The sequence below is a fragment of the Gastrolobium bilobum genome, unplaced genomic scaffold, assembly GCF_033153095.1.
Source record: "Gastrolobium bilobum isolate Gb01-03AN ecotype WA unplaced genomic scaffold, APGP_CSIRO_Gbil_v1 utg2351, whole genome shotgun sequence".
Classification (NCBI taxonomy): Eukaryota; Viridiplantae; Streptophyta; class Magnoliopsida; order Fabales; family Fabaceae; genus Gastrolobium; species Gastrolobium bilobum.
The window spans coordinates 286,203-352,140 of record NW_026897581.1 but is presented as its reverse complement, the minus strand read 5'-3'; the positions used below and the strand labels follow the sequence as shown (position 1 = coordinate 352,140).

Genomic DNA, 65,938 nt, shown 5'->3' with positions numbered 1-65,938 from the left:
TGTGAAATTTGTTTTCTCACGGTAAAAAATTCTTTAAAGAGGTTAAAGATTGATTCTTTTCATGTCGATATAAATTTCAATACTTTAAAATGTTAAAGATTGTCTTTTATGAACTTGATTAATATGATTATGGTGTTCATATATCTACGTGTACTCATGGTTTAGTTTCTTTATAATTCTTTGTGAAAGTTTTCAAAAGAAACATTTTTTTGAAAAAGGAATATGATTCTGCCATGATGTGAATATTCAAATGCCTGATTTTCTCCATGATTTTATTTCAAGATGCATGAACTGTTCATGGTATATCTTGATCACATGAATAAAATTAGGGTTCTTGATCTTGATATTGTGATCTTGATAATTTTGGGCTTTAGTTAGATGAATTGTTCATTATCATAGCATAAATTTTTGTGATAAAATTTCTCATACATGTGAATGTGTGGTTCGGCCATATTGTGATATGGTTGTGTTTATGGTTTAATTTTTGTGTTCTTTGGGAAAGAATTTAAAAGGATTTGAATTATGTATAATGATACAAGATTCGACCATTTTGGAAAATTAGAAGATTTTGAAATTTTGATTATTGTTTTGATATTTTAATTGTTAAATTATCAAGATATATGTGAGAACATGTTTAATATAATATTTTGTGCTTGCAAGTTGTCTAACTTTTTCAGGTGCAAAAGGAAAGAGGATGGTCATGGTGCCCGAATTTAAATTTCAAATTTTAAATTAAAGGTGTAATTTAGCTCTATTTAAAATAGAGGTGTAAATTTGAATTTTAAATTTTGTATATTCATTTGTCCCTCCAAAGATGTTTTGGAGTTTTTTTAATTATGTTGTAATTAGAGAATTAGGCTAGTGGCGTTTAGACGAGAAGAAGCCGAGGCCTACGGAGCAAGATGGAAGAATACGCGAGCACCATGACTGTCTCAAATAAAATTGTTTTATATGCTTGTATGTTTTTAAAACGACTAGTATGCATGAGATAGTGTATCGCGGATGTATGCTTTTATGTTTTAAAAACGACTAGTATGCATGAAATTGGACAAATCGCGTTTGTATGTATTATTATGCACGTCCAATTACGACTAGTGTAATCCGATAGATGTTTGACATAGGTTACGACTAGCATGATAATAATACATATGTGTTTGATGAGACTTAATAAACCCTAAATAAAAGGAACCCTTAAAAAGAATAAATTATTAAGCGCATGATTACCTCCCACCACCAATATTACTCAAATAGTGGTGCTCCACAACTCAGTTGGGACCAACTGTTTCGTTGAGTAAGAGTAGTATTAGAAGTGTTAGACACTTAAGATGCTGGTTAGTGCTTAACTGAGAACATGAGTTGCAGGCTCAACCGGGCTCATGTGCTTAGGGTAATAGTGCTAGGTTGGTTGCATGAGATGCACCACTATGTGACAAGGAGTTGTCAACCTAATGTTAAGAGAGGGTATGAGATACTGTTGATAAAGATCAACCCATTATTTAATTTAATCTTGCGATCTCAGACGAGGGTTAAAATAATTAATCGCACTCTTATAATCCCACTAAGGTAAAATCTAAAAGTAGAACAACCCTAAGTCAAAGTTTAAGGGTCGTTGACTTAGATAAAATAGTGGGAGGGGAGAATTATTTAAAGTCTTTAATAATTTGTTCTTATTACATGACAATATATTAATTAATTTATCTTTACATTTTTTTCAGTTTTTAGTATGACTAATCCACTGTCACTGCGCTCAATACTCGATACGAACAAACTGACCGGTTCAAACTTTATGGACTGGTATCGGAACTTAAGAATTGTTCTTAGGGCCGAAAAATTAGCTTATGTCCTGGATGCTGTTTTGCCCATAGCTCCTAAGGAAGGGGAAGCTGGTTATGAGAATTTCAATTTCGAAGCTCATAAATAGCACATGGATGACAATGTGTTGACTGTCTGCATCATGTTGGCATCCATGTCGCCTGAATTGCAAAAGCAGCATGAGCATATGGATGCTCCCTCTATTGTCTTACATCTCAAGGAGTTGTATGACATTAAAGGCAGGCATGAGAGGTATGAGGCCTCTAGAGAATTGTTCTCATGCAGGATGTCTGAGAGCATGTCTGTGAGCAGTCATGTTCTTAAGATGATCGGGCTCATTGAGAAGCTAGGAAATCTAGGCTTCGTGATGGATGCCGAGCTAAGTAATGACTTAGTCCTCACCTCACTTCCACCTTCCTTCAGTCAATTCATTATGAATTATAACATGCATGGGATGCTTGTGAGCTTGCCTGAGTTGTTGAGTATGTTAACAACTGCTGAAGTGTCTGTCAAGAAGGATAAGACACAAGCTCTTCTGGTTGGTGGGCCTAGCAAGGCCAAGGGTAAGGGCAAGGAGCCTGCAAAAGGCAACTCCCTCAAACCCAAATGCAAACCCAAGAAGAAAAAGGCAAAAAGAAGGGTAAGAGTGCATCTAAGGACAAAAGCGATGCTGAGTGCTTCCATTGTGGCAAGAAAGGCCATTGGAAGAGGAATTGTCCAGACTACCCTAAGAGTGTGAAGGACAAGAAGCATGGTGATGCTTCTACCTCAGGTATTTACATGATTGAGATAAATTATTCTTGTGCTAATCTGACTTCATGGGTATTGGATACCTGTTGTGGTTCTCATATCTGCAATTCGTTGCAGGTGCTTAGGAGCCCTAGAAGATTGGAGAAGAACGAGGTGGACCTCCGCGTTGGTAATGGAGCAAGAGTTGCTGCTCATGCTGTTGGAGATACCGACCTCATTTTGCCTACGGGCCTTTTATTGCATTTGAATAATTGTCTTTATGTTCCAAGTATTTCTAGAAACATTATTTCTATTTCTTGTTTAGAACAAGATGGTTTTTCTTTCACTATTAGGGATGGTACATGATCATTTTGGATGATGTTGTTTTTAGTACTCCTTCTTTAATAAATGGATTATACGTTTTGGAAATGGGAACTGAAGTGCTCAATGTAAATGTGAAACGACCTAGGACAGATAATCAATCTTATCTTTGGCATTGTAGACTAGGGCACATAAACGAAACAAGATTGTCTAGGATGCATGCAAATGGATACCTAGATTCCATGGATTTGGAGTCCTATGGACAATGTGAATCTTGTCTAGCTAGGAAAATGACTCGTCATAAGCCCAAAGCACTTGAGAGTCATAGGGCTAGTGAGTTATTAGAACTCATTCACACTGATGTATGTGGCCCAATGTCTATAGAGGCTAGAGGAGGATACTCCTATTTCATTACCTTTACTGATGATAAATCAAGATTTGAGTATGTATACCTAATGAGATATAAATCCAAAGCTTTTGAAAAATTCAAAGAGTATAGGAATGAAGTAGAGAAACAACGTGGCAAGATGATTAAGACATTGCGATCAGATCGTGGTGGTGAATATCTGAGCCATGAGCTTCAGGATTATCTGAGAGAAAATGGGATTCTCTCGCAGCTTACTGCACCTTACACACCACACCAAAATGGTGTCTCCGAAAGGAGAAACATGACCTTGTTAGACATGGTCAGGTCTATGATGAGTGAGACTCAACTTCCAAAATCGTTTTGGGGACAAGCCTTAGACACGACGGCATACTTTCTAAATAGGGTACCGTCTAAATCTGTTCAGACCACACCATATGAGATATGGAATGGTAAGAGACCCAACCTGAGTTATCGCAGGGTATGGGGATCGCCAGCATATGTCAAAGCGTTGACATCAGAAAAACTTAGTGCTAAGAGTACTAAATGTTTATTTGTGGGGTATCCCAAAGGTACTAAGGGATACTACTTTTACTCCTTGGATGAACACAAGGTGTTTGTGTCCAAGAATGCTGAGTTCCTTGAGAATGATTTGATCTCTAAAGGAGCCAGTGGGAGTAAGATTGATCTTGAAAAAGTTCAAGAACCACATGAACAGATTGAGGAACTCGAGTCTGCTCTGCATGCGACGTTCTCCAATGGAGAAGTAAACACATAACTCCGTAGATCTAGTAGGGTCATCAATCCACCTGAGAGGTATGGGTTTGTGATTGAGAATCAACAATCCGTCGAGGATGATGAACCTAGTAACTATGAGGAGGCAGTCAAGGATGTTGACTCCTCTAAATGGCTTGAAGTCATGGAATCTGAAATAGATTCGATGCATCAAAACAAGGTATGGACCTTGGTTCCAAAACTGCAAGGAATAGTTCCTATCGGTAATAAATGGGTCTTTAAAAGAAAGACTGATGCAAATGGCAACGTTCAAACCTACAAAGCTAGGTTGGTTGCGAAAGGATATCGTCAAAGACAAGGAGTTGACTATGATGAGACTTTCTCACCAGTTGCCATGATCAAATCTATTAGGATCATGCTTGCCATAGCAGCATATCACGACTATGAAATTTGGCAAATGGATGTCAAGATCGATTTCCTGAATGGATTCTTGAAGGGGGAAGTGTACATGACACAACCTGAAGGTTTTGAAGCCAAAGGTCAACAACATATGGTATGCAAGCTTCAAAGGTCGATATATGGGCTAAAGCAAGCATCAAGGAGTTGGAATATTCGTTTTGATGAAGTCGTTAGGAGTAATGGTTTCATCAAGAACGAGGATGAACCTTGTGTTTACAAGAAGGTTAGTGGGAGTAATGTCGTCTTCCTGGTACTTTATGTAGATGACATATTGCTAATAGGAAATGACATCCTCACATTACAAACAACGAAAAACTGGCTTTCAGAAAGCTTCACCATGAAGGATTTAGGAGAAGCGTCCTTTATACTTGGTATAAAGATCTATAGAGATAGATCCAAGAGGCTGCTGGGTTTATCTCAATCCACGTATGTTGACAAGATGCTAAAGAGGTTTAGCATGGAAGGGTCGAAAAGGAATTTTCTTCCAGTCAGTCATGGGGTACATCTTTCCAAGGCTATGTGTCCTAAGTCACAGCCTGAGAAGGATCGCATGAGTGGAATTCCATACACTTCGGCTATACGATCCATCATGTATGCCATGATATGTACGAGACCAGATGTCTCATACGCTTTGAGCATTATAAGCAGATATCAGTCTAACCCTGGAGAGGGTCACTGGACAGCAGTCAAGACCATCCTTAAGTACTTGAGAAGAACTAAGGATGAGTTTCTGTTCTATGGTGGGGTGGATGAACTATCAGTGAAAGGATTCACTGATGCCAGCTTTCAGAGTGACAAAGATGACTGCAAGTCACAATCAGGATTCGTATTCCTTTTAAATGGTGGGGCAGTGTCTTAGAAGAGTTCCAAGCAGAAGACTACAACAGATTCAACGACAGAAGCTGAATACATAGCTGCTTCAGAAGAGGCTAAGGAGGTCGTGTGGATCAAGAAGTTCATATCTGAACTAAGGGTGGTTCCAAGCGTGGATGAGCCCATACAGTTGCTTTGCGACAACACATGAGCCATTGCGCAGTCAAAGGAACCTAGGTCTCATCAAAGATCTAAGCACATGCTCCGCAGATATCACCTGATTAGAGAAATCATTGATAGAATGGATGTAAAGATAGATTATGTTCCCACAGATGATAACCTAGCCGATTCTCTGACGAAGGCTGTTTCTCAGAGAAAACATGATAGTCATTATGAGGCTTTAAGTATATGACTTAGGTCAGATTGGCTCTAAGCCAAGTGGGAGCTTGTTAGTATATGGATGTCCTAGAGACAATCTTTTGATTAGACGAGGACATATGTGGACCTTTTTATATTGTCGCAAATAAATAATAAGCACTCTTTATCCTGTTTCATATTTTGTCTCAATATTATTGTTAATAGATTATATGAGTAACTGCATAAACCCCTTGGAATAAAATAGGTATCTCTTGAGTATCTGTGATGAGATCACGATCATGAGGATTTAAGGATACCAGATGTTTATTCCTAATTTTATGTTCCTAGTCTAGAGACACTGAGAATGGGGATCAGTAATCTCGGGTAAGACTAGCACGACTTATCTACTTGTATTCGGATACAAGGTAAAGACCTCATGAGCTACAAATATGGAGATGTCTTAGCTAAAGTCGTGGGTGGACCCATAAGGGTATAGCTCGCACTGAACAGACCCACAAAGAGACCCTATGAGGAAATCTTACAAAAGTATCATTAGAGCAGTCTCTTAGTATTTGGGTATGTCTTTCCTTAGACCATAAGTTGTCACCTAGACTGTGTTCTAGAAGGCATGTTTTGATTGTATACCTCGTCTTCCTGAAACATGGAGACTCATAGGTATACTTTTGGGCATGTCATGAAAAAGCACAGGCCTAGGGTGATAAGCTGAAGGAATTCGTCAAATCTCTATAAGGGATTAGGTTATCTGTAAATCGGAGAAATCGGGATGACATTTACAGGAGTCGGGAATCTATGCATAGTAAAAGAGATTATGAGATGATCTGCCTTTAGAGTCAGTAAATTGAAGATTCCCTATTTCGAATTAAAGCTTACCCTAAACCGCAAGGGTTGATACGTATCCTCACCCTAGGTTTAATGGGAAGGTAACCTTGATGAAAGAAAATACATGCGGTAACCAAATATATGTAATAGGATGATCATGTCATTAACCTAACTAGATCTGGGGCAACAAAGCATTGCTAGTGCTCTGTGTTGTCATTAAATGGGTTGTGAGCTTGTTGGGCCCAAACCTATTTATGTCAGTGGCTATGTTGGGCCTAATGGGTCACACACTAACACCTTATTGTCTTGATGATATAACATTAAAAGTATTGGGCCTAATAAAGGTTGTTAGCCCAAGAAGAAGTTTGGAAGCCCACCTAAGAGGAAAAGGGCGCATGGTAATTGTAATGGGATTGGATGGTTCAAGACATTTTTAATTAATTTAATTAGTTAAATTAATTATCAAATATTTAAATTTTGAATTTTAATTTTGAATTTAAATGTTTGAATTCGAATTTGAATTGGCTATGAAAAGTTGTTGCATAACAAAAGGATAAGATAAGATCTTGTTGGAACAAATACCTAGTATCAAGAGGAGATATCTGAGCATCATCCAAGGTTGTTTGGGTTGCTGATTTGGGTTGTTATGAGTGTCATTTAGTCAACCAAATAAGCTCCAAATCAGATTTGGTTGGTTGAGAGAATAAGTGAGTAAGTTGGTTCAAATTTGAATGCAACTACTCAATGTATTTGGACTGCATTGTGGACCAAAGGGGCGCACCATATGGCTGGCCATATGATGGTCATTAAGTCAGAATTTTGACAAGGTTTAGACCTAGTCTCATGAGGATTAAAAGATAGGTTGTTGGGAAAATTTGAATTGCAACAACTCCACCTTTTTCTCCCTTGGTGTGCGCCACTTTGATCAGATTTTTAAGTGAAAAATCTGACTTGAATGCTCAGACTCTTTCATCTCCTTTGGTCATCATTTTGTTAGGTTTTTCTTAAGAGAGTCTTGAAGAATATCCTAGCCACTTCTCATCAATTCCATGCGCCACTTTTGTGAAGTTTTAAGCTGAAAATTTCACTCATCTAAACACATTAACCTTGCCTCCTCCTTCATCTATTGAACGCCTAGCCAGCCTTCTTTGTGGTGTTTAATTGGTGGCTTTTCAAGAAGGGTTCTTGCATCTTGACGTAGGGTGGTGTGGATCAACATTAGAGGGTTTGAACCTTTTCAAACCTTACATTGATCACCTTGGAGTTTTAATCACGAACAAGGTATATCATTACGTCCTAAAGTACATATCTTGATTGGCATGTGTGTTTCCTCTTTTGAAAAAAATTACGTCCTAAAGTATATCATTACGTCCTAAAGTATTCTAGGGCTTTTCGTAAGAAGAAACATTGTTGTTGTTATCATTCGTTGCCTATGCGTGTGGAAGTAGAGGAAACCACCATGATGATTAGAAACATTTCTAGCAAATAAATGTATGTTGTTCTTTTTTTGAAAAATTTTGGGAGATAAAATGCTTTTGTGGTGGCACTATTGTTGCAAATTAAAAAATAATTTGGAATTTTTTTTGACCAAATCCCTTTTAATGAGATGTCATTGCGTAAATCTCGAAAAATTATGTGAAATAAAAAAAATCACTTTATTCTGACACCCAAGTTAAAAGTTATGGCATTCCAAAATTTTACGATAAAACTGTTGACTTTTAACTGCACGTGTCATCACTTGAAGAGTTGCACCCAATTTGGGCACGATCAGTCACCCTAATGGGACTTACGTGGACGTGACCAACCATGCCTATTTTGAGCGCGATTGGTTGCTATAAATCTATAAATTAGTTTTAAATTACTACGTTTTTGTAATATTTTATTTAAATAATAATATTTTAATTTTTTTTCCCCGATGAACTTTGGATATGAAATATAAGATATTTGGATTCGTCGCTGAATTTTTTTTTTTTGTTTTTCTTTTCTCGCTCTTTTTGTTTTTGCTTTTCTTTTTCCTGCCCCAGCTCACTTTTTCTCTTGCTGCTGCTGCTGTCTTCTTTTTGTGTTTTCACTGCTTCCTCCCCATGTTCTTGAGTTTCTGTCCCAACCGCACCGTGTTAGGGTTTTCATCCAACGATATAACAAAATCTCTCAATTCTTGAGTAGCTTCGTTTTGCCAACTTACAGATCGAAATATATTGACAGTAGTGTGTGGTTGCAGTAGAATTTGTGGAATATGACTCAAGACGTGGACATGAAAGATCACACAACGCCTTCGCACTCTGTTTCTTCAGCTCCTCCATCTACATTGCAGCGTAAGTCTCTTCCTCAAACCACTTCACTCGAACATCGCTCCATTTTCTTTGCTTATTTTTTCTTTCGCTCACAGATTTGAAGGAGATAGCATCAATTATTGAAACCGGTTCATGCTCAAAGGAAGTTCGTAGAATTGCTCGAGCGCTGCGTCTCACAATTGCGTTGAGGCAGAAACTGACAGCGCCGGTTCTCTCATCTTTTATCGATTACGTTCTAATTCGCGGTTCAGAGCCGCACACTATGTTATCTTCATACCTTCCCAATCCCAAGGTAATTATTTCTGTGTATCACTTTGATTGCTGTAATTCAGTGGCTCCAATTTTAGCTAGTGCCAAAAAAATTTACATATCAAAATATCAAATGACGAACAATAGTTTTAATTGAAACAATTAAAACATGACCAATGTTTAAGGAATTAAATTGTATTTTAGCCTAAAATTAATAGCTCAAACTTTTGATCAAACACCTTGTATGCGATCTGGCAAGTATTTCGAATCATGAAAATAAACAAATTAATCCGTGGAAAATTAACAGCATTTATAAGCAAACATCTCGCAAAACCGGGCTGAGTTTGGACAGGAACCTTCACAGCCTCAAAGGGGCAGAGTGCAGGTGTGCAACATCAGCAATAACCTCCGCAGATGCGGAACCAGCAAGGTAGATCAAGGTCTTGTACTTGCTTGCATACTCTGGAGTCTGGACCAGCAATATCAGAATAATACTTCTTAAAGAACTTATAGAACCCAAACTTGCAAGTTGCAAGCACCCTGTGCAATGTAACCGAGCAAGGTAGGCACCTAGCCGTGGAAAAAGCCCTTGAATCCCTGCTCCTTGAGCAAAACTCCAAACCCAGACACGAGATGCTCTTGTACTTAACAGGGTCAATCTAAAATTGATTATCAACTCAAGTATTAAACAAAAATCCTACTAACAACCAAGTAAATAATTCCGATTCCAAGAGCATAAAAACTAGACCTCAAAGGAAATCGAAGATCTAAAACGTGATGATGCGAAATGCTAATAAAAATAGCACAATCTGAGCATAGGAAGCTAGATCGAGAAAGAGAAAGAGAGACCTAAGTCTAGTGGTGGAGAGGAGATTTTTTAATTTTATTAAACATTTTAATTTTTTTTTGGAAATATAGGTGGGAATCGAACACACAACATAATACAATCTACCCAAAATCCTCACGCCAGACTAATCCTAATGGCTTAAACGTTTTAAATTTTAGACAGTGCCAAATTAAACCTAAAACCCTGGTCAAATTACAATTAATTATATAATTATATAATAAATAAAATTTATTGAAAGTCAGCTGGTGCCAAGGTACCAGTTGGCACCAATGTGGCTCTGCCACTGCTGTAATTATTACATTCATTGATAGTTATTATTGAATAAGTATTCAGATTTTTCTACTGAGATAAATGTTGGTTCTACCGCTTTATCCAATTTGTAGAAACCATTTCATCATTTAGTTGCTCTGATCTATTATTTATTGGACATATGTGGAGATGTCACGTAGTTTTGCTTCTATTAAAAAATTAAAGAATGGGAACTATATGAGTGTAAGCTTCTAATGTTTTAATGGATGCAAATGCAATGGTCTTCCAAGTCCATAACTTTGTCACTGGCTGTATAGGAGGATAATCAGGAGATGGAAGTGGACACTGCAACATATGCTATTCAATCCCCGGCGAAGCACTCATTGCCAGAGCTAGAAATATATTGTTACCTCCTCGTGCTTCTTTTTCTGATTGATCAGAAACTATACGCTGAGGTTGGGCCCTGTTATCAACTTTGTCAATTGATGAATGATTATATATGCTGAGGTTTCTTTAATTTTTCATTTTAGGCCAAAGCTTGTTCCTCTGCAAGCATTGTGCGGCTGAAAAGCCTGAACAGGAGAACTGTTGATGTTATTGCATCCAGACTGTACTTTTATTACTCATATAGCTATGAGCTTACAGGAGATCTTGCTGAAATTCGAGGGTGAGTTTGGTGCTTATCTATGCCGTTCAAGAATAAATTCAGAAGCAGATGCTTATGCATGTTTGATACAGAACGGTTAATGAGATTTACAAACTGAAAGTGATTTAACTTATTCAAAACCAAAATGGCTTTTTTTGTTTTCAGCAACCTCCTTGCACTGCATCGTATTGCTACACTTCGCCATGATGAGCTCGGTCAGGTTTGTTTCAACTTGCTTGGTGGTTCCTTTTCACAAGGGCTATGGATCTTGTACTTACCTGGTGATGTGATGCAGGAAACACTCCTGAATCTGTTACTTCGGAACTACCTCCACTACAACCTATATGATCAAGCAGAGAAGTTGAGGTCTAAGGCTCCACGTTTCGAAGCACATTCAAACCACCAGGTATAATGTCTCTGTTATTCTAGGTGTCAATGTGATTTGTCTCCTATGGTAAATGCAATCTCCACCTTCTATACCTGGTCTGACAGTCTGAGGAATGTTTTGAGACTATGCTCTTGTGTTGAACCTTCTCAATGATTCTGAAATTTATTTTTGTATTTTCTAATTAATTGTTGGTAAAATTTCCCATTTTATTCATTTTTCTTTGACATGTCTACATTTGTTGTATTTCTGTTTCAGTTCTGTCGTTATCTCTTCTACCTTGGGAAAATTCATACAATTCAGTTGGAGTATACAGATGCAAAAGAGTCTCTCCTGCAGGCTGCTCGTAAAGCTCCGGTTGCAGCACAGGGTTTTCGGATTCAATGTAACAAGTGGGCTGTTATAGTGCGTTTACTGTTGGGTGAAATTCCGGAGAGGACTATCTTTATGCAGAAAGGAATGGAGAAAGCTCTGAGGCCTTACTTTGAGCTTACAAATGTGAGTCCACACAACTAACCAAAGTTAGTCGCAATGATATCCATCTAACATATACTATTTCTCACATTATTAATTCATTATCATTCCCTACTCTTTCAATCACTACTAGCTAACTTGTAATTTTTATCGGAAAATGTGCATGAAAATTGTGTAAAACAATAAGTCTTGCATAAATAGTCCATATGTCTATCTTCATTTATTTTTTAATCTTATATTTTGCGTTCATTACTCTACAATTGATTTGTACAAGTTCCCCTTTTGCCTTCTCCCATGTTAATCCTTTAATTTTTTATTTTATTTTCTTTCATTAGTCAATCGACTCAAGTCGCTGCCTTTTCTCTTTAAGCATTCACAAGTACATAACTACATACACATAGATGCATCTATACTACTATATAAAGTAACATCTGTTTTTTGAGTTTTCCTGCAATATTTTCATTTAACATATGAATTTTGAAATGACAAATACATCTTCCGAAATTTGAATTTCTCTATATTTCAAAAATAATCTGTAATAGCAAGTTAAAAAACAACAACTCTCTTTTCCTTTTGAATTATTTAAACCAGAAGGTGCACCTTCAATGCAGGTTGTAAGGGCCCAATTCAACTCTTTCGAACATAAAATTCCATGAATTCTCTTTTTTAAAAAATGAAGGCTGACTTACAGCATTATGTAAAAAAATAAATAAAAAATTAAGCAACTAAATGAGCATTCGAAGTATCTTAGTGTGGAGGACTGTCATTGGAAAATGTAGATGAGAAACCATGAAGAATTTATATAAAGTAAAAGAATAAAAAATATTTACATAGAAGTATTTGGTCGAAAACAATTTTTGCAGAGGGCAACCTCAGACTTGCTTTGTAATATCTATTTGGTGCTTTATTTTACTTCCAAATCACTTTACTTGGTCTTTGCACCATCTCCCTTGTGTCTTATTTTGGTTACGTTTTGCTGGTCCCCTTTATCCTGCTTGTTTCTCGTTGCCTCACTGCTCTGGTTTCAACTGTGTTGTTTATTTGATGTTTAGTTTTGGTGTTTTTGTGTGATTGGTGAAAATGTGATGTAGTTTGTTCTATTAGTCAATGCAGTCAAATGGGTGGAGTGTGATATTGAGGGAATAATGGGATGCAGTGTTATTTTGCCATACCTTCAGGGGAGTGGGTGAGTGTAATTTATGCTTAAAATAATACATTCAGGAAATTTGTGTAAAAGTTTTGGGCTTAATACATAGCTATTATAGATACTTTTTTGTGTGGTCTTGGCAATATCCTAGTGGCAAACCTCTTTCAAAGATGAGGTCCTGCGTTAATTTGATTTTTCTGCATCGAAATCACTGTTCTTCATTGAATGGATCTTCAATTTTCATCTGTTTCTATACGCACAATGATTGTGGGTACTCTCCGCCAATCCAAATTAATATACAGACACAGGGAGTCTAATATTTCAGATTTAGCGATTCCAACATTCACCAATCTCTCTCTCACTTTCGTTTTGTACATGGCATCAGGCTGTCCGGATTGGTGACTTGGAGCTTTTTAGGAATGTTGCACAGAAGTATGCTGCCACTTTCAATACAGACAGAACTCATAATTTGATTGTTCGGCTCCGTCATAATGTCATCAGGACTGGTTTACGCAACATCAACATATCATATTCTCGCATCTCGCTTGCTGATGTAGCTCTAAAATTGAGGTTGAACTCTGCAAGTCCGGTTTCTGATGCTGAGAGCATTATAGCTAAGGCTATCCGTGATGGGGCAATTGATGCTACATTGGACCATGCTAATGGGTGGATGGTCTCCAAAGAAACTGGAGATATTTACATTACAAATGAGCCTCAATTGGCCTTTAATTCTCGGATTGCCTTTTGTCTTAACATGCACAATGAGGCTGTTCGGGCCCTGCGTTTTCCACCAAACACACACAAGGAAAAGGAAAGTGCCGAGAAGAGGAGAGAGAGGCAACAACAAGAGCAAGAACTGGCTAAGCATATCGCAGAGGAAGATGATGATGACTTCTGATAACGATCTTGTTCTTTTAATCTTACCAGTTGCTGTCAGGATCTTTGTTTCATTCATTTGCTCATATTTCTCTTCTGGAGAAATTCCATTACTCCTTCGTTTTTGAAAAGTGAAATTTTATTTTCTACATAGAAGATCTCTAGAAATCTTCTACTGAATTGAAATATTTACTGTTAGTTTCCAACCATGGTGACAGCAATGTCTTGTTTCCTTGTTCGGAGAATGACGTTTTAGGGTCTGGAAAAGCTAATCAATTATTTAGGACCATGTTAGTGATTCAAATCAGATGTTTGACTATTGAAAATTATTTTCTGATTGGCCAAAAAGAGAAAAGGTTTTTATTGTGGAGTAGTAATTGAGTTATAACAATAATGTTTTATTGCTTCTTGAACGTACATGTTTGTATTTTTCTCTCGTCAGATAAAATGTCATTTTCCTCTCGTTTGAGTTAGATTGCATTGAAGACTATCTCCAACGCTGTAATGCAAGATACAACTCCTTTTTTCGAATTTTGTTGAGATTTTATAGACCATTTCTTAAGTGAGGGGGAAAACGAATCATGCTTTTGGGAAAATTATAACATAGTAACATTTCGTGTCCGTAAGTCTCATAGTGAACTTCCTTGTTATTTTGAGTTTGCTTGACGGTGCAGTCATATATTATGAATAATTGAATATTCACTTATATTGAATCGTTGTTTTGCTTAACATGGCTCGTTTAAATCAGGCTAATAGGTTTTGAATATTCACTCAGTAATTTAGACGTCAAATATCCCATGTGTTCTCAGATTGAATCAACGGTGATTATTTTAAAGTTGCTTGCAAACAGACAACTGACAATCTTTATAACCAAAATGGAACATGTGTATGTAGCTCACTTAAAACGACATCGCCAAGCATTTCCATGTGCCCATGTGTGCTATGATCTACTCCATTTGTTCCATTTGATAAAAACTATTGTGTGTCTTTTTATACACAAATGGCTACAAACCAAGAGATCCATATGAGATAGAAAGAAAGAACTAGACATTGGGATTTGGGAGGTGCTAAAATAAAAAAATAAAAAAATAAAAAATAAAAGTAAAAGACCAAATGGGCCTTGTGGTTTTTGATACATTCACGGCTCTTATATGGGGATGGGCATGTGGGGTGGGAAATACAATCATAAGAGAAAGACTGAAGAGAACGTGGGAATAATTGAATGACGTTCAGAACTCTGAAGACTTGCTCAGATAAATTTAATTTAACAAATAATAAAAATAGTTTTCTGACTTCTCTCCTCTTGCAGGACCCTCACATGTGCCATCGTTGCCTTGGCGAGTCTCATCCCTTATTTAAAGACAAAGCTTTTGTGCTTGGAAATTACAATAAATGTAAATACGAATTCTAGTCTTAGTACCCTTCTTCAACCTCATCATCTTCGTCTACATTTTCAGCCCTTCATTTAGGGTCTCGAGCATTCAGAAAGCAAGAAGATAATGGCCAAAGTTATGTATGTTTTGGCTAGCCTCATCGCATTATGCTGTTTCACAATCAATACCTATGCCTTATTACCTTCTGGATGGACCAATGCTCATGCCACTTTTTATGGGGGTAGCGATGCCTCAGGCACTATGGGTAAGCCATTGTGACTCTACCTTTTAACATTATATTAGTACTTTGTTAGAAATTTAAGGTTGAATGATGATTAAGTTCCATCATTTATATTAGTGCTTGGAAATTTAATAGTAGTTTTTTTTTTTCCAAAGCTACTTTGCAAAGATTAAATTTTGACATAAATATTTACGTATGAATGCAGGAGGAGCTTGTGGGTATGGGGATCTGTATTCAACAGGGTATGGGACTAGAACTGCTGCTTTAAGTACTGCGTTATTTAATGATGGGGCTTCATGTGGAGAGTGCTACAAAATCATATGTGATTATAAAACAGACGCCAGATGGTGCATTAAAGGAAGATCCGTGACCATAACTGCCACAAACTTTTGCCCTCCCAATTTTGCTCTCGCTAACAACAATGGAGGATGGTGCAATCCACCTCTCAAGCATTTTGACATGGCTCAACCCGCATGGGAAAAGATTGGTATTTACCGCGGAGGGATCGTGCCTGTCTTATTCCAAAGGTTTGAATTTGTGCCCCGTATCTTGGTCTAATAATATTAATATCACTTACCTTGTCCGCAATGGCACATAAAAGTTACACCAAAGCTTAAATTATTAGCTGAAAACACTTCAATTAGATTTATATTATATTATTCCTTAACATATTCCCTTACGTTAAAGAGTTTTATAAAATTAAAGCGTGGATAATTTATCTGTCTATCACAAAAGAGAACATGGTTTTTTTTTTTTAAATAAAATAAAAAATAAAATTTAGGCCACCGCACCAAAATTCTTTTTTTATGGTGTGAAATATGAAAGTTAAAATTGGGGCAATAGGAAATCATCATAAAAGTTAATTAGTTTACAAAATTTATATTAATAATTTTATATATTATATTATTTTTAATACATCTGAATTCTTTGGACTTAAAGCATAAATAATATATGGGCAATGACTTTCTGTTATTATAAAAGAAAAGAATTGCCTCCTGCTGAAACAAAAAAAAAATGGGGCCACCGATTAAAAAAAAAAGTTGGCATGAATTTCAATATTTGTACAGGAAACAATTCTATTATTGTGTAAAAGGAGAAAAATATTGCACATAACATATACACTTTTTTTTGTGTGTGTGCTGGTTTCAACTTATTATTTTGTTATTTTTATTAGAAAACAAACTCATATTATATTGTTCCTTAACACATTAATTATTTATGTGACAAATTTCAATTTTACAGGGTTCCATGCAAAAAGCACGGAGGGGTGAGGTTCACTATCAATGGGAGAGACTACTTTGAACTTGTGTTAATAAGCAATGTCGCAGGTGCTGGATCAATACAATCTGTGTCCATTAAAGGCTCAAAAACTGGGTGGATGGCTATGTCAAGAAACTGGGGTACCAATTGGCAATCCAATGCGTTTTTGAATGGTCAATCATTGTCCTTTAGGGTCACAACCACTGATGGAGAAACCAAAGTTTTCCAAGATATCGTTCCAGCAAATTGGGCTTTTGGCCAGACTTTTTCTAGCCCGGTCCAATTCTAAGCCCATAAAAAAAGGTCTTCTTGGTTTTGGGTTTTTGATTTTAGATTTTCCCATAAACCAGAACGGCTGAGGCGTGCTTATTATTTTAATGGAGCAGCCCGCCACTCCTCTTCTGGTTTTCATAATTTGGTGGACCAAACCCATCAACTCCAACATCTTATTGGTAGCACGTGGCTTGCATTATATATTTTTTGTTGTTGCAAAAGTTGCATTATATTTTATCAATAACAATCATTATCATATCATATGAAAGCTCAAGCTTGTAGAAATAAGCATATTTGAAGTTTTAATTTATACCATAAATTGTTGTAATATGAATACTATTGTTGTAGCTGTATCGCGGGAGTTGAGAAAATATGAATTCCCTGAAATTTTCAATATAGTGGTGTATTGTGTAACTGTTATGTATTAATTCCTTCAAGTTTTTGAAACTAGCAAAATTTGATGGGGCTACAAAACATGGTAAACCTTGCTAGATGCAAATGAAGATGCTCTTGCAACTTGCAGGGAATCTACCGAGTTTTTTTGTGTGATCAAAGCACATGGCATGAGTTAATCGATGAATAGGGAGAAATTTCAAAAATAAAATAAAAATAAGAGTCACAACATTAGTTGGTATATCATTTCAGATCATGTACCGGCTGAATCGAATTAATCCAAATAATCCATAAACCGGTTCAAAAATCTATGAAAAAAAAAAAGTCACGAGATTAGTTGGCACACACCCTCCATCTCATGTCTCACTTAAACCGTTTCGAGAAAGTGACCCATGTTTCCCCGTTCATAGCAATAATGGAGCTAAGCAGGTGTCTGTCTGTATTTTCTTTAAATTTTCAAAAAACTATAAATTGTATAAATTACTTGCTAGTAATAAGGACATCATCTCTCTGCTGTAGTACTGGAAACTGCATTGACCAACAATTTTTTTTTTTTTTTTTTTAAGATTTCTCTATCGTTTGAGAGTCACTCAAAGTTTTTCCAATCACATTTTTAATTCGGTTGGATATTCAGATTTGAATTCAAAATCATTAATTAAACTAGAATAACCTTATATCACTTATTCACATACATAGTATTTATTAGTGCACTTTGATTTACGGAAGTAAAGACTGATGTGATTTGGAATGCAACAGATCATCCTGATTTTATGTTTAATAGAATATTACCTTTTGTAGCACAGATCCATGAGAATTTTCTTTTGTATCGATGTGGTGATCTCTCTTGCCTCTGCTGCCACTGAATCTTTTTTTTTTTCACGTACAAGCCTTCTTCGTATCTCAGCACACGAACAAGCCTCCTTGCTGAAAGTGTATGATTAAGTTTCCGAATATTCTGGGAAGGAAAAAGTGTGTAGACACTTTAAGTTTCAGATCTCTTATAGCAACAACACTGAAAGTTGATGATTAAAGTGAAATTATTTATATAGGCATTGGAAAATTTTAGTGTAACATCCCCGTCTCGAGTCAGTTCAATTAACATACATATGATACTAAAACATGCATCAGCGGAAGACTTAACTTATAATCTTGCATTAGCTTACGAAAATACAAGCTAACTTTTTCCTTTTCTTTATTTCGTTTCACATGATATATAGCCTTACGTTCCTTCTTTCGCATCAGTAATCATTTCTTCTCTAAAACTTTCATCTCTTATCTATGACCATGTGTAATGGCCCTTGACCATTTGAATGTGACAACAAGTGTCAATCCAAATAGAGTCTAAATTCGGATAGCGTAACGGCTGTAAACCGAACAAAAGAGGATTAAACCCCATTCTCATAATTCATACCTGATAAAATATCATCTTAAACATATAATATAATCATATATGGTCCAACAACGGACCTAATACCCATCCATGGGCGCATGCATAACTGGTTCTGTGCCACTATGTCTAATAACATACATATCTCAGCACATGCACATATCTGAGCACTACATCATCATATAACATGTCTGAATACACAAATGTACATGCATAAAATCTGAAAACATGTACAAAATATATACAGACCATATACAATATAATGGATCAAACCTCATGATCCCAAACTGAACAGAACACTACTAAACAATAAATACATGTCCTTCAAAATAATGGCAGTATAATGCTACACACGGATCATGTCTCTACACAGTGATAACGAATCATCCAAAATACACATATCCACTACAGCACCTCAAGCCACGGGTCGTATCCTTGCCCTGTAAGGGCTCTCCAGTTAACTGTATACCTGAAATCATATCCCCAAATAGGGTTAGAGACGAATCTCCAGTAAGCTCCAGGTTTATAGAGAACTCTCCATACCCTGGGCTCAGTTCCTGCATGAATGTCAGATACATAATATACAAGGCATCATATAAGCAAATATCATAACTGAACAAAGCATATACATTTATCTTATCAGAGATGTACACAGTCATTCCCAAGGGAGGACCCAAACCGAAACTTAGCGCACGTAACAAATATCATAACAGAAGTGTACACAGTCAATCCCAAGGGAGGACCCCAAGCGAAAATCAGTGCATATAAACTAATTTACGAAAATCATCACAATAATCACATCAGAAAAAAATATATCATATCAAAGATGTACGCAGTCATTTCCAAGGGAGGACCCCAAGTGGAACCACACATATCAGCGGTGTAAGAGGCATCATATAACAATTATCATAACTGAACAAAACATATATATACATATCTTATCAGAGACGTACGCAGTCATTCCCAAGGGAGGACCCCAAGTGGAAATCAGCACACGTGTTCCCAAGAGAGGACCCCAAGCGGAACCAAAAACATATCAGAGATACAACAGTCAGTCCCGAGGGAGGACCCCAAGCAGACATCAATGCACATAGGATCAATGGCCAAAGATCATCACATAACAGAGGTGTACACAGTCAGTCCCAAGGGAGGACCCCAAGCAAAAATCAATGCATATGTTCCCAAGGGTGGACCCCAAGCGGAACTCAACATATAACAGAGATATACACAGTCATTCCCAAGGGAGGACCCTAAGCAGACATCAGTGCATATAGAATCAATGGCCAAAGATCATTTCAGAAATCACATCAAAGCAAAATATATCATATTATCATATAACTCTATATGAATGCATCTATATCATATATCTCATACATATCATACAACCCGACCACAGTTCGTACATTATGGCGGAACACAAAGTAGGAGCGAACCCCATAAACATAGAGCTTATCTCTTGGAGCTTTAACAATAGTCTTACTTGTCACACAAGTCACTTATCTTCCTTGAAAAAAATCCAAATGTTCGAAATCCTTAGGCACACCTAGCGAAGTATTCAAAACCAAACTCAATAAAATGATATAATGTCATGTAATTATACAAGACACACACTTTATTACTTTCATCTTTACTCACAAAGCTTATGCCAATTATATGCCAACCCACAAGTCAAGATCAAAATTCTTAAACTCACATATTAGACCATTTTAGGGTGATTGCTAATTCAACAAGCAACCACATGGTTTCATGCTTACATAGGGTCTTAGAATGACATAACCATGCCTTTAAAATACTCATTACCATTTTTAGAACATCCTAACCTACCTAGACCTCATATGGCCAAAGCCACATACAAGGAAGGCAAGACGTTCCTCTCTTCGTTTTCACATAATTCATAGCTTAACATACTTTTGACTTGACTCTTGAGTCATTTAAACACTCACTTTATCAAACATAACTTCCAATATTTTTCTTTAGCCCAAATGAGCACAATCACAAACTTTCACATAAGAGCAACCTATAGCAAATGTATAAAGGTGATCAACAATTCATACAACACAGGGAACGTTAAGCTATTGGCTAAAATTTCTCATATTCTCATAAAACACAGCTTACCCCTCTTTGGTAAAATTTCAAGAATACTTATCTTGAGCAAATGTTGCTTCCAATGGGTGTTCCTCCACCATAATGTCACAAGGAACAACTCTATAACATGAAACAATACCAAACAACCATTATTTTTCCATCAAAAGTCACTATTCACGTTGTTACTGTTCATCCAAAACCTAGCATTCTCATTTCTTCATGAAAACTTGAAAAGAGTTGGATATACTTACCACTAAACACCCAAGAATGGAAAGGGGAACGTTCTTCAAGCTTCCATAAACTCCAAACCACTCAAAATCCCAAAAATTCAAGAATATTTTCGTAGCTTTGAGGGTAGCGATCTCTCTCTACAATGCTTCCCACATGAAAATAAGGGTTGGGTTGTGTTCCTCTCAAAATTCTAAGAAGATTTGGCTTTGGAACGACTCGATTCCGACAACTGTAGCTCAAGTTATGATTTTCTCAAATTTCTCTCTTTTCCACCAATGGCTTCCATGAAAATGACAAGGAAGATGACTGATGATGTCTTATATTTTTAGTGACTTATTGTACATGTTTTATTCACTTACGCTTAGTTAACTAAAGTCAACAACTTATTAAATGACTCTATATCCATTTCATCCATAAGTAACTTTGTGGTGTTCCCAACCAAGGAATAACGTTCTCCTATGGGAACATCATTCTCCCTTTGGGAACAACTTACTGAACATCGTTCGCACTATGGGAACGTCCTACTGAATGTCGTTCCCACCATGGGAACAGCTTACCGAATGTCATTTCCGCTCTGGGAACGACCAAAATTCATCAATTCAAAATCTAATTTCATTTTTCTGAGCTCATTTACATTCACTTTTATTCCCTAAAGAATTAGCAATTCACAATTGGGTTTTTGCACCATTTTTAATTAAACAACTGTGAATCACTATTGTGCACTGTTCGCATGCAAAATCGTAAAACTTCTAAATTTATGATTTTTGGTCTAAACATGACTTGTTTGGCATATATTGGACTTCCATATATTTATCACATAATTTATTCATTTCTGGACTCTATCGGTTGCTTAAACAGCGGTACAAAATACCCAACAAAAATCACTATTCACGAGATTTTTGTGAAAAATGCCAGACTATACAGAATCACATTCTAAACACATATTTAGCATCCAAATCATCAAATTAAATCTCTATAATAAAGATTTACCGGTGAGAATCATTATATTTAACAGTAAATTTCTTGGGCAATAGATTTTTAAACTCTTCTCGTACACCGAGCCAAATTGAGTTTTGGTAAAAACATAAACCAAACCGCGTTAACTTTTACAAGTAAAACAATCGATAACGGGGTTAGACATAATAAATAATTCATTTTTTAACCTTATCACATGGCTATAGTTTAAGTTCTTCAGTTTATAATTGGGTTCTTTAATATTTATATTGAACTGAGATTAAGCAAAGATATATACCTGTACCGATTGAAGCCAAACCACCCGACCATTCAATCTGGGGTCAGTATGCTAGTCCAACCGAATACCCCTTTACGTTACTTTTCTAATCGGGATTAAAGCAAGTATAATTGTAGGTTCAATCTATAAAAACAAACAAGTTTAGTTCGAAAATATAATTAATATAATTTATAATTATATGAAAATCGGTCAAGTAATATGCTATAGAAAGAACGCAGCTTTTATTTTCACCATAAATGCAAAGAAAATAAAAGAAGGCAGCTAAAGTAAAATATTAAATTTGGTGACAATATATATTTAAATGAAAGTCTAAAGCTTTTAAAATTAGACTCGAAGAGGGAAAGGTTAACCAAAATTTGAGACCACATATATGGGTTCGCATTTGAAATAATGTTGGCTTTTAAAAGCAACTATACCAAATGCAACTTTTCTTTATTTAATAGAAGATGCTTGGAAACTCTACTCCACTAATAGGCTCATAGATCACCAAATATGTTTAACAAGCATATACCCGTAACAACTCCAAGTCTCCAATGTTATCCCCTTCTCTATAAATACCATTCTCTATAGTGTTTCTCACAACTCACAAGTCATAAACAAAGTTTGAATTTGTTATTTGTGATTAGAAATATGGCAGCAATTGCTACAGTGATGCTTATAATGGTGTTCTTCACTTCTCATGCGAGTGCACTAAGTGTGAATTACTATGACTCTACATGCCCTCATGTAGAGTCCATTGTCGCTGGTGCTGTCCATAAAGCAGCCGTGAATGACAGAACTGTCCCTGCTGCTATGCTTAGGATGCATTTTCATGATTGCTTCATAAGGGTAATGCAACTTTTAATGCAACTTTTCTTTGTGCTTATTAACCTTAGTTAAAGACAACTCGTATACCAAATACCATTGGTACTAATGTTAATAAATTTGTGTCCCTTAATCAGAGATACCGTGTTCGAGTTTTTTGATTGAAAAAAATAGTCTTAGGAGAGCTGTCCCCGTTATAGAATCCGACAGTGCTTAAACTGAATTAATTTGAAAGATAAACTGGTTGAGGAGACTTAAAAAAAAAGACAACTCATATGGGGCTAGCAACCTAAATTACATTGTAAATATTGATCCTATCATGTTAAAATTTTGTGCCTATATCTCTTTGTTAATTGGCATTAAATTATGGGTTCGCTTTTTGTCATGTCACATGACAAGACTATTTTTCTGCACACACAAATCAAGTGTGGGTCCCACGCTTAAAAAAAAAAGTCAAATCAAAATCAGAATACGGCGCCGTATCCTCAAAATACATTGCCGGATCCTTGTTGCAGGAATGAACAGTGTCATTCCTGCAACATGATTCTTATATTTTCCTTAAATTATATAACTAATTATTTGCTAATTTTTGAAGGGTTGTGATGCCTCTGTTCTGCTGGAATCTAAGAGAAAGAACAAAGCAGAAAAGGATGGGCCTCCAAATATTTCTTTGCACGCATTCTATGTGATTGACAACGCTAAGAAAGCAGTGGAAGCCGTTTGCCCCGGGGTCGTATCTTGTGCTGATATTTTGGCTCTTGCTGCTAGGGATGCTGTTACTTTGGTCAGAGTCACAAACAATAACATAAAAATTATAGTATTATTATTTTTGGAGTTATTAAGATAATTTTGGTCAAACTCATTTGGGGCAAACGAATATTAGAATTTTCATTAATTGATTAATATTTTTTTATCTGTTTGTGAGTGGCTTCTTAGTCTGGAGGGCCCACTTGGGATGTACCCAAAGGAAGAAAGGATGGAAGAATATCAAAGGCCACAGAAACCAGACAATTGCCAGCTCCCACTTTCAATTTCTCCCAACTACAACAAAGCTTCTCTCTGAGAGGCCTTTCCTTGGAAGACCTAGTAGCCCTCTCAGGTACTATAAAAAATTAAAAATAAATTCAAATTTATCTACTAATTAGGAATATGTAATACTAACTAACTGCTTTGGCTGTGCCTTTATCGTCAGTCACCCATCATGATTCCACATTTGTTTAACCAATATTATTATTTAGTACCTATTTCTTCAATCATAAATCAAGTTTGTATAGTAAAATAGCAGCAAAGAAAATTCAATTTAACTAACCAAAAATCATTACCCAATGTTCTGGACCCATATAATAGGCTCATCACTTTTGGATAATGGATCTTAACCAATATGAGATAAACTTTTGTATAAATGAAGGGTTAAGCCTCCCAAATATTTGTCTAGAAATCCTAATTCTCTTTGTTGTTACCGTACACAGTTACACCCACTGGCTCTCATCCTACCGTTTATACACAGTAATCTACCACCATGCCAAGTTATCTCCTCTATAGATACCATAAGCTTACAGAACCTATAACAACCTTGATCCACTAGAGTTGAACACCCACAAAAGAAAAATGTAATCATAACTAAACTAAAAAAAGGGGTAGTCATGCAATCCATATTAGTTATAATATGATGCTATATTGTTATGTAATGTGCAGGAGGTCACACCCTTGGGTTCGCTCACTGTTCATCATTTCAGAACAGAATCCACAACTTCAGCCCCAAACAAGACATTGACCCGTCCATGAACCCATCATTTGCAAACAGCCTCCGAAGCATGTGTCCCTCTCACAACAAGGTAAAAAATGCAGGTGCCCCATTGGATTCTAGCCCCACCATGTTTGACAATGCTTATTACAAGCTACTCCTCCAAGGAAGGGGAATTTTCTCTTCTGATCAAGCCCTGCTCACTCATCCCAACACTAAAACATTGGTTTCCAAGTTTGCTAATTGCCAAAAGGAATTTGAAAATGCATTTGTCAAGTCCATGATCAAGATGAGCAGCATCACCAACGGTGGACAAGAAATCAGGCTCGATTGTAAACTCGTTAGATGATCCGTTTAGAAAGTCTATGTACTATAATCCTAAGTATCATAATTCCATCGTGAATTGAGAAAAGAAGGGTGATAAAATAAAAGGAAGAGGAAGAAAACAAGGATCTCCATTCCACCCCATATGTTCTCAAAGATGAATAAAGGGTTCACTTGTTAATTATAACTTGTAATCATTGTCTCTTCTAGCTTTTCTAGCAGCTGTGCGTTGAAGTGAACGGGGTGAAGTTGAATTTTTGTGCTTATTTGTATGTTGTAATTATTGGACATGGCCTGCAAATGTTTTCCGTTATTTATCAATGGTCCAATTAATCATCAATTTAAATAAATTCAGATCCTGTTCTTGGCCGAACATATCCGTACCATTAGAGAGGGAAAAAAGATTATTCTTTGTTTTTTTTTATTTGGATAAAAAAAATTTATGAGGGTTAAATATCGGTATCTCACCAAGGAGAAGGCAGATTTTCAATTTCTTTGAAAATTTCTGAAAGAGATCACATATCGTTTACCAACACAGTTCTCACATTGGCCAGTAGAATTCGAACTTACCCTCCTATGGAGTACGAGCCTGATGCCTATCTTATTGGTTTTTTTTTTTTTCATAGTGAAAAATGCCCCTATTATTTCGTGATTGAATCCAAGACATGGGATTTCCATGACTAGACGCCCGAAAAAGTATTTAAATTAATCTGTTCTTTTGAGCAACTTCACCTATTCTAACTAATAATATGATATGCTTCTTTCACTGAAAATAACATGGTAATGCAAGGAAAAGCGTTGGTTTTAGACAAGTTTCGATGCTAAAAGAAATAGCATCATGGTATGGCATAATATAGGAATAACAAGTGACTCGTGTGAAAATGTAAAAGAAAAAGGACAAAGTATGGATATATTATTGTGCATATGTTATCGAAACAAAATGATAGGCGTGACCTCTGTTTTTGTTTTTCGTTGGCATGTCATAATATTAATAAAGTATGTGAAAAACTGCCCACAAGAGCCGCGCGGTTTGTGAAGAAAATCGCATCTAAATGGGGGAAGCATCCGTAGAATCGTAAGAAGTTGGAGAGAGTGAGAAACGAGAACAAGAAGAAGAGAGCGGAGATAAATAGAAAGGTAGAGACATAGATACACTAATCTATTCTATCTGTAAAAGTTTTGGATTTAACTAATTGTTAGCTGTAAATTAGGGTGTTTGCGGTTTGGATTGGATCGATTTTAGTAGCAAAAATCATTCGATCCAATCACTTCGGTTTGAACATAAAATCATCCATTCGATTTAATTTTTTTTTCAAATCCGATCCAATCGAATCAACTTTATTCGGTTTGGAGTGAATTAGTTTTTGATTTTTTGAAAAGCTTAAAATTTGTATGATGATTATTGTGCAAATAACATGTCTTTTGTATGTATTGACTTTGTAAAATTTGTATAATATTTACTGTGCAATTTAGAAGTATTAGTAAACGATAATTTAATTTTTAATATGGTACAACAAAAAAGTTGAAAGTCGGTAAACTCGGTTTCAAGTATCTATTACTTGTTGGATAAGAAGGAAAATTAGACAATAACAAAGTAAGGAAAATTAATCTCAATTGCTAATACAGAGAGATCTTAAAACAGTTTTTTATTTCAAATTTTTGCACATAAGTTGTATAGTAGTATCAAATTCACGTGAAAATTATTCTAAAAATAAATAAAAACAAATCATTAACTCAATTCAAATGCTATATTTATATAGCAAAAAATTTATACTTTTGTAGTATCCTATCCAAAGGTTGAAATCACAATGAATGTGGTAACGAAAACTTGCCAGAATGTACCAATAATTTTTCTTGGGTTTACATGATAGGTTAATGGGTCTTGAGATTAGAATTTTTTGGACTATTATTATGTAACAGGCCTAAGTAGGTAAATGGGATCAATATATTGGATCGGTTTTCACCAACCAAACCGATAATCGATCCAATCCAATTAAAATGTGCGATTTTTATTCGGTTTTCAATTTTTTGACTTTTGGTTAATTCGATTTTTTAGTTCGGTCACCGCGGTTTGAATCGATTGATGAACACCCCTAGTTGTAAACTTCTTTTTCATTGACTTTGGATATCAATGAATAGAAAGTGAAGATCATACCAATTCCAAACTTTATTTTCAACTCTATTTATTTACAATATACTTTATTGTTGCTATAATAACTAATTCTAATTCACATCATTATTTAGTTATACAATGACTTTAAATAAAAGATGACGATCTTAATCTTTAGATTCTTGTATTATAATAGTGATTGTTAGCATTAGGCATTAGCACAGTTAAATTTTTCGTACAAATTTTTTACTTCCTAACAAAATGTCACCGTTACCGAGGAGACAAAAAAAAATGGGTGGGAAGAGGTGAAATGGAAAAGAAAGCTGTTATAAAAAAAGGGAAAGGTAGCAAAGAAGAAAAAAGAAGAAGTTGAATATAAAGAAAATAAGGCTGGATATGATGGGAAGGAAGAGTAAAAAAAATAAAAGAAAAGCAAGCCTCCACTTGTCAATAAAAAAAAAGGAAGTTTAATAGACCTACCGAAGGTTAATCAGACACAATGGACAATCAACAATTAGCCAAGAGTCCTAAAATACCATGAACCAAACTCAGCCCCATTATAAGTTTAAAAGACCCTTTCATAGAAGTGGCATAGTGTGCTAATGCCTAGTGCTAACAATCACTATTGTAGTACAGGAATCTAAAGATTAAGATCGTTCAGAAGGAACAATGGTTCACAAAGCAAGTGACATAACTTGCCAAAAACCAATCTGTATGGTGAGCAACTTATAGGTGTCCTATAAACTATTCTATGCCCAAAGGGAGTCCTCTGATTTCAGAGACAAGTCCTTCCTTGAAGTACTAACCACCTTCTCAAGGATTTTCTTTATCTCCCTATTAGTGACCTCCACTTGGCCACTTGCTTGAGGGTGGTAGGGTGTGGCCACCTTATGCTTAGCACTATATTTTTCTAAGAGAATTTTGAATTGTTTGGTGATGAAGTGGCTTCCTCCATCACTAATCACACACCTAGGTGTGCCAAACCTTGTGAAAATGTAACTTTTGAGAAATTTATAGACAATCTTGGTTTCATTAGTGGGGGAGGTTACTGCCTTCACCCACTTTGACACATAATCAATGGCTACTAGGATGTACTTATTGCCATTAGAAGGGGGGTAAAGGACCAATAAGGTTGCTTCCCCACACATCAAACACCTCAACCTCAAGGATTGGGTTTGTAATCACTCAATTTTGTCCTTACATACCAAAAAATAAATAAATATATATATAAATTAAAATTTATTTAGTAAATTTCTTTATTTCATCTAGTCTCCTAGTGTTTTTTATTATTATTATTATTATTATTATTATTATTAGTATGGTATCTATTTTTATTTTTATTTTTTAGTTGCAAACCCAAAATAAAAGATAAAAAATAGAAGTTACCAGTGTCCTTGGTTGTTACAACAATAACCCCCTTATGTGGGTTTCATCAGCCTCAACCCATAACTCAAACCGCCTATGACAATCAAGGTAACCCCACGTGAACAAGTTCAAGAAACAAGGTTCAGGATAAGGAAAGCAGGGAGCTATGTTCAGGATAAGAAAATCAGGGGAATCGTGTTCAGGAAAAAAAGGGAAAAATCAGAAAAAAGCAAGGAAGGTATTATTCTATAGATAGGAGGAGGCTCTAGGAAGAGGGGGCGGGGAGTTTTCGGAAAGAAAGAGAGGAGATAAAAGTGAAGCTTTAAGGAGAGCAACTTTGGGGAGAAGAACAAAAATGGGAGCTTGAGAGTTCTTTTCTTTTCTAAAAAAAAACAAGTGTGTATCAGTGAGATTCTTTTGTTTGAAAGGTACTCGATAAAGGCAAAAAAAGAAAAAAGGAAGGGAGGCAGGATTTGTTTTGGAGAAACTCTTATTCTGGTAATTTTGTTTTTTTTATATTATCTCCCACTGCTATTTAGCAATTGATAACTCATATTCAGATAGTATGATGGTTGATTTATAAATTTCACATATCTCAATACCTTATACTTGCGTTTTAAGAATGCTGGCATGAAGGATTTTATTTGTTTGTTGCTGTTGATGATGAATGCTTGTTCTGATATAGTTTGATTTGCGTACTAAGTGGAAGACACATACTGCAGAGACATTTATTTTATTTTTATGTTGACGTAATGTTGTGGCGCATAGTGTCTGACCCGGCGATGAATTCTTGTGAGTCGACTTCTCTTTGTTGTGCGTGAACCTCAAGTAGGAATGCTTGTGTTATTTTTTCATATTATTGCTAATGGCTTTTATCAAACGGAAAGCTGTCATGGATTCAAAGTTAATATACATAGTCAGATTTTAATACACAAGTGCTATTAGACCATTGCGGGCCCACATCGTTTTGATCGTTAAGTCTAAATATTCTTAAATAATCATTGTTATAATACATTTATATGATAGTTGTGGGCTGAACATTTTTTCTCCTTTGCCTGAACGTATTATGGTGCCAAATGTTTGTCATTTTTATGTTATATGTTTACTATTCCCAATGTATTTCATATATAACTATAAAATAGTCATTCTTTAGTTATTTGTTTCATCCCATCGTTTCCTTATGGATTATTTTTTTTCTTTTTCTATATATAATTCACTATATGTTAGCTACTAGCTACTGGGAGTTCGCTATTTCTCACATTGCTTTTCTTTTTTTCGATTCTTAAGCTAAATGTGTTTTATTGTGCCAAATTTTGTATGTCTAGTCAATCTCATTAACAATTACATCAGTATTATTATTATTATTATCAACTATGTAGTTGATTATGAAAACGAATCACAAGTTATATTTATAGTAAAAAAGGATTAGCTGAGCCGTGACAGCTTGTTAACTCCCAATTTTTTATTTTGACTTACTTTAGCCGTGACGGCTTGGTGATTCAAAATTCATTTAAGTTTATCGTAAAATAACATGAAATATATGTTAAAAGGATTAGCTGAGTTGTGACAGCTTGTTAATTCCTTTATTCTTTAGAATCATTTCGACTGTGACAGTCCGATGATTTTAGTCTATTTAGTAATAATAAACAAACAAATAAAAAATCAAAGTTTTATTTAAAATTATTGATTTTGGGTTAATTTAAAATAGAAAAAAAAATTAATTCGATATCAACTGAAATGGGAGTTAGCTGAGCCGTGACGGCTTGTTAACTCCACATATTTATTTTGACTCATTTTGACCGTGACGGTTTGGTGATTCAAAATAAAATCAAATTCAACATAAAATATACGATAACAAAAAATATTAATATGAATATTATTATTCTTTAAAAGAAAGGATTAGCTGAGTTGAGACAGCTTGTTAATCCTGCAATTATCATTTCGGATTATTTTAGCTGCGACAGTTTGATATTCCGAAACCATCAAATCCAAAACTTTCAAATTATTTTCTTTAAAACTACTTTCAAAATTAAAATCAATAAACACACAAATATTTTTTTACAGAACGACGTAGCTTTGAGTTCCTTATTGTACCGACGGATACGTCGGAGCGGGACCATCCCGTCAAGCACAAAATTACATTTTCAAAATTAGTTTTCTTTTCCAACAATCTTTCTTATTTAATTTTCTAGGGTGAAATAAATATTTAAAATATTATCAATAATTTGCACAATTAATATAAGGTAACCGTTTTTTAAACGGACGGTGTAGGGTGCTAACACCTTCCCTACTCGTAATCGACTCCCGAACCCATTTCTGCTTTTAAAGACCAGTTGTCTTTAAAAAAGGTTTTTCCAATGATTTCCTAAATAAACCTTGGTGGCGACTCCATTGTTTTAACCATTCAATATTTTTTCGCCATCACGTTGCGATACGGTTGCGACAGGGTTGAGTGGCATTTCATTCCTATGTGTAATGTTGCTTGTTCTTTGGCACCTATCACACTTACTAGTTAAAGGATAGGCATCCTTAAATAGGCTTGGCCAGTAAAAGCCAGCCTCCAAGACTTTTGCAGCTCTCCTCACTCTACCATAATGTTCTTCATATGGAAAGGTATGGCAACTACTCAGTATTCCTTCTTGCTCAATCTAAGGGACACATTTGCCAAGAATTTGATCAGCACACCTCTTGAAAAGGTAAGGTTCATCCCAAAAGTAAAATTGAACTTCATGGAGAAATTTCTTTCTTTGATGAAAATTAAATTCTTCGGGCACTACACCTGCTGCCAAGTAATTGGCAAAGTCAGCATACCAAAAGGTGTTAAGAGAGCTTATAACTAATAAAGCTTCATCAAGAAACATGTCATTGACTGGTTTAAGGTCTTGCTCCTACTCTCCTGGTTTAAGCCTAGATAAACGGTTAGCTATCTGATTTTGGGTGCCACTCATATCTACAATTTGAACTTGGAATTCTTGGAGGAGTAACATCCATCTTATTAGCTTTGGTTTACTAATTTTCTTCTTCATCAGATACTTAATAACTGAGTGATCAGTATGAATTATCACCTTTGCCCCAAACAAGTAACTCCTAAATTTCTCAAATGTAAATATCACAATAATGAGTTCTTTCTCAGTTATTGTGTAGTTCAATTGGGCACCTTGCATACTTTACTTGTATAATAAATGGAATGGAACACCTTATCCTTTAATTGGCTTAAAACAACACCTGGAGCCCATTCACTAGCATCAGTCATCACTTCAAAATGCAATGACCAATCTGGAGCTACTATAATAGGAGTTGTGACCAATTTAATTTTTAGCTATTCAAAGGTCTTCAGACAATGCTCATCGAAAGTGAGGGTCCTATTGACTTCAAGCAGGTTGCCTAGTGGCTTAGCTACCTTAGAGAAGTCTCTAATAAATCTCATATAAAAGTCAGTATGGCCTAGGAAACTTCTAACATGCCTTTGACGTCCTTAGGTGGAGGTAGCTTCTCAATTACAGAGATTTTTGCTTTATCTACTTTCAGACCAGACCTAGACACCTTGTGGCCTAATATCATCCCCTCATTCACCTTAAAATGACATTTCTCCCAATTTTACACTAAATTGGTCTTCTCACACCTCTGAATCACCTTGGGAAGATTCCTCAAGCAAGCTTTATAGGATCTTCCAAATACTGAAAAGTCATCCATGAAGACTTCTACAAAATCCTCAATCATGTCATTGAAGATGGCTGTCATGAACCTTTGAAATATCGCAGGGGCATTACAAAGGCCAAAAGGCATTCTCCTAAATGCGAAAGTGTCATAAGGACAAGTAAATGTGATTTTAAGTTGATCTTCTAGGGCTAATAGAATCTGGTTATAACCAAAATATCCATCTAGAAAGAAGTGATACTCCTGGTCAGCAAGGTCATCCAACATTTGGTCAATGAATGGAAGGGGAAAATGGTCTTTCTTAGTGGCAGCATTTAATTTTCTATAGTCTCGACATATTCTCCACCTTGTGACAGTCTTAGTGGGTATAAGTTCATTGTCTTCATTCAACACTATTGTTATCCCTTTTTTTGTAGCGAAACAATGCAAGGGAATTACCCAATGACTATCACATGTTGGATAGATGACACCAGCATCTAACCACTTGATCACCTTATTTTTAACCACTTCTTTTATGGCTGGATTGAGACTTCTTTGAGGCTCAATTGAGCTGCTATTTTCATCTATTAGCCTAATTTTGTCTATACAAAATGATGGGCTAATTTCTCTAATATTAGCTATGGTCCAACCAATGGGTTTCTTATGCATTCTAAGGATTTTAAGCAGCTGTTCTTATTCTGAATTTGTCATTCCAGAGAACACAATCATTAGGAGAGTTTTCTCTTCTCTAGATAAGCATATCTAAGGTCGTCTGGGAGTTCTTTCAACTTCAATTTAGGGTTTTTTTCTACAGATGGTTTTAGGGTCTTAGAGGTTCTCTCATGCAATCCTAGTGATTCAAATTGCTTGTCCCCAAAAAACTTGGCTGGTTAGACATTATGGCTGTCACTAGTCCATTTTCCTTTAGTTTTTCCTCTGTATTTTCGAAGCTGCCTAAATCTAAGATGTCATTTTCACTACTTAATAGCACATAGTCAACAACTAAATGGTCAAAAACAGAAATAACAGAGCAGTCATCAACATCTTCATCAATGAAATTCATGGCTTTCAAAACATTAAAAGTCATCTTTTTCTCATTGACCCTCACGGTCAATTCTCCTTTCTTAACATCAATTATTGCACCTTTTGCAGTTAAGAATGGCCGACCCAATATAATAGGCACGTCCTTGTTAGCTTCAAAATCAAGAATTATGAAATTAGCTGGAAAAATAAACTTATCAACTTTCACTAATATGTTCTATATTTTTCCATCAGGGTGTGCAAGTAACGTATCCGCTAGTTGAAAAGTGACAATAGTTGGAGAGGCTTCCACTCCAAGTTTCTTAAAAGTAGAAGTGGGCATTAAATTTATGCTAGAGCAAAGGTCACACAAAGTTTTACCAATATATCTATCTCCTATTGCTCATGAAATTGTAAAAGAACCTGGATCTTCCAATTTTGGACGCAATTTGTTGGAGGTAGCTACTGCATTCCTTTGTTAAGGCTACTGTTTCATACTATTCAAGTCTCCTCTTCCTTGAAAGGATATCCTTCTTGAATTTCATGTAGCTAGGCATATGTTGTAGTGCTTCCACAAAGGGAATGTTTATTTGCAATTGCTTTAAGATATTCAAAAATCTCTTAAAGTTCTTCTCCTGATTCTGTTTTTAAAGTTTGTGAGGAAAAAAGAGCTGCTGATATGCCTCCAGCATATATACTTTCCTAAGCTAAAAAGAGCAAGAATCTCATCTACTTTGGAATAAAAGGCTCATAATTGTGAATAAATTGATAAACCATGCTCAGATATCTTGTTACTGAATATCTTATGCTCTTGTAGGTAAAAGTGCAAGAAAAGACATCAATTCAGAAGCACAGATGAACGCAAAGTAGTGGTGCGGTTGTGGCGCTATTAGGGCCAAGATTCATTTCATCATAGAAGATTCGCGCTACTAGCACGAGATCTGGGCTAGTAGCGCAAAGTTACTGTCCATTGCCCTAATTCCCACGCTATCAGCGCGAAATTCGCGCTTATAACGTGGGAAGCACGTGACTGTTTTTAAATAAGAATCAAAGTCTATCTGAAAGAGGATTCTACATGGAGGATTTGATCAAGGTTTGGGCTGATTTGACAAAAAGCTATAAAAAGAGATGAAAACCCTTAAGGAGCATACTTTTGACTAGAGGCTTTGGGAGAATTACATTGGAGAGCCAGATTTTAAAGAAAGTGAAGATTGAAGACAATTGATTTTTTTCTTCTTCTTCTCTTTTCTTCTTGATGAATACTTTTTATTTCTTTATTGTGTTTAAGTTCGATATGTCTGGCTAATTTTATGTTGTAATAGGGTCATGGATCCTATGTGAACCCTTTATAAATTCTGAATTGTTTTTATAATTATATTAATTCAATTAGTTTTATTTTACCTTGAATGAATTTTCCATATTCTTATTAGATCTGATCAATTTTATAGGATTTTGAGGGTTAGAGCTCACAATAGGCATATTGAGATTTTAATCTTGACAGGGTAAAATAACAATGTGTGCATGATTTAGACATATACTTGTATAAATTGCAGACTTTTTAATTCATCGAACTTAATGCTTGATTCAAGAAGGATTACTAGGACACTAGAGTTCTAATTGGGTTAAAGGGTTAAATACACTAAGACATTAGGGTTTAACTAATTGATTTGAAGAAGATGAATTGTTTGAACTATTGAGTAATTAATTATAAGAATTAATTTAGAGTTATAAAGGAGGATCAAAGGTGTAGTACACCCTGACTATAGTTCATTATTACAGTTTCTTTTCTCATAATTATTCTTTACGTTCTTGAATGTTCTTGATTTTCATTACAATTAATTTCAATTATTTTTCTTTTAATTCAAATTTATTCTCTAAATCAAATTGAGTTATCCAAATTAAAGGGACTAGTCATAATAATACTTGGTGCTTTAATTCTCGTGAGACGATACTTTATTTCCACTTTTATTACTTGAAACGATCGGTATACTTTCCGTAATCGCTACAACTTCTTTTCCTTTGATATTGGTTGATGAGCTTCATTATTATGCACATTGGTGTGTGCTGCCCTTGGTTTTGGCATTTGCTTTACTTGTTTAGTACAAACTTCCTTCTTATTGTTTTTTTCTTGAGGTATAGATTGAGTGATCGATGGTTCAGTTGTAACAGTGTTATCCACTTACTGCCCTTCCTTCTCCATTAATTTTCTCAAGATGGGTGACCTTTTAACAGGCTTCGGCTAATCCACTTCTTTGCCATTCCTCAATTGGAGGGCTTTGCATACTTTTTTTCATCCTTCTTTGATATTTCAGTATCACTTGAGAGTGCTTCCAAGGGTCTGCTCCTAAGGGCTGAAGCAAGCTGTCTTATTTGAGTCTCTATGCTTCTCAACATGGATCCACGACATTGGAGGAGGGTATAACACCTCACATTTCTAAAAATGTAGGGATTATATACATCTACAACCTACAGTACAAGGAACACCGCTTGTACCTCACCCACAGATTCACCATCTTGTATGTCTCCACAAACTCACGCTTACCGTCTAGGTGGTACACCACATACATGTCATATGGCACTTGCACTCAATAAAATAGCTCAATATCATTTCAGTAATCATCACATAATTTCATTAAAACACATCATGTATATAAACCATCCATCTATGAGGTATGGTGGAACCAACAATGGGCAAAACTGAGGACACAAAAACTTACCTCGCAAGCTAAAAATCCCAAATCAAGAGTCCACAACAGTCCAAGGTCCACAAACAGCACAATCACGGTCAATATTCATACTCTAAAGGTTCATTTCATTATAAAAACATTTTCTTTTTCGTTTAGTGCTATAAGGCTTCTCCCAAGGCCATAAGCCTTAATCTAAGTGATTCTGACTTAGTTAACTTATTGCAGAAGTTCACATTAACCAATATAGGGTCCTAAAACCAACCCACGCTTCTGTTTGGACAGAACAGGTCCATCCTTGAAATTTTCCAGAATATCCAGATATTTCACGTGGACATATATGGATATCCGGATATCACCAACCCCATATCCGGATATTTCGCGACAGAATGTTGTTTCTGCATTTTACGAAAATATCCCCCAAAGGTTTCTCTTTTAACACTCTTACACGTTAAAACCTGTATTTTTATACTCATTTAGATCAGTGTTCCAGTTGGTTACTTAATCATATCGTTTTACATGCCAAGACTTGATATTTATCATAGAAACTCATGAACAAGGTTGAGGAACATACCCCAAAGGCTAAAAATAGAATAAAGGGTGCTCTTGGAGCTCTCTATGCAACTCCAATGATCAGACTACACAAGGCCACGAAAATGGCTATCAATATCCAAACAAAGGCTCCCACGCTCCCCAACAAGGATGAACAGTCCCAAGCTCACACAAACAGCAACCACTACTCAGAAAAGGGCTGACTCTCTCCCTCCCAAAGCACCCTACTAAGTTTTTACAAGGTTTAAAGGGAAGAATCAATGGAAAAGGTGAGGTTTTTTTCCAAGTTTCATGCACTCTCAAGCCTCCAAGAGGAGAGGAAGGTGGCACCCATAATGCACCTACATAGCACTCAGCAAAACTGACCTAGAAAATTGTGCAAGTGCCTATTTATAGCCTCATTAAGTTTAATCCGTCGGTATTAGAACTAATAGCTGCGTTAGTCATTTTAATCTCAAACTTCATATTCTGAACCTAGCTATTTTTCTAGGATTTTTTTATATTTTTATTATAATTTTCTCAGTATTTTGCCGGTACACATTTTTATGTAGCCGGTATCAGTTCGGACGTCTGTTCTCATTATTTTGACTCCAAACTTGATATTCCAGTCCTAGATATTATTCTAGGAATTTTGGGATACTTCACCAACACGCACTTATACCGTGAAGCAGAACCGGTATCTGCACTTTTCGTCATAAAATCGACTTTCAATATTATTAAGCCCTTACTATAATTATTTGAGTCCTCACATAATTATTCAAGGTCAACTAAGGAATTATTCTCTTAAACTCATAATTAATTATTTAAATTCTTAATTTAACGGTGCAGGTTCTTACAAAAGGAACCATGATTGCCGAGAACAGTAGCTCAGGCAAGATGACCAATACCAGGAACCAATGAATGAATGGCAGCTCCTACTTGCCACCATATCTATTGAATATACTACTAAACATTGGCTCACCCAATAAGGAATAGCTTGAGAGGCCACCCCTCTCCACCAATAAACGTGAGAAACAAAGATGCTTAAGCACTATAAATACAGAGGCTTTTAGTCCAAGTATGATATATCTCTTTGAATACTTGTATAACACCTCGCAATTCTAAATTATATATTACAATATTAAACATAGATTAAAGGGAAGGATTAGTGAAAATCCTAGAAATTAGGTCAAAATACAAAGGAAGGGTAAAACGGTAATTAGCCAACACACAACCCTAGGAAGATAAAAATTGAGTAGAAGGTCTCAGATGATAAAAATAACCATAGAAATGGATTCAGAACGAAAAATTGAGTGGTTAGGCAAGTTTCAGAAAATTCAGTGAATAATGTTTTTACCGGGTAAAAATACCGCGGTATAGTTGCACCGTAAAGCGTGCCGATTGAGTTTTGAGCTCTAGGTTTTGAATATAAGTTATAAATGGTATATAGGACTAGGAAATATGATTTCTGATGAAAATTGATGGAAATTAGTAAGTTTGAGAAAGCGTGCCAACGGCGCGCGTAACAACTTAAAACAGTATTTTCTCCGAACGAACGGAAAACTCCGGATTCATCTGATTCATCTGATCAAGGGTAATTAAAGAACAATGGTTAATGTTAAAAATTAGAGTTTCTAAATAGGTTATGAAATTATGGACGTTTAGTGGAATCAGAGGGAGTTTTGAATTAGTTTAAAATCGCGTGAGGTGGCGGTGGGCCCCCCTCACTTAAGTCACTTAAGACACATGTGCATATGCACTATTCATCATCTCCCACCCTCACTCTCTCTCTCAAAACCGTGACTTTCTCTCTCCTCACACCATTTCTCTTTCAAAATTTCTTTCTTCCATTACTCACTCCATACAACTCCGAATCAAGAAAAGTTTGTGAGAAAAGTTGTTGGAAATCATCATCCGAACACAACCCACCGATTAGTTTTCCTTGAAACCCTCTCATTTGAGAGATATGGGGAAAAACCAGCCACGAAAATTGAGAGGATTTTTGTGATTTTGGAGTTGTTTGCTTAAGCTATTGCTTGGAGATCACTTGGAGGAGTCTTGTGACTTGATTGTGGGTAAGATTCAACACCTTTCATGGATTGATTTTGATTTAATTTCATGAAAACCTAGAGCTTGTATGCTTGATTTATGGAGTTAGAGAGCTCAAATAGAAAATGTTTGTACATGAATATGTCTTAGAATGATGTGTATGAGCCATAAATGCAATAAAAATTATTGGTGAAAAATATGATTTTTAACTTAGGAAAATTATGATGGTGTCATGACTTTGTGTTTGAAATTGTTGTTAGGATTGTGTAATTGAATTGTTGGAGGTGTATATGAGTTAATAAAGGGATGATAGGAAGCATTACATTGCTAAATTGAATTGAATGGTCCTTGGTGTGGGCATTTGTTGATTTCGGCCAAGAAGGAAAAATAAGGGAAATGATGTTGTTGAAATTATTTGGATGATGTGTTGTGTATTGTATGGTAATTAGATGGGTTGTGAGGTGGTTGGAAGGTTGGAAAACCAATGGAAAAATAATTGATAGTGTTGAGAGGTGAAATGGAACGTAGAGTAAAATATTATGCAAGTTTGAATGATGAAAAATGAAAAATGGCACTTGATATGACCTTTTAGTAACCTAAAGATGCCTAAGAAAATGAGAAAGAAAATTTAGAAAAATAAATTACAAATTAACACTATAGAGGCCGAACCTACATTGCGTAGGGGAGGATTTTTGACGTTTTCGTATTTTGATTAATTTTCCGTGTATTGATGATTTGTACATGGTTGTGGTAGGTTGTCGTACGTAGATTTGAACCCCGAACCATGAGTTCGGTTGATTGCCTTTGGTCTTGGACCAAGTGGGATTGTGGTGAGTAATTGGAACCATGCTTGTATAATTGGTAACTTGCATGTGTTTGTATGAATTGTAAGTAATTGGAAATGTCCTTTGTGTAGGTATTTCTGCTGTATAATGAGCTCGGAGAATATATTACTGGGAGCTAAGTGAAGAGGACTATACAGGTAACCTCTTGGTACTGGGGCTTGATCCCCTTGTGTGTTCCACCATGCCCGTTGAGGGTGATGGTAGGAAGTGTATGTAAGTAATGTAGAATAACATGATCATGCATGTAGTATGTATGTTGGTACATAGGATGTACTGAGTCTCTGGCCAGTAGACAGTTTTCCTTCGGGCGTTACGGACTTCCACTGGATAGGTCTCCGAGAGGGAGTTCCAGTTGACCTAGGGTCGTGGTGTGTGATCCAGATAGGACCACACTAAGAAGTCTCGGGTGTATATGGATGGAGGGTACCTTGGTTGGATATTCTAGGAACACGCCTTGGTTGAGACCGTAGGCTTATTGTAAGAACCCGCACCGTTAATTAAGGAAGTTAATTAATTAATTATGTGAAATTAGGAAATAATTCCATAATTGACCCTAATAATTATTATGAGGCTTAAATAAATATAGAAAATGGTTAATAATGCTGAAAGTCACTTTTCGGACGAAAAATGCAGATACCGGTTCTGCTACTCGGTATAAATGCGTACCGATGAAGTATCCCGAAAAAGTAAAAAAAGTGCATGAATATTCCTAGAATGATATGTAGGACTTGTAAAACGAATTTCAAGTTAAAATAATGAGAATTGATGCCAGAACTGATACTGGCTATGGAAAAGTGCGTACCAGAAAGGTGCTGCGAAAAATATAATAAAAATATGATAAATCTTGTAAAATGGAGTAGGTTCATAATCCTGAGTTTGGGATTAAGATGCTAAGCGTAGCAATTAACGTTAATACTTTGTGTTTAATTCTTAAGTAGCTATAAATAGCCTTGGCACATGATCCTATGTGATTGTGCACCGACTACAGGCAGTTGAACAAGGTGACAATCAAGAACAAGTATCTCCTTCCGTGTATTGATGATCTGTTGGATCAACTGAAGGGTGCTTATGTGTATTCGAAGATTGATCTCCGATCCGGATACCATCAGATTCAGGTGAAATCGGAGGATGTCCCGAAGACTGCTTTTCGTTCACGATACAGTCACTTTGAGTATTTGGTGATTCCGTTTGGATTCACCAATGCACCCGCAGTGTTCATGGATTACATGAACAGGATTTTCCAACCGTACCTGGATCAGTTTGTGATCGTCTTCATTGACGACATATTGATTTACTCCAAGACTGAGGAGGAACATGCGAAGCACTTGAGGATTGTCTTGCAAGTGCTGAAAGAGAAAAGGCTTTATGTTAAGCCTTCTAAATGTGAGTTTTGGCTCAAGTCTGTGAAGTTTCTTGGGCATGTCATTTTTGCAGAAGGAGTTGCAGTTGATCCGAACAAGATTGAGGCAGTGTTAGATTGGGAGAGGCCCAAGACGGTAACTGATGTGAGGAGGTTTCTGGGTTTGGCAGGGTACTATTGGAGGTTCGTCAGGGGATTTTCCATGCTGGTTCTGCCAATGACTCGCCTTACCCAGAAGAAAACTCCTTTTGTGAGGACTCACGAATGTGAGGAATGTTTCCAGGAGTTGATGAGAGACTGACTACTGCACCTGTGTTGGTCTTTCCTGATCCTACTGAGGAAGTCGAGCTTTAAATCGACGCCTCCAAAAAGGGGCTCGGTTGTGTGTTGATGCAGTTGGGCAAGGTGATTGCCTATGCTTCGAGGCAGTTGAAGCCTCATGAGGAGAACTACCCAACTCATGACTTGGAGTTGGCTGCTATTGTGTTTGCTTTCAAGATTTGGAGGCATTATCTGTTTGGGATGAAGTTTGCTGTGTTCAGTGACCACAAGAGCTTGAAATATCTATTTGATCAGAAGGAGCTGAACATGAGACAGCGGAGATGGATGGAATATCTGAAGGACTACGACTTTGAGTTGAAGTACCATCCTGGCAAGGTCAATGTGGTAGCTAATGCTTTGAGTCGGAAATCCGTGAGTCTATCTAGTTTGACCACGGGTGATTACGATATCATTGAGCAATTTCGAGATCTGACAGTGACCTCTTTGTTTGGGGGTGCACTTCTCGAAATGGAAACCGTACGAGTGGAGACTGAGCTCATGAAAAAGATCAAAGAGGCGCAAGTGCAGAGAGAGTGCCTAGATTATGTGAGGAACTAGGACGGTGTGTCTTGGAACGAGGATGGATTGTTGACCTTTCAGAAGAGGATTGTGGTTCCTCGAGGTCCTTTGACCGAAGAGGTTATGGCAGAGGCCCATAAGGGCCAGTTTACGGTCCACCCTGGTGCGACTAAGATGTACCAAGACTTGAAGAGGAATTTCTGGTGGCCGAGAATGAAGAAAGACATAGCTGTTTATGTGTCTAAATGTTTGATTTTACAGAAGGTGAAGATAGAACCCCAGAAGCCATCTGGTAAGCTTCAACCTCTAGAGATTTCGGAATGGAAATGGAAGAGCATTTCCATGGACTTTGTGGTGAGTTTGCCGAAGACTTAGGTTGGCTGCGACTCTATATGGGTCATTGTGGACAGGTTGACAAAGTCTGCCCATTTTCTTCCAGTGAAGGTGAGCTTCACTACAGAGCAGTTGGCCAAACTGTATGTTCGCGAGATTGTGAGGCTTCACGGGGTTCCCGAGAGTATCATCAGTGATAGGGACTCGAAGTTCACATCTCGGTTCTGGGAGGCGCTGCATGAAGCTTTTGGTAATCAGTTGAGACTGAGTACAACCTATCACCCTCAGACTGACAGACAGACAGAGCGGACCATCCAGACATTGGAGGACATGTTAAGGGCTTGCATATTGGAGCATGGTTCAGCATGAGATAGGTACCTGCCATTAGTGGAGTTTTCGTATAACAACAGTTTCCATGCTAGCCTGGGCATGGCACCCTACGAAGCGTTGTATGGTAGAAGGTGTTGTACTCCTACCTGCTGGTCTGAGGTTGAAGATCGTGAGTTGTTTGGCTTGGACTTTGTCCAAGATACCATCCTTCAGATCCAGATGATCAGGGAAAAGTTGAAGCAGGCGCATAATCGCCAGAAGAGCTATTATGATGTTAAGCATCGTCCACTGAAGTTCAGTGAGGGTGAGCATGAGTTTGTGAGACTTTCACCTGTCACCGGTGTTGGACGAGCACTCGGAGTGAGGAAGCTGAGCCCACGGTTTATTGGGCCCTATCAGATCTTTGGTAAAATAGGATGTGTTTCACGTGTCTCAGCTTCGCAAGTACATAGAGGATCATTCGTGGTGCAACCTGATGATGTGGAGGTTCGGGAGAACTTGAAAACTCTCGTCGGACCACTTAAGATTCTCGATCGAGGCGAGAAGCAGCTAAGGAGTAAGATCATTCTGATTGTCAAGGTTCAATGGACAGGAAGAACTCCTGAGGAGTGTACCTGGAAGCGAGAGGACGAGCTTCTCCGGCAGTATCCCGACTTCAGAGACAGGTATATTCTGATTTTGAGGAAAAAATCTTTAAAAATGTGGGGTGATTTTAAGAACCCGCACTGTTAATTAAAGAAGTTAATTAATTAATTATGTGAAATTAGGAGATAATTCTATAATTGACCCTAATAATTATTATGAGGCTTAAATAAATATAGAAAATGGTTAATAATGCTGAAAGTCTCTTTTTGGACGAAAAATGCAGATACCGGTTCTGCTACTCGGTATAAATGCGTACCGATGAAGTATCCTGGATAAGTATAAAAAGCGCATGAATATTCCTAGAATGATATGTAGGACTTGTAAAACTAATTTCAAGTTAAAATAATGAGAATTGGTGCCAGAACTGATACTGGCTATGGAAAAGCGCGTACCGAAAAGGTGCTGCGAAAAATATAATAAAAATATGATAAATCTTGTAAAATGGAGTAGGTTCAGAATCTTGAGTTTGGGATTAAAATGCTAAGCATAGCAATTAACGTTAATACTTTGTGTTTAATTCTTAAGTGACTATAAATAGCCTTGACACATGATCCTAGGTCTATTTTGGAGCCTTCATCGTATGAAATTCTGGTGCTTGTGAGTCAGCCACCTTCTTCTCCATTTTTGTGAGCCAAGGAGCTTCCTTTCTTCTTGGTTTCTTCACCAAATTACTTTGGGCTTGTGAGAGTTTGCATGGTGAGGGGGTGTGAGGGTACTTTCTGAGTTTCCAGCCACCGTGAGTGGGTGTGGGTGCTGATTTTGTGTGGTTTGGATTATGGGAACCTTGGAGTTGGCTTTTGAGCTTCAAGGTGAGAACTTTGTGGAGAAGGAACCAACCTTGGTGTGCCATTTTTGTGTTTGAACCAAGTCAGAAAACTGGAAGAGTTGTTTGGTGAGCTCCTTGAGCATTTCTTGCTGAGTTTCAAGCTTTGGTAAGTGTCACCAACCTTGATCATGTGTTTTAAAGGGTAAAAGTGCAGTCTTTCCATGTTTAATGAGTTAAACAAGTAACCAACTGGTATATGGACCTAAAACAGAATAAAAATGCATGCTTAGACGTTTAGGAGTGTTAAAAATGGAACCTTGGAAATGGTATTTCATGAAATGCAGAATCTGAGTTTCTGCTGCGAAATATCCGGATATTTGGTTGAAAATATCTGGATATGGATATCCGGATATTGATATCCGGATATGGGGTTCTGAATATCCGGATATTGATATCCGGATATTGCCAGTGAGATATCCGGATATTGATATTCGGATATGCCCCCGAGAGATATCCAGATATCTATATCCGGATATCCCCTCGACAGATATCTAGATATTCTGGGTTTTCGAAGAACAGTAAGGTACTGTTCATGCAGAATGTTGTGATGGGTTCGTGGACCCTATTTTGAGGAAGTTGAACTTCCGTAATAATTAAACTAAGTCAGCATCAAGTGATTAAGGGCTTGTGGCTTTGTGAGAAGCCTAAAGACGTAAAACGTAAAAGGAAAACATAGTTGTTATGTTTATGCTTATGAGCTATGGTTATTAATATGATTGCTGGTCCCAAAACAGATTGTGATACTGCTGTGTGTGGACCTTGAACTGTGTGGACTCTTGGCATTGGATAGTTAGCTTGCGAGGTAAGCTTTCGTGTTCTCGGTTTAGCCATTGTTGGTTCCACCATTTTCCTATGGGGAGTTGGTTGTATGCATGATGTGTTTTCATGTACTGTTTTCTAAAATCCAATGAGTTGTTAAGTGCAATTGCTTATGATATGTATGTGGTGTTACGCCTACGGGAGGCCAAGGGGCGATCTTGTGGGCGAGTACATCGAATGGCTAGTACTGTGTGGGTTTAGATGGGTTCCTGCACTTCTCTGATCAGTAGAAATGTTATAACACACATGACATGATTATATGCTGCATTGCACTATTTTGAGAACTTATACTGTTAAACTGCCTTTTGAACTTATATTGCACATGTAAGTGAGCTTGGGGTGGGAGATCCTTGAAGACCCCTTGTCTTACTGAGATTTCTGTTTAGAGATCTCACCCCACGTTTGGGGCACACATTTCAGGTTCAGGTGATGCGGGGGTTGATTCCTTTAGCGGCAGGAGGCCGGAGCTAAGTTAGATTATGTTGTTATCATGCTATTATGCTGTATTCTGACATGATGGACTTGGATGTTGTTTATGTTTTCTGTCATTTATGATTATTGAGTTGAGACTGCTGTTGGGGCTTGTTTCCTTATTTGGTGAGCATGGGGTTTGTCCATGCCGCTTTGATGTTAGTACCTTTACCTGTGTTGTATAAACTATTAGGTTGTCCGGTCTACGTGTTGTAGTCCCGTGACTAGAGACAAACTTATGATATTTAATTAATGAGGTATTTCAGTTAGATGTCTTTGCAATATATATACATGCGATGTTTTTATGAAAATGATTAAATAACCAAGTTGGTAATGATAACGACGTCATAATTGAAAAGAAAAAGATATTCTGCATTTTTAAATTAAGCGTGGCTTAATACGATGACATGTTAACAAACCGGGTTAACACGGGGTGTTACACTTATATGCCGAGCCATTAGGCTGGACGTTTCGTGGTATTGGCATCGACCATTTCAGCTTCGTCGTATTTTGTATCCCTATGTTCCCCGGTTTCTCTAAATCCCTTGCTTTATCCCGTTTTCAAGATGTTATTTTATGATATTTATATGCATCGAAGTGAGCCATTGGGCGAAGTATTCTCCGGAACCTCTGGGTTACTGAGATATATTCGCATATCTCACCCCGTCTTGGGGGCTTTATTTCAGGAGGTAGCAGTGGTGCAGGAGCGGCGGGCAAGAAGCCCGTAGGATGACTAGATGGAGGATTATACATTTTGCTTTTTTGGGGCCATTGGGCCTAGGCTAGACTTAGAACATGAACATTGCATATGTATTTAGGAGGAGATTCATTGTCATATCTGTTCATGTCATTATGCCTAAGTCTAGTTGTATATGTCATTTTAAGGTTCATGCTTTATGTTGTAATTGAAGGTTATGAATTGTAATATGTAATTGAGAAGTTGTAATTGTACATGTATACTTGATGTAATATGATGAAAGGGCAATAGGCCTATTTTATGATGATTATTATATGTATGTTTAGAAAATGCATGCAAATGGACATTGGTGATTGAAATGTGCTAAGTGTTATAGAGTAAGCAATATGACATGTATTGAGTAACTTGATATAAACTATGAAGGGTCCTTGTGTGTGCCACCATATGATTATTAGGTACATTTTGAGGTCTTAGATCGCTTTGCAAATTTGGGAATTTTTGTAAAAAAGAAAAGAAAACTTTGGTGAATTTTCTAGAAATTGGCATAATTTAGGCAAACTTTGGGAGAGCATATCTCCCTCTACAAAGGTCCGATAGGGACGTTCCATACTCCATTTTGAAGCTTGAGATGTCCTCTATCTTGTGGTAAAAATTGGTAAAAAACTGGGTTGGACGTAGGCCTGTAGGAGGCAGAGAACGCAGACTATTCAGTGGGCTACTGCACATTGAGCAGTTCTGGACCAAGTTTGGGAAATTTATTTATGCTTCGTTTCTTGGTCAAATTAGGTGTATAATATATCAAATTGAAGCTTGAGGTGTCTAGTTTTTTGTATAAAAATTTAAGAGAAATTGGTGGAGTGGATTTTCTTCAGTAATTCGTTGAGTGAGAGATGTTTGGAGCTGTTTTGGGGTTGGCTGGCAACTTTGCTTGTCCAACTTCAAACGACGATATCCGGAGCAAACGAGTTCTAAATAACTCGTGTGATACCTTCCTAGAAAAGTAATTGAGTGTAGAATAACATATCAAAAGATGGAAGGTTTGTAGAATGCAGTTTATCCGCAGAAAATTAATGACCAAACCATGTTCGGATAGGTAGAAAACGTAAAAGTGAGAAATATGCTAAGTGGGTTTATGGGAACCCTTTAGTGACTTATGGGAAGTAAAATAAGTTATCAAAGTAGTTTTAATAATTATTCCGCAAAGAGTTTACAGTTACGGTCACAGTTTTTAATTTTTACGCTTTATTGTTTTAAATGTTCGCGTAATAAACGGAAAATGTTTACTCGCATTTTTACAAATGAATTGTTGTGATTATGACTGCGCTTAATATCATAATTAATGTTAACAATACCGGTGTACAACGGGCTGTTACAACTTGAACCTCTTTAAATACTGAACTGACTTGAGTGTCAGAGTGCCTTTGCAGGTACCCCAGTCATTCTCAAACTATCCAAATATGCAAAGTGTTGATCAATCATCTCGCGAAAGCTATTCAACATCTCGACAAGCCCCCTTGCCATCTCTTCTTCTCTTCTTTAGCATCCTACACTTCAACTGTGTGTGATTAGGCCAAGCTCAATTTGAGTTGGATCGATCATTCCTGTTTGGTTACCATTGGATTAATTTGAAATTAACGGTAGTTAATTTTTCCTTTTTTTCAACTACTGATTTCAAATTGATCAAACAATAATTAAAGAAGTAATAAGAGTGATAAACATAAAATGGTGATAAGTATAACCGCCTCCTATAATTTATATTACATTTATTATAGGTATGTTACATTTAAATAGAGTTGTGTTATCAGGAATAGCTTACAACTGGATTTTTTTTTTAATAACGTCGTTCCCCTAATTTCTCTTTTTCTTTTTATTTGTTCGCGTGAAAAACTTAAAAAAGAAAAAGGAAATGTAAAGTTTTTATCAAGTAATATTTCTGTACGTAAGATATCAATAATAATCTTCTAAGTTTTCCTGAGGAATGGACTAATTGAGGCTATCTCAGTCTATAAATAAAAAAATAAATAAATTATCATCATTTTCTTTCTCTATGATAATTGATTTGTCTATAAATAATTAAAAATTATATGAGGTATTCATTCCTCATAATGTGTGGCAACCACGTCATAACCTCCGGATTATTTTTACAAACTATTTATTAAAATATAATAATTTTAATTGATATACACCTTTGCACTCCAGATATTAGTTTTTGCATCCGTTTTGCAATTTTTGCTAACTTCTGTATCCACGTGAATCTAGTAATTTTTGTGCTTGCGTGACAGCTACCACATGAGTTTTTTCTCCATTACCATTAAAAACAGGCAGAAATGTATGCACATGTATTAAAAACTTAGTTGGGGACAATTTTGGTGCCTTTCTGGTTCTAACCGCTGAGAACGTTTTTGGTGGTCCTGGACCACCATTATTTTGGTGGTCCTGAACCACCATTATTTTGGTGGTCCCTTCTCATAAATAGTGGGGCAAAAATGGAAAAGGAAGAAAAAAATTAGATAAAATTAGAAAAAAAAAATATCGTTGTGAGAGGGAGCACATAATGATTCAATGATCCTGGACCATATTAAATTTTCTCCTAACCGCTTTGAATTCGGATTAAGCGGGGCCCATCAGTGATCAATCAAATGCGTTTGTGGTTCTAACTGCTTGAATTCGGATTAATCAGCGCCCATTAGTGATCTATCGAATATGTATATATATATAAGGGTTATTTTTTATACCGACAATATAGATAAATGTAGATAACTTATCTACATTGAGCCCATAACGACGTCGTTTTGAGGTAAAAATCAAGGTATTTTTGTAATTATAATTTATTTCAAGGTTATAATAATCTTTTTCATTATGATTTTTTAATTTTTTAACTTAAAATGACGTCGTTTTAGTAGCGAATGTAGATAACTTATCTACATTTACTTTAGGAGAATGATCTGTGTAAAGAACCAATTCAACCCAAAAGCTTAAGCTGTTGGGTGAAGTTACATTAATGATTTTATATATCTCGCCCCCTCACACGAAAGCCCACTTGGGCTTGAAGGGTGGATGATGCACAGGTCCACCTACCTGTGCGAAGAAAAAAATTCCACTAGAAAGAAAGTGAGGGGCGGGGAGGATCGAACCCGGTACACCGAGGCTCTGATACCATGTAAAGAACTAATTCAACCCAAAAACTTAAGCTATTGGGTGAGGTTACATTAATGATTTTATATCTCAACAATCCGTTTCAAAATTTTTGCAAATTATATTATGTACTCTCGGGAAATACATAGTGTAACCCTCCCTATTTTTATATATATATATATGAGGTAGGATCCTTTGACACCAGTGTCAAATTTGAAATTTGACATTTCATCTGAAAGTCGTTAGATCAAAAAAGATCAACGGCTCTGATTTGTAAGCATGTGACACCATTGATCATCTTTTTTGATCTAACGGCTATCAGATGAGGTGTCAAATTTCAAATTTAACACTGGTGTCAAAAGATCCTACCTCGTATATATATATATATATATATATATATATATATATATATATATATATATAATAAAAGGCGGAAAAAACGTGATTTTCTTCCTCTAATTAGGTCGCAAACTTTATGACAGGTATAAGGCTGTATCATGTGACAATGAGCATCAAATTTGTAATATAAACTGGCCATTAAAGCCTACAAATCAATATTGTACAATAAAAACTTACAGCAGAACAAAAATTAGACTAAAAATAACTTCTAATTGATACAAACCAAAGATTTTTAGTTTTATGTGACCTTCTACAGACAAATATATGTTCTGGTCTAGGAAAATTGAAGGAAACAAAATGAAACTAATTAGAGCACTCATCAAAACCATATGGCTATATAGCTTCAAATGGAACTGAGTTCATGCACCTTCGAAGAATTTTTTAGAAGATGTGTCATGAAGGAAGAGAGAAAGTGCCCAATTTTTCATTGTTTTTTATCCGTAATCTCTTGCAGAACGAGTCTCCTGGACCTGTTTATGGTGAGAAAGCACAAGTAAATATGTTCTTCAAGCTCTTCCAATTGGTCCAAAAAGCTAGACTCATGATCATGAAATTCATTCATAACCTGCTTCAATATTTCACTTCTACCATTCTTCACACAAACATCAGCAACCGTTTTCCTGTGTTCAACCTCATCATGCAACCTCTTAACCATCGTACTCATAGTATCCAAGTCATTGATCAGTATATAAACCCCTTTTGCAGCAACATCAAGTTGTTCGCAGAGTCTTTCAGAAGAGTTTTTGCTAAGCCCTTCATGAACCCTCTTCGTTCTCTTTATGAACAAACCAATTAAGCCACCCACAATACTTGGTGCTGCCACCAACCCAACAATGCTATGAAAAGAAAAGACTAATAAAGCAATAAGAACAATACTATGTGAAGTAACAAGAGCAATTCCTCCAACCTTCTTGAAAACTCTCTTTAATGTTAATATTCTTCGAATTCTCCCTCTCCGTGATTTTAGTCTATGCAGGAGTTCCATGTACCTATCGTGAATGTCACGGAATTGCATGGTGCTAACAAGGGACAAAGGGTTGTTTTGTAACGCAAATGAAGCAAGCTCTCTATAAATATCCTTTTGTGTTTCGTCATTGGTATTTGCACAACCAAACACCCTTTTGCTTAGCTTAACAACTCTTGTCATTCTTCTACAAGAAAGTCGCATTGAATGAATCCCTTCAAGGATTGTGTCACAACAACGACATGCTTCTAAGCTAGCTTCGAAGTAGTCCACAAGAAGATGATGCACTTTCAAGCTCTGCATCATGTTTGTTATGATTTCTTGCCGTGGTTCAAGCAAATACTCGGTTAGATGAATGCAGAAAGGAAGTGAAGATGATGTTGTAGAAGAGGGACACAGTTTTCTGGTGCTTGCCTTTCCAAACTTCCCTTGTGCTTTGTTGCATATTTCGATAAAAGACTTTGTTCTGAATGCTTCAAGATATTCTTCATTGACGTTTGGCTTGCTACACAAGTTATCTTCATCACATTCTTTCCGTGATTTACCTGGTTAATTTGCATAAAATGAACTTCATTGTTATATAACTAATTATCTTAGCGAATTTTGTGGGAACTATTACTTTATCCATCATGTATGCATCCCCTATGATTATTTGTGAGTTAACAAAAAGAAGCATCTAATCAAGAAAATAAGAAGAAAAGCAAGACTTATAGTTGCAGCCAAGGAACTTGAATTATTAATTAATGCTTCCAACATCTCTGAAATGTTTCCTTGCAAAATCAAGCATTTCATTAATTAATCGATTTTATCGTATAGAATGGTAAAATTATAAAGCATATATATATGCCTATGAGAGATATTAAGCTTACAATTTAATTTTTTTTACAATAACTTTTTTATCGTTAAATTAAAATTAAATCAATAATTATAAAATAACATTAAATGAGAATTATTATTTTAATTTTGATGCAACTATGAAAAAAATCGATTGTAAAAAATTATAAGAGAAAATAAGCTATAAATATATCCACCGATTATGAGAAGATATTTTTATATTATATGAACGAATAGAGGAGTTGTATAAAATAAACTCACCTGCTCTTCTTGGCAGAGAACAAAGCCACCCAGTACATGTCATCTCATAAAAAATCTTAAAGACAATGAGATCTAATTTTGTCTTGGATGAAGGAATTATCACATCAATGTGTGTGTATATACATATATACAGAGAGAGAGAGAGAAAGAGAGAGGTGTTGTGTATTTGTGGCTTGGGGAGAAGTTAAGAAGAACAAGAGAAGAAATCCAGTTGGCAATTAGGACTACCACAAATGGTTAATGGCTTTGTTCGCACGTTAGCGTACCTGACACGGGTGCTATCCCACGACGACACTAGGCAGCTCCTCTAGAAAAATGGTTATAAGCTCAATCTATCAATTTCCATGCATTTAATTGGAAAGATTAGTAATTACTCTAGGAGAAGATTTTTTATTCTAGTCATTTTATATGTGTTATTTTAGCTTTGATGTTAATATAAAAGAAGGTAATGCAATACATATTGATTGATTATGAAATAATTAAAGAAAAATTATATTAAGAACATTTAAGAGGCTTGGCATTTCTTTTATTTTTCAAAATTTACCTTTGCTCCTACGTTTTCAAATTAAATTCTGATAACAGGCTTGGTATCGTACTCTAGTCAAATTTCTGTCAACATTATTACCTAATATTTATCTATATATTTCCTTGTTTGAGAGGATCCTTTGCACGATATCCTGAAAAACAAAATTGGGCTAATTGCGTGTTATGCGTTTTATTTATTTTTAATATATGTGACGGATGTTAAAGAAAAAATAGATAGTTTTCAAAAAAGAAAAAGAAAAAAGATTATTTCTATTATATATTGATAGGAAAATATATTTCAACATTTATTGCAGAATTTTTTATTCCGCTTATAAAATAGAGTGGGTCTCAATTCACAGGAAGAACAGAATATTAAATTAAACCCGTATTATTATATAAACATTTTATCCAAAAAAAAATAATTCTACATGAGTAGGTGTAAAGAACCACTCTAATCCAAAAGCTTAAGCTGATGGACGCCCAGACCCAACTACCTGTGCGAAGAAAGAAATTTCACTTGAAAGAAAATGAGGAGCGGTGTGGATCGAACCCGATACACTGAGGCTCTGATAAGTGATACCATGTAAAGAATCACTTCAACTCAAAGGCTTAAGCTGTCAAGTGACGCTATATTAATAGTTTTATATATCTTAACAGCAGAATTCTGAAGTGAAAAAGGAGGCGTCTTAATTGCTTACATAAATTGTGGATAAATTTCAAAGGCAAAAATAAATCTTTCTAATCTCATGTCATAAATACATCAAGTGTGAGATTCACATATTTAAAAATAAACAAAAATTAAAAAAATAAGTGACACACTTTTTTATGATACGTAGAAAAAATTTGTTTTCTTATTGTAACATGAGAAAAATAACCCAATTTCAAAATATCAAGGTTGTTGGCGGAGGCTTGAGTCCTGACGTGCTATAATAATTGATAACGAACGCGTTGTGTGTAAGATATTTAGCACAGATAGCGATAAAGAAAGATATTAACGTGGGGTCCTACAATTCTATTTATATAGTTATCTGTTTGTTACGTGGGACTCAGTAATGATTGCAAATGTTCCGTAGCAGTTTGATTCAGGTAAAAGATTTTTCTAAATTGAAACCAGACCATGAATTCAAGTAAATGATTCTTCTAATTAAACTCAGACCATTAATTGATCCCCCGTTCACATAGATACAAATGGATACTTAACACAAAAGAACATTATAAGGATTGAACACACGAAAGAACATTTGTTTGATTTTTTTCTTTTTTTTTTTACTTTAATGAAATTAAAATATGTCAATTTTTAATCTCATGTCATGTTGTGTTTTATTTTTTGAAATAGATTAAATATAAAAATTAAATTCATATGTTATGTCTCGTTTTAACACAGCTATCAACTATTATCGTGATAAAACTAAATTTCTAATCATATATATGATTACAAAATATTCAAATAATAGGAAATGAAAGTTATGATTGTACTTATCTTGGTGGACGATCACAAAATCGGAAAAAAGGAAAAAACTTTATGATCTAGGATCTCTCTCTTAACCTATTTAAAAAATGGAAGTCTTTTTGCGATGAGAATGTGATTGTTCATATGACTTAACCACAATACAAATAAACTTAAAGGTGATCTGGCCAGATATTCTAATTTTTTTTTTATGTCCATCGCATGTACCCATCATGAAAATTAGGCTCACATTAAAGCCTATAATGCTGGCCTACTTGGCCCAATAACAGTAGATGTCAAAAGTCCAACTCCTCTTGATCATAATAGGCTAACCATAATAATTAAAATTGAAATATCCATTTTAAAATACAAAATTAATTAATTAATATTACCCACAAATAGAAAAATTTCTAACATTCTCCCACTTGGGTTATATTAATTAATTTGATATTATTTTAAAATTCTCATTTTATTTTGAAACAACTATATCGAGTTAATAATCGGAAAATCATTTTATGTTGCCAAAATTTTAAAAAGCAATATTACAATTCCAGCATCTTAATACAATTAAATACAACATAACATAACCCTGCCATAGGATCATGGTGATCAATATACCAAAAATATGATAGCATATGACCTTACACACTCACATACAATAAATATTACATCTTCATGAATGATGAGCTTAGTAGTGCAATAAGAATTAGAGCTAAAATGTGATCAGCAATGTAACACACTAATTCTTATCGGTCCTGGTGTAAATAGAGTGGGTCAGACCAGACTTTGGTTTATGTAAAATATTTTAAACTTGGTCTGGTCTGTTAGCCTAATGTAGACCAAATCATAAGTCAGACCTTTATTTAAAAAAAAGGTCTGATCTAGGGAATCAAAAGAATCTAAAACATCGAAAAGAAAGCATTGAGTGTAACTTCCATTTTAGGGCGTTTGGTAGAGGAGAAATTTTTATTTAGCCGGGAATCTCGATTTTCAAAAATATGATTTTTACATTCAGTTTACGATAATATCCGAAAATTTAAAATTTAGAAAAATTCAGTTTCCCGGGAATCCTACCAAATGCCGTGTACCAAACGGCCCCAAGGTATTTCATACCAAAGGGGGCTGCTCCAAGGTATTTCATACCAAAGGGGGTTGCTCCAAGGTATTTCATACCAAAACTTTTAAATAAAAAAAGTTTTTTCTTCATTCAATAAATCAACAACTTACTTGCAAATAAAAATTCAGCTACATAAAGTACAGTTCTCAAGTCTAAGACCCTGGGAACACAGTTGTGTTAAAATTTGGTAGGGAGAGTTTGCTGCCCATGTGACCTTGTCAGGCGGGCCAAAGGGAGCCTGTAGAGGGGGACCACCACCAATGGGCTAAGCTAGAATCTAATCATAGTAAGTGGGTCCAACATCATGTCTCACAAATGTTAAAAACCTTATGAGTTAATTAAGGAGCACAACATTGGGTTCAAAAATTCATCACCTTTGGGCAGATGGATCCCTAGCCCTAGACGAATGCGTCTCCAATAACTTTATCTATAATCCTTATATACAAGTTGCTCAATGAGCATGCACTACATAAATATATCCCCTTTGGGAAGACAGATCTCGTAGACCAATATACCCCCATTAACTTAATCTCAAAGTCAAACTTCCAACCAAAACACACAATAACCATATTTGGGCAGAAAATTGCATGAAATAACCATAAGTGTTCCTTAAATTATAAATTTTTTTCCATGAATCCATACAAGCAATCCCACTTTGGTGGTAATCACCAATAGTAATTCATGGAAACTTTTACACCATTTGTCCTAATTCATGATATTGTCCACATGAAGGAGTAAACCCTCACTAATCATGAATTCTAATATAATAGCATTCTCTAATAATTTTACATTTAAACCGTTCAAGTGGAAGCATACTTCTCAGTAAAAAAAATTTATATATCATACATCTTTTTATAATTTGACCTAATCAATAGCTCAAAAGTGGCATGGTTGTTGTTAACAACGAAGGTAACTAGTTGACACACAAAATGCAATAAATTAGTCATGAGTAATTGTTGGATCCGCTTGCAATCTATCAAGAAAAATACATTCGTTCCCAAGATTGTGACTTTGGTTCTTCTTATAATCAATCAGAGGAAACATATTTGTTCCCTAAAATGAAGACCACTTCGCGCAAGTGCACACATCAAATAATAAAGGGGAGTGATTAAGTCCCAAATTATCGTTCCCAAAGAGAAAATATTGCTAACTGATATTTTAAGTTGTGATAAAGAATGAAAAGAATAGGTTCATAGTATTAAATTGTCTTGGTTAAGATCCCAAGTATCCTAAGAGTGTTCTCTTGTGACAAATGGTTCGGTTTACTTCAAACAATTCCTCGCGTCATTTTATACTCAAATCCTTCCTAATAGAAGGAGAAATGATAGATCATAGGATATTTAACTGAACATAAAAAATAATAATCAACAGTCAACTAAGCTATTACAATAGAATGATTACAAAAGCATTCTTCGATTCTTAATTCCTTGTGTTTGGGTTTGCGGTCATTTGCCCAATAGTAAGTCCGCCATAATGAGTGGTTAAGTGATTAAATCAATTTGATTGAATTGCGAGATATGTGACTCAAATATAATGTACAAATAATATTACTCTATTGAATATTATTAAAACTAACTATTTCCTTATTCTTTTTGTCTAATTCGATAAAACAAGTAAAGTTGCCTTTAGCCCTTTTTGTGTTTAAGAAAATTTCAAAATATGTGTTCCTAATTTGATAAATGATTATTTATAGCTATGATATGGAAATTGTTTGCTTCAGATAGGTGAAGCTAATTATGACATGGGTATCAATATCCCCCCCCCCCTCGGCCCAGTGATTATTACTACTCCTTTAGGTAGACTCTAATCAATTTATATATAGAGCACATGCGTTTAAATGCAAGAACGTCCTAATTGTCTCACATTTATTCTTTTTCGGATGACAACTTGATTTTTTGCCAAAACTTATTTGTATGAATAATGCGAGGTCAGTTTATGTCTGCACTGGCGGGCATTTGCCCAAGAGTGGGTCCGCCAGTGTATGTATATGTATATATATATATATATATATATATATATATATATATATATATATAATTAAAAAACAAAAAATAACTCTTTTCTTTGTTATGAACCCTAAAATTTGAGAATGGAAATTCTTCTTCAACATTCCACAAAAACACACATCATATATCAATGGAAAGATCTTAACATGTAGAACAAAAGCCGCAAGGTTTTCAATTCAATCGAACAAAAAAATTATGAATTAATGCTTAAAGTTTCGTCCTTTATAAAAAAATCAATTTTTTCAATTTCAATCAACAATATACATGTGGCTTTGATACCAAATGATAAAATTAAGTTTGTAATTATGTATATGATTACAAAATATCCAAACAATATAAAATCAAAGTTATGATTGTGCGTACCTTTTTGGTCCATCACAAAACTGGAGGACCCTTTAAGTGAAGTCATAACATACCATTACTTAAAATTTTCATCATACTGATATATCAAAAAAGAAAACAAATTCATCGCAATAAAAGTAAGAACAATCATATCATTATAATAAAATTTTAAAAATATAAGTTATAGAAAGTTTTACCATACGAAATTTATTGTACAAAATTTATCGTGCAAAATTTATCATGATAATTTACTTAAAAATTAAAGACATAACAAATTAATATAATGAACATGCAAAAATAAAAATAAAAAAGTAAGTAATACACGTACCATATTTATCATATATATCGCATTATTCATATATATGTTACTATGCACATATACTGTAATTATAAATTGCAAAATTTTAAATTTGCTTAAAAATAAATTAGAATATAAATATAAAGTGCAGAAATATAATTTGCAGAAATGCAAATTTTTGAAGTATAAATTTTAAAAATATAAATTTGCAAAATATAAATTATGAAAATAAAAATTGCTTAAATAAACAACATAAAATAAATTAAAATATGGTATCCCATCGAGACCTGTAACACCCTCTCATGTATGCATCCAAGAGAGTCGTTTGCTAATCGTTATTCAAGTTGCGGAAACGGATGAAAACTTTTTCTAAAAAAGATCTTTGAGAAATTGTTGTGGAAAGCTGAATCTAAGAAAAATTTTGATGGAAAGAACTTAAAATGTGTTGCTGATAAAAATGGTGAAAATTTAAGAAAACCGTATTCCTTTAAATATTAATAAAAAATCGAGTTTTCAAAATATTTTTGTACAGTTAACGAAATCCGAAAGTGGACGCTTGGGGCTTCGCGTGCATATAAAATATTAGTAAAACGGAGTTCATTTTCCCCTCGAAACATAACTCGTAAGTTGTCCGTAAATCGTTAAAAATTCAGCATTTGATAACGTTAAGAAAGTCCCTTATCGCAAAACATTTCAGATTTCTTAAAGCAGCCGCTGTTTAGAAATAAGTCATAGTTTTACAGTCATCCAAAAATCATCAAGTACCACATAATACAGTCATCCCAAGCTTAAAACAGTCAACAGTGAATAAATCCAGACAGCAGCAAAAATATAACAGAGTTCAACATCCAAGTCCTCAAATGCTTTTACGTCCTCCTGCAATTTAAAAATTGCAGCCCCAAAGGGGTGAGAATAAACCCAGTAGTGTGGCAACAAAACCAAATGCAACAATATTAACTAGGCACAAAATCATAAATAGTCACTTCAAACATTTAATCCTTTTCATCATATATCATAACGCGTATATAACGCCCTTTTTCCTTTACGCTCATAGCACCGTCGTGCGTGTAGCATCACAGTGGGTATTCCTAATGGCTCCCATGAAAGTGAATCCCACTGTGGAACCTATGCGGACTGAAGCCAAGTGTCCCCTCTCCTGGTACCAGGCATGCCTATATGATACATGCTCAGTCACATGTCCTCAATACAAATATATATATATTCAAGATGTCATGAATCAAGTATACATGCCATGTTATGCAATCGCACCCAACAGAAAAATGTATTATGATGTAAAATGTATGCATATATCATATTATCCTTTCATATTCTTACCATTGGCTCATCATCATCATAACATACATAGAACAAATGTGAGCAACACATCACAATTCCATACACTAGCCAATAGTCACATTAGGTAATACCGCCTACACATACCTTGGTGCTTTCAAATACTAACCAAACAGTAGCGTATAAGCCCAACGTTTTATGAATGCTGCGCACCTAGACATAAGCGCACAAATCAGAATTCTATTTTTTTTATGGAAATCTCCAAACACTTCTCACATTCATGTTTCTTTTATCCTTAATTTTTCCAAACTTTTTTATCTTATTTCTTTTCCTACTACTTTCTAACTTCCTAATATATTTTTCCTACGTTTCACATCACAAAAACAGAATCGTTTTTAAACTTTTCTTATGAAACGTTTTCTGATTACATCTAACCTTTTTATTAAGATTTATACAATGCCAAATCCCTAAGTTCCGCATGCATGCTATACAGTTTTCTCCATGCTTTAATCCTTACCCATTCTGATTTCACTAATAATTTCTAACGTGTAATCTTTGATAAATCAACCCATTCAGCTTCGGTTTTAGGCTTAAGGAGGTCCTCAACGTTTTATGCATAGCATTCCTACTTTCCTACCTCAATTGTGCGCAAGGAAGTTTAATTAACATGTTGAATATCTAAGTAAAAGAGGCTCAAATCCAATCTAAGACCCATCAATACAGAATCGATTTTAAATTGATTAGAGCATCAAGATAATTTAGCCAAGTCCTCTTATCCTGTAATTGAAGCGCCACTAGAGAATAACATGCTGTATATTTTAGTTAATAGAGAGCCTAATTCCTAGCAAGATTTATTTAAGGCAGAATCGGTTTTATGAAGAACAAAACCTTAAGATAAGTTATTTCTAAGTTATTTTCCTAATGTTTTCCCAATTATGAACCCTAGAACACGGTAAGGCAGAATTGAATTTAAACAATAGTAAGAGTGTTACTTCCCTACATACTTCTCGGTTGGACAGAGGAAAAAGAAGAAGAGGTTTTGGTACCTACCTCTTGGCAACACACCAAAAGAACCGATTATGACAAAAGGGCAGTGATTCAATATCTTAGTCTCTCTTGAAACAACAAGCTCCACCCTAGACTCTTGGGAAGAACCTCACAGCGAGTAGTGAGAAGGAAGAAGTCGTATAGATACTTGGTGATTCCTCAAGTGTTCCACGGTTTTGATGCCAAAAAGAAAGGTGAAGGGGAATCTATTTCTATGGTTCAGTTTCAAAAAGTGTCGCAGCTTCAAGAAAGGATGTCAGGGAATGGAATAAGAATGATACCACAAACTTGGTTGAGGGCTGCTGCAAGATGTGAGTCACGGTTTGAGTATGAGGAAGGGCGAAATGGTTGGGTTTTTCAGAGCTACAAATGTTGTTTTCAATAATCAAAATTTCTCACCTAACTCTCCTACACTAACAGCGCACAAGGGTGAGGGTGTGCAGATTTAAGGGTTGCTTTAAAGACTACCTAAATCAGAAATTTTTCCAAGTCCAGCTTTTCTTTTCCAGCGCATGTGAGAGGAGACGAGGTTGCTGTATTTTTCCACCAATTGCCTCACATGCAAACTGCATTCTCCTTCTTTCATTGGATGCATGTCTTAAGGCTGAGCAGAATTTGAATTAAGGCTGAATGAGGTTTGTTAAAGGCAGCAAGTAATGTCAGCCTTGGGCATCTACTATGCGCATGTGAGAAGGGAAGGAAAGTGGTTGACTAGAGTCATCTTTTAGGATTTAAATCAGAATTTTCTTATGCCTTTATTCTCTGCCTAGGCGTACATGTGGCTGATTAAAGAGATAAAGTTTGCTAGGTGGAATGACTACTCAATGGGCAGCTGCATGGTTGGATCACTTAAGATAGGATGAGGGTGATGAGAGGATTTTGGGCTGAATCTAAACACTCCTCAAGACCATTGGGGCATCGGCCATGAAAGTGTTTGGGCTACAAACATGCCCTCTCATTAGTGTTGCTATCCTACATCTTGGCCCATAATTTATAATTTCCCATATCTTTGAAATATTTTTAATCCTCTTAAAAGTTGTTATTACATGATTTCTATAACTCTTAACTAAAATTCTACAAGCCCAAAATAAATTCTCACTTATTATTGTAATTAATTAAATTCCCTTATTTAATTCCTCTCTCCAAACCATATATCTCGAAGACTAAGCATGAGTTGCACCTAACTTGAATTAATCACAATATCCATAATCCTCATAGCAATTTATATAAGTATATATATATATATATATATTCCTAATTACGTGGGATGTTACAAGACTGGTTAGGGGAAGAAGAAAAGTAAAATAAAAAAATAAATAACATTTCAATGAAGTTTATATTTTAGAAGAAAGAAAGAAGCTATCATTACCCTTGGTATATACTTTTATCTTTCCTTATTATCAAGCTTTTTCACTCTAAAATTATTTTCTTTTTCTCTCCGTCTCTCTCTTTTTCAGTAGAGTTTTCCTAAATTTCTCAAGACCCTTCATTACTTGATTTTTCTCAATTTTGAAGCAATGACTAATGACTTATTTAGCTTCTATTTATAGGGAAAATATTGCTATGCCAATGGTAAATTTAATATTGAAATAGTAAAATATTATTTACGTAATAATCACTAAAGAAAATAATCCAATGTGGAATGTCTTGGAATTTTGTATATGATAAATTGTGATTGATTTATATATTTTTGGAGTGTTGTTTTTAAATTCAATAACTCCATATGTTTTAAACATTATATGGTTCAAGAGGGCCTTAAACATGATCATTAAAAGACACAAAATAATATTTGATATATGTATATATATTTTTTATTTTAAAAATATTATTATTGTTATTATTAGGGTTTTACAACTCATCCATGGCAATGCAAAAATCGGGATCGATCTCAAGTTACCTGGTGCCTAAGCGTCCGTTAATCAGCACTTAGAGCGCTAAATAGAAAAAAATCAATATTTCTCTATGGTTAATGCCTAGGTATCCAACACCATGCACAAGTGCTCAGAGTACAAGAGATATGAGTTTCTCTCACGAAGCCTAGTGCTTATGCGCCCAACACACTCAACATTTTCACGTTGCAAGTTGAGTGCCGAGTAGCCAATGCCTAGGCATTGTCATCATTATAAAGAGATACGTTATACTTACAACCTTTTTTTTTTACAACCTCTTACATCCATATCTTAACACTGTTGATTTCCGTCAATCAACGGTTACGATTTTCGCAAATTAAACTCATTAATTAATTATTAATTCACAATAAATGATAATCGTTGATTGGCGTAAATCAACGTTGTTAAGATATGGTTGGAAGATGTTGTAAAAAAAAGATTGTAAGTATAACTTTCCTCCATTATAAATACGAATTTTACGATTTTTTAAGAATGTTTTCTAAAATAAAGTGATGGCTAGGAGCTTTTCTTGAGGAAAGACTTGTTTGCAGATGCATTCAAAGGGAAGATGAGACATCTGGGATGGAGACATCAAGACCAGCCTTCTCTCCCAAGATCTTTATGGAGTTTTCTTGTACCTTTTGTTAATTTGTTATTTTCTTTGTGACTTTTTAAAATTTCTTGTGTTAGGGTTAGATTGAACCCAATTGAATCTTGATATGACTTAATTTATCTTTTCAATATTGAGTGAATAATTCTATGCATAATGCGTCTAAGAGTTTCTCTCTTCTAGATTAGTCTTGGGTTTATTTAAGACAATAAGAATGTTGGTATATGAAATGGACCTAATAATTCTAATATATCATTGTATGGTTCTAAGAATAGACACATGAACATATGTGTTAGGAATATGACTTCCATAATAAAGAGGAATAGGTGAATTGAGTAATATAAAATTTCTGCAAAATCCCCCTCCTTGTTTCTAAACTGACATTTTAAAAAAACTTTGACATACAAGAAGCTTATGAATATATTCAAGCAATCCATAATACACAATCTACCACAATGATATAACCTATACTAGCATATATTAGATATCAAAGAAGCAACTAAAGTGCTAGAAATAAAAGGTAAGGGTAGAGAAAAATACAAACTCAATTTATCCTAGTTCGATCACAACCACTTGTGACTTACGTCCAGACTAAATCCTGTCGATCAAATCTATCACCAATGGTCAAGCTTTACAGATGCTTGACATATTACTCAAACCTCCAAGTTTACGGGTACTTGGCAACTATACAATTCTCTCCAAATTTCCTTAGGTATTTGGCTACCTTTCAAACTCAACGGGTCTAACAACCCTTTCAACTCAAGTGTACAAGAAAGAAGTGTTTGGAAATAAATTTACACTCTCAAAGTGTGGATATACAACTTAAAGCACTATGGGTATATTAATTTTCACAATATGAACTCAAATATGTGTAATCTTTGAAAGATATGAAAAAATATGTAAATGATAGTGTAGAAGCTCACAAATTATCCTTAAGATGTATAACAAAGATGATCAAACTTGCTTAGGCAATAAGGAAAGTATTTATAGTGATTTTGCCCAAAATTAACTGTTTATGATTGTTTATAGCCGTTATAAGCTTACTGGCTAGTAAGGATTTGACCTTGCTTTTGGGAACAAGGAATTCAAATCCTTTAGTGAGGGACTCGAATACTCCCTTGACAACAGGTTAAAAAATGGTAACCAATGTGGAAACAAGGTATTTTTTGATGATAACAATGTAGTAACAATAAAAAGAGAACAACATTGATCAAGAGCAAAAAAATCAACCAAATGTGGATATTGAAGATGCATGATGTAGCCATATAAGAAAATTAATGACATATCAAAGTGGCAAGATCATTGGATCAAAAGCAATAAGGAAAACTAAAAAAAGCAAAACCAATATCAAAGGCCACAAAACCATCGACAACCTTGAAGAAAAGAAGAGGATCAAAACCAACAAAGTGCCAAGTATTTCCAATCCAACAAGTCAATAGCCAAAGTCCAGAGAACCGTCAAGGTCCAAGCACTAAGATAAGAAAACTGTCCAAAATTTTATTTAGAAATACATCTCGAGGACTTAGACTTATATGTAAGGGTATATGTTGAATTGCATTGCATGAACTCAAAGTTTTTCTCAAAGCAAACATGTTTTTCAAATTGCAATTCTATAGCCTTTAGATACTTGAAAGAAATTTGAAAAACCTGTGGAAAATATTCTTGACATGTTTTATAACTTCAAAACATATTTATCAAATCAATATCTTTCACAAATAGTAATTGAAATTCATTTTGAAATAAGATCCTTCATATCAAGTCAAAATCTTTGTGATTCTTTCCTATAGCCAATTTTTCGTATCCAATATGATGAATTTGGATCTTCTGTTTTTCATAGAAGTTGTAGATCTCTCTTTTATTTTATCAACAACATTAAGATCACATCAATCCGACAAGAATAGCTTAAGTTATGCCCAAAATATGAAATAATGTTTATTGTTGTCGAATTTCCAACCTTTAATATGGATGATAATCGATTACCTGCATATGGTAATCGATTACCACTGATCAGAAATAAAAAATAATAGCTATAAATTACTAGTTTTGGGCAAAATCACTATATATACATTCCTAAAGGCCCTAAAATATTTTGATCACCATTCTTCCATATCTTAAGCATACTTTGCGAGCTTCTACACTAGCATTTGCATATTTTTTCATACTTTCAAATATTATACATATTTGAGCTCATATCTTGAAAATCCATATACCCAGAGTGCTTCTAGTTGTATTATCCACATTTTGAGAGCGTAAATCTTTATTTAAACACTTATTTCTTTTAGACTTGAGTTGAAAGGGTTGTGAAACCCATTAAGTTTGAAAGGTAGCCAATTACCCAGGGAAATTTGGAGAGAATTGCAAGGTTTTCAAGTACCTGTAAACTTGGTGGTTGTAAGGTATCAATAACCCGAAGTCTTGAAAGATTGTAGCGGTTTGTCAAACATCCTTGAAGCTTGACCATTAGTGAGCGGCTTAAGTCTGGATATAGGTCATAAGTGGTGGTGACAAAAGCTTGATATATCATGTTTGCAATTCTCTAAACTCTAAACTCTTTATTTTTAGTACTTTAATTAATTCTTGGTATCTTGTTTGTTCTAGCATATGTTCTATATTTGTGATATATTATATGTTATGGATTGTTTGAATGTATTAATTATCTTTTCATATATCAAAGTTTGCTTAAAATGATTATTTAGAAACTAGAAAAAGACTTTTGCAAAAAATTTGTAATACTCAATTCACCCCTTCTTAAGTATGGAAGCCACATTCATAACCAAAAATGCATTTTTTTCACTCCATTTAACTTTCGAATGGTTCCTAACATTATAGGAGCATATAATTAGCTCTTGAAAGTATGTTTATACGGTTAAAACATGTTCAAAACATGGTAAAAGCATGTCGAAATCATTTTCCAAACCTTTTTGACTCTTATGCATGAATTTCATAAATGAAAACCAATTTGATTCAAAAAATTATTTCATGCACATTCTTCGCTCTAATAAAAAGGATTATCATATTTAACTGAAATAGCTTATTTTCCTTTGTTAAAAAAGAATTCCAGGATAATTTGTATAAGAGTCATGCAATTTTGAGAGATTATGCAATATTGAGCTCATGCAATACAATTCAACATATATCCTTACAATTGTATCTAAGTTCTAAAAGTATAATCCAATAAGAACAATGACTTAGCTTCTTGCATTGACTCTTGGAACTTGATCTTCACTTGAACTTGATGCTAGACTTGTTGCTTTTGTAATACTTTGATGCTTTGTTGGATTTGATCATCTTTTACCATGACTTGTGAGATTAAGTTTTTCTTCAAGGTAGTCCATGGTTTGTAGCATTTGATCTTGGTTTTGCTCATCTTATTCTTCTTTGCTGATCTTGTCCATTAATAGCTTTCTTTATAGCTCATACATGTTCTTGCCATCATATACCTTCAATCTACACACATGGTTGATGCTTTTTTCTTTGATTTATTCTCTTTTAGTTGTTGCCTCTTTGTTATCATCAAAACATACCTTGTATCTATGATATGCAATCTTGATGATTCTCTACTTTTAATGCTTAAACATTAGGTTTCTTCAAAGGGAGTAAAGGGTTAGGGTAAGAAGACATTGGATTTTATAATTATGTTGAATTGATTTACAATATTGAAAGGAAAATTGATTAGAAATTGAATTAACTTAAACACATAAGTGAAAGATGAGGGAAAATCAAAACTCTAACTATTTTCATCATTGCAACTTTCTTGTGCTAATCACTATTTTTCTAATTGCAATTTCTCTTTGCTTTGTTATTTATTATTTTTCGCATCTTAATTTGATGCACATAGAGTTGGCTTAAGAAATATTTTTCTCACATCACAAAAGAAGTAGTAATTTAAAATCTAATAGATTTCATCCTGGGATAGACTATTTTTGCATATGGGGAGATAATTTTCTGCTATAATATGCGACAACCTAATGACCTTGTAGTAAAAAGATGTATATCCCTATGGCAGAAACTTCTATTTCAATTTTAAACTATTGAAAAAATATTAGGAACGACAAGTATAGGCGCTTCTATTAAATGCTGCTTGAGGGTAAGAAAGGTTTGATTAGCCTCAAGAATTCAATGAAATCCATTTTTGGTTAGCAGTATGTGAGTGGAGAAACAATTTTATCATAATGTTGAATAAATCTCCTGTAATATCCAAACAGGCCCAAAAAAGCACGCACATGTGACGTTGAAGTGGGGGTAG

The 65,938-nt window shown here is 35.3% G+C and overlaps 4 protein-coding genes across 4 annotated transcripts; 3 read left to right on the top strand and 1 right to left on the bottom strand.

Moving 5' to 3' along the window:
• Positions 1-8,551: 8,551 nt before the first annotated feature.
• LOC133308251 (probable 26S proteasome non-ATPase regulatory subunit 3) lies at positions 8,552-13,960 on the top strand. The gene is made up of 8 exons (XM_061508859.1): positions 8,552-8,745; positions 8,820-9,016; positions 10,387-10,524; positions 10,600-10,736; positions 10,881-10,935; positions 11,011-11,121; positions 11,359-11,598; positions 13,107-13,960. The coding sequence occupies exons 1-8, from the start codon at positions 8,667-8,669 to the stop codon at positions 13,617-13,619; spliced, it is 1,470 nt and encodes a 489-aa protein (XP_061364843.1). The 5' UTR covers positions 8,552-8,666; the 3' UTR covers positions 13,620-13,960.
• Positions 13,961-15,080: 1,120 nt separating this feature from the next.
• Positions 15,081-16,760, top strand: LOC133308253 (expansin-A11). Its single transcript, XM_061508861.1, has 3 exons — positions 15,081-15,235; positions 15,417-15,738; positions 16,454-16,760. Exons 1-3 carry the CDS (start codon positions 15,097-15,099, stop codon positions 16,758-16,760), a joined length of 768 nt encoding a protein of 255 aa, XP_061364845.1. The 5' UTR covers positions 15,081-15,096.
• A 5,962-nt stretch (positions 16,761-22,722) lies between these two features.
• Positions 22,723-24,989, top strand: LOC133308252 (peroxidase 64). The gene is made up of 4 exons (XM_061508860.1): positions 22,723-22,920; positions 23,492-23,680; positions 23,833-23,995; positions 24,592-24,989. Exons 1-4 carry the CDS (start codon positions 22,723-22,725, stop codon positions 24,987-24,989), a joined length of 948 nt encoding a protein of 315 aa, XP_061364844.1.
• A 24,494-nt stretch (positions 24,990-49,483) lies between these two features.
• Positions 49,484-51,161, bottom strand: LOC133308247 (UPF0496 protein At1g20180-like). Its single transcript, XM_061508853.1, has 2 exons — positions 51,119-51,161; positions 49,484-50,568 (listed from the first exon to the last, which is right to left on the bottom strand). Exons 1-2 carry the CDS (start codon positions 51,159-51,161, stop codon positions 49,484-49,486), a joined length of 1,128 nt encoding a protein of 375 aa, XP_061364837.1.
• Between the last annotated feature and the right edge of the window lie 14,777 nt (positions 51,162-65,938).

Coding starts and splice junctions, on each gene's coding strand:
- LOC133308251 (XM_061508859.1), top strand. CDS start 8,667: ATGACTCAAGACGTGGACATGAAAGATCACACAACGCCTTCGCACTCT. Junction 11,122..11,358: donor AAGCACATTCAAACCACCAG/GTATAATGTCTC, acceptor TTTCTGTTTCAG/TTCTGTCGTTATCTCTTCTA. Junction 11,599..13,106: donor CTTACTTTGAGCTTACAAAT/GTGAGTCCACAC, acceptor ACATGGCATCAG/GCTGTCCGGATTGGTGACTT.
- LOC133308253 (XM_061508861.1), top strand. CDS start 15,097: ATGGCCAAAGTTATGTATGTTTTGGCTAGCCTCATCGCATTATGCTGT. Junction 15,236..15,416: donor CGATGCCTCAGGCACTATGG/GTAAGCCATTGT, acceptor GTATGAATGCAG/GAGGAGCTTGTGGGTATGGG. Junction 15,739..16,453: donor GTGCCTGTCTTATTCCAAAG/GTTTGAATTTGT, acceptor TCAATTTTACAG/GGTTCCATGCAAAAAGCACG.
- LOC133308252 (XM_061508860.1), top strand. CDS start 22,723: ATGGCAGCAATTGCTACAGTGATGCTTATAATGGTGTTCTTCACTTCT. Junction 22,921..23,491: donor TTCATGATTGCTTCATAAGG/GTAATGCAACTT, acceptor TAATTTTTGAAG/GGTTGTGATGCCTCTGTTCT. Junction 23,996..24,591: donor AGACCTAGTAGCCCTCTCAG/GTACTATAAAAA, acceptor TGTAATGTGCAG/GAGGTCACACCCTTGGGTTC.
- LOC133308247 (XM_061508853.1), bottom strand. CDS start 51,161: ATGACATGTACTGGGTGGCTTTGTTCTCTGCCAAGAAGAGCAG. Junction 50,569..51,118: donor TTCTCTGCCAAGAAGAGCAG/GTGAGTTTATTT, acceptor CAAATTAACCAG/GTAAATCACGGAAAGAATGT.